Source organism: Zosterops lateralis (genome assembly GCF_965231275.1).
Source record: "Zosterops lateralis genome assembly, chromosome: 4".
Taxonomy (NCBI): domain Eukaryota; kingdom Metazoa; phylum Chordata; class Aves; order Passeriformes; family Zosteropidae; genus Zosterops; species Zosterops lateralis.
In genome coordinates, this window is record NC_139765.1 from 72,647,816 (window position 1) to 72,719,415 (window position 71,600).

Genomic DNA, 71,600 nt, shown 5'->3' on the forward strand with positions numbered 1-71,600 from the left:
TCCCAGGAGTTTTCCTGCCTGAATGGGAAGGGAAAAATCCCTAAAAATGGGGGAAAACAAGGAAAACTCTTCAAAACCTCCACTCTGGGAATAAAAAACCATTTTTTGGGATAATAAACCCCAACAAGTCATCCTTGGAACTGGGAATACAAAAAAATCCCTATTTTTTGGGATAACAAACTCCAGGGAATAAAAACCCATTTTGGGGGGGATAATAAACCCCAAAAAGGCATCCTTGGAACTGGGAATTAAAATTATTATTATTATTATTATTATTATTATTATTATTATTGGGGGGGGATAATAAACTCCAGGGAATAAAATACCCCATCTTTTTTGGGATAATAAACCCCAAAAAGGAATTCTTGGAACTGGGAATAAAATCCCTTTTTTTTTTGGGGAATAACAAACTACAAGAAGAAATAAAACCCCATTTTTTAGGATAACAAACCCCAACAAGACATCCTTGAAAATTGGGAATAAAACCCCATTTTTTGGGATAACAAGTCATCCTTAAAACCTGGAAAAAACCACCAAAAAAAACACTTTTTGGAATGACAAAAATCCCAAACTCCCCCCACCCCTCCCAAAGACCAAAGATTTACTGATCCTAAAAAAAAAAAAAAATAATAAAATTTAAAAATTTAAAAGATAAAATAAAATAAAATAAAAAAAATAAAATAAAATAAAATAAAATAAAATAAAATAAAATAAATAAAATAATAATAAAAAATAAAGTAAAATAATACAAAATAAAATAAAAATAAAATAAAATAAAATAAAATAAAATAAATAAAATAAAATAAAATAAAAATAAAAATAAAATAAATAAAATAATATAAAATAAATAAATAAAAGAATATAAAATAAAAAATAAAATAAAATAATATAAAATAAAAAATAAAAATAAAATAAAATAAAAATAAAATAAAATAAAATAAATAAAATAAAAAATATAAAATAAAATAAAAAATAAAATAAAATAAAATAAAATAAAATAAAATAAAATAAAATAAAATAAAAATAAAATAAAAAAAATCCCGGCACTGACGAACAACTCTTTCCCAGATTTTGAGATCCGACGTCTTTTCCCAGGTATTTTTATTTACTTATTTTTATTTTATTATTCTTTTCCCTCAGTGACGTCTCCTGTGACTCCGAGCTCCGGGTAATGAAATGAAATCATTTCCCTGAGCCAAAGGCTCCTCTGGAATTATCAACCCAACCCCTCCCCATCCCTGGGCTTTTTATAAATACACCCAGAAAAAAAGAGGAAAAAACATTTCCAACACACAGAGAGAAAAAAGGGAAAAAAAATAAATTTATCCCTTTTTTTGGGATTAAAAATAATAAAATAATAATAAAAATCAGGGGAAAAGCAAAGAGAAGTTGGAGGGAAAAAGCTCCTGATGCTTTTTTACCCAAAGTGATTCCAGGAAAAAAAAAATTCCTTTTCCATCACAAGAATTCGGGAGAAGCAGGTGAGTGACTGGATTTGATTTATTTTATTTATTTTCCCTGGTTTGCTGAAAGTTTGGGTGGTTTTAGTGGTTTTCAATCCAAAAAAAGCAGATTCTAAGGGGGATTTAAATGGAAAAAATGAATAAAATAACCCCTGCCCATCCCTGGGCTTTTTATAAATACACCCAGAAAAAAACAGGAAAAAACATTTCCAACACACAGAGAGAAAAAAGGGGAAAAAAATTTAAATTATCCCTTTTTTTTGGGATTAAAAATAATAAAATAATAATAAAAATCAAGGGGAAAAGCAAAGAGAAGTTGGAGGGAAAAAGCTCCTGATGCTTTTTTGGTGATTCCAGGAAAAAAAAAATTCCTTTTCCATCACAAGAATCCGGGAGAAGCAGGTGAGTGACTGGATTTTGTTTATTTTCCCAGATTTGGTGAAAGTTTGGGTGTTTTTAGTGGTTTTTCAATCCAAAAAAAGCAGATTCTAAGGGGGATTTTAATGGAAAAAATGAATAAAATAACCCCTCCCCATCCCTGGGGTTTTTATAAATACACCCAGAAAAAAAAAGAGGAAAAAACATTTCCAACACAGAGAGAGAAAAAAGGGAAAAAAAATTTTAATTATCCCTTTTTTTTTGGGATTAAAAATAATAAAATAATAATAAAAATCAGGGGAAAAGCAAAGAGAAGTTGGAGGGAAAAAGCTCCTGATGCTTTTTTGGTGATTCCAGGGAAAAAAAATTTCCTTTTCCATCACAAGAATCCGGGAGAAGCAGGTGAGTGACTGGATTTGATTTATTTTATTTATTTTCCCTGGTTTGCTGAAAGTTTGGGTGTTTTTAGTGGTTTTCAATCCAAAAAAAGCAGATTCTAAGGGGGATTTTAATGGAAAAAATAAATAAAATAAGGCAGGGAAAGGGGAAAGTGAGCTGAGATATTTTGGATATTAAAGGGATTTAAAATTCCCCTCTTGGAAAAATTATTATTATTATTATTATTATTATTATGGATTTAAAATTCCCCTCCTGGAAAAAAAATTTATTATTATTATTATTATTATTATTATTATTATTTAGAAGGATTTAAAATTCCTCTCCTGGAAAAAATAAATATTATTATTATGAAGGATTTTAAATTCCCCTCCTGAATTATTATTATTATTACTATTATTATTATTATTATTATTACTATTATTATTAAGGACTTAAAATTCCCCTCCTGGAAAAAATATCACTATTATTATTTTTTAAATTTTTTTTTTTTAAGGATTTAAAATTCTCCTCCTGGAAAAAGTAATTATTTATTATTATTATTATTATTATTAAGGATTTTAAAATTCCCCTCCCGGAAAAAAAAATTATTATTATTATTATTATTATTATAAAGAATTTTAAATTCCCCTCCTGGAAAAAGTATTATTATTATTATTATTACTATTACTATTATTATTATGGATTTAAAATTCCCCTCCTGGAAAAATAACTTTATTACTATTATTATTATTATTATTATTATTATTATTATTAAGGATTTAAAATTCCCCTCCTGGAAAAATTATTATTATTATAATACAGGGTTAAAAATTCCCCTCCTGAATTATTATTATTATTACTATTACCATTATTATTATTATTATTATTATTAAGGATTTAAAATTCCCCTCCCGAAAAATAATTTATTATTATTATTATTGTAAAGGGTTTAAAATTCCCCTCCTGAATTATTATTGTTATTATTATTATTATTATTATTATTGAGGATTTAAAATTCCCCTCCTCAATTATCATTATTATTAATAATAATTATTATTATTAATTATTTTTCCAGTAATTTTGGGCGGCAGATCGGGACAGGCAGGGTGGGAATTATTAAGAAAAAAAGGAAATTTTGGAGTTAATTTTGGTGAAAAGCTCCTTTGGGAAGAGCAGCAGCTCCAGGGGATTTCCAGTCTCCAGGTGCCACCCGCAGGTTCATCCCGGATTTATTTGGAATTTCCCGGGAGAGAAAAAATCCTTTGGCGCCGAGAGGAGGCGGCAAATCCCCGGGTTTGGTTTTCTGCTCCTGCCCAGGGAGAATTTTAAATTATTTATTTCTTTTTCCAGGAGATACAAACGCTCCTCTGCCGCCTCGGCAGCGTCCACATAAAATTCCTGGGAAATGGTCCCGGCTATCCCAATTAATTCCTATTTAATTCCCATTTAATTCCCATGTAAAATTTCCCATTTAATTCCCATGTAATTCCCATGTAATTCCCATGTAATTCCCATTTAATTCCCATGTAATTCCCATGTAATTCCCATGTAATTCTCATGTAAAATGTAAAATTCCCATTTAATTCCCATGTAAAATTTCCCATGTAATTCCCTTGTAAAATTCCCATTTAATTCCCCTGTAATTCTCCTCTAATTACCATTTAATTCTCATGTAATTCTCATGTAAAATTCCCATGTAATTCCCATGTAATTCCCATGCAATTCTCATGTAATTCCCATGTAATTCCCATGTAATTCTCATGTAATTCCCATGTAAAATTCCCCTGTAAAATTCCCATGTAATTCTCATGAAATTCTCATGTAAAATTCCCATGTAATTCTCAAGTAAAATTCCCATTTAATTCCTATGTAAAATTCCCATGTAAAGTTCCCATTTAATTCTCATGTAAAATTCCCATATAATTGCCCTGTAATTCCCATTTAATTCCCATGTAATTCCCATATAATTCCCATTTAATTCCCCTGTGAAATTCCCATGTAATTCCCATATAATTCTCATGTAAAATTCCCATTTAATTCCCATTTAATTCCCATGTAAAATTCCCATTTAATTCCCATGTAAATCCCCTGTAATTCTCATGTAAAAATCCCATGTAATTCCCATGTAAAATTCCCATGTAATTCCCATGTAATTCCCATGTAATTCCCATGTAATTCCCATGTAATTCCCATGTAAAATTCCCATGTAATTCCCATTTAATTCCCAATTAAAATTCCCCTGGAAAATTCTCATTAAATTCCCCTGTAAAATTCCCACTTAATTCTCATTTAATTTCCATTTAACTCCCATTTAATTCCCATGTAATTCCCATGTAATTCCCATGTAAAATTCCCATGTAAAATTCCCATGTAAAATTCCCACTAAATTCCCATTTAATTTCCATTTAACTCCCATTTAATTCCCATTTAATTCCCATGTAAAATTCCCATGGAATTCCCATGTAAAATTCCTATGTAAAATTCCCCTGTAAAATTCCCATTTAATTCTCATGTAAAATTCCCCTGTAAAATTCCCATGTAAAATTCCCCTGTAATTCCCATCTAAAAGTCCCATGTAATTCCCATGTAATTCTCATGTAAAATTCCCCTGTAAAATTCCCATTTAATTCCCATGTAAAATTCCCATTAAATTCCCCTGTAAAATTCCCACTTAATTCCCATTTAGTTCTCATTTAATTTCCATTTAACTCCCATTTAATTCCCATGTAATTCCCATGTAAAATTCTCATGTAAAATTCCCATTAAATTCCCATGTAAAATTCCCATTCAATTCCCATTCAATAATTCCCATTTCCTCAGATCCACCCCAGGCGGTTTTGGGGAATTTTTTTTCGCCTTTTCCTGCTTTTTTCAGCAAGAAAAAAAAAAATAAAATCCCAATTCCAGCTTTTTTTTTTTTCCTGCTCCATAAAAACTTCCCAGAGTTTTGGAGCACAACCAAAATAAACCCAAATCCCCAAAAAAATCCACTTTTTTTTTTTTTTTTTCCTTGATTTCTGTTCCTTTTTTGCCAGGATTTTCCATCCTGGGATGGGTGTGGGTTTTTTCCCCCTCATTCTGCTTTTCCCTTGGCTCAGCTGAGATTTCCCAGAGTTTTTTTAAGAGGGAAAATCTGGGAAAAAAAATAAAAATAAAATTTAAAAAATCCCAGGAGAAGGGAAAAAATTCCAGGGAAATGCAGCTCCAAAATTCCAGGAGGGGCAGGAACATCCCAGGGATTTTTCCAGCAGTTCTGGAAGGAGGTTTTGGTGACATTCCAGGATTTGGGAATCACTCAGGGAATGGGAAAAATCCCCAATCCCAAAATTCAGGAAGCTGTGGGAATTCTGCAGGAGCTGCAGGGATTTGCTGAGGGTGGAAGGAGGTGAAAAAAAAGGGAATTTTTGGGATGGGAGGAATTTTCATCCTGGGGAGTCTCAGCTTTGGAAAAATCCCCCCATTCCCAAATCTCCATCCCCTTTTTCCATGAAAAAATTAAATCTTGGGATGTTGAAATGGGCAAAATGTGGGATTTGGGACTGGAGGAAAAGAGATTTTGGAGTCCTAAATAATCCCTAAATGATCCCATGAGGAATTTGAGGGTCTGGGGTGGGATTTTTTCCCTTGATCCTGCAGGAAAAAATTTCCCTGGATCATCTCAGGGCTCTTCCTCCTCCTCATTTCCCATCCAGATCCAGGGAAGGGTTGAGGGGATGGATTTTTTGGGAAGTTCTGTGGGATTTTGGGAAGGAAAAGCAAAGAAATGGGAACAAAGAAGGTTTTTGACACCAAATCTCCCCTTGGGAAAAGGGAAAAGAGTTCAGGGAATGGAGGTCCCAAATCTCTCCCGCTTTTCCATGGAGAGAAAAGAGCAAAGGGATGAAAGTGCCCAAAATTCCCACCCTGAGGAACAGAAAAAGGCAAATTTAAGGGGAAAAGACCTTCCAAAAATTCCCTCTCCAAGGAAAGGCAAAGGGAAGAGTTAAAGGAATAAAGCTGCCCAAAATTCCATCCTCCGAGGGACAGCCAAAAGCAGAATTTAGAGGATGAAACTTCCCAAATTTCTCCTTCCATGGACAATAAAGGGCTGAGTTAACGGGAATAAACCTGACCAGAATTCCCACTCCAAGGGATGGAAAAGAGCAAAGTTAAGGGAATCAATCAGCCCAGAATTCCCACTCTGAGGAGCAGAAAAGGGCAAATTTAAGGGGAAAAGACCTTCCCAAAATTCCCACTCCATGGGACAGCAAAGGGAAGAGTTAAAGGGATAAAACTTCACAAAATTCTCACTTCAAGGGATGGCAAAAGGCAGAATTTAGAGGATGAAAATTCCCAAATTTCTCCTTCCATAGACAATAAAGGGCTGAGTTAATGGGAATAAACCTGACCAGAATTCCCTCTCCAAGGGATGGAAAAGTGAAGAATTGAGGGAATAAATCTGCCCAGAATTCCCACTCTGAGGAACAGCAAAGGGAAAATTTAAGGAGAAAAGACCTTCCCAAAATTCCCTCTCCAAGGAAAGGCAAAGGGAAGAGTTAAAGGGATAAAGCTTCCCAAAATTCCCCCTCCAAGGGATGGCAAAGGGCAGAATTTAGAGGATAAAACTTCCCAAATTTCTCCTTCCATGGACAATAAAGGGCTGAGTTAATGGGAATAAACCTGCCCAGAATTCCCTCTCTGAGAAACAGCAAAGAGCAAATTTAAGGGGAAAAGACCTTCCCAAAATTCCTCCTCCAAGGGATGGCAAAGGGAAGAGTTAAAGGGATAAAACTTCACAAAATTCCCACTTCAAGGGATGGCAAAGGGCAGAATTGAGAGAATGAAAATTCCCAAAATTCCCCCTCCATGGACAATAAAGGGCTGAGTTAATGGGAATAAACCTGCCCAGAATTCCCACTCCAAGGGATGGAAAAGAGCAAAGTTAAGGGAATCAACCAGCCCAGAATTCCCACTCTGAGCAACAGCAAAGGGCAAATTTAAGGATAAAAGATCTTCCAAAAATTCCCTCTCCAAGGGATGGAAAAGGGAAGAATTAAAGGCATAAACCTTCCCAGAATTCCCACTCCAAGGGGTGGAAAAGGGAAAAATTAGGGGGATAAAAATCCCCAAATCTCTCTTTCCCTGGGCAATAAAGGGCAGAGTTAATGGGAATAAACTTTCCCAAAATTCCCACTCCAAGTGATGGCAAAGGGCAGATTTGAGAGGACAAAAATTCCCAAATTTCCCCTCCCAGGACATCCCGCTGCTCCCTAAATCCCCAGGGGAATAAAATCGGCAGCTCCAACCCCAAAATGTGGGATGGAATTCCCAAACTGAGAATTCCCAGCCGGGAATTGTCGTGACAGCCGCTGGCCACAAGGTGGCGCCAAAGGATTGGGAATGCCACCAGGATTCCAAGTTTTTTGGGAATGCCAGCAGGGTTCCAGTATTTTTTTGGGAATTCCAGGTTTTTGGGGGGGATGCTATCAGGATTCCAGTTTTTTTGGGAATTCCGTTCCTTTTGGAATGCCACCAGAATTCCAGGTTTTTTGGGGGAATGCCATCAGGATTCCAGGTTTTTTGGGGGGGAATGCCAGCAGGGTTCCAGCGGTTTTGGGAATTTCATGTTTTTGGGGGAATGCCAGCAGGATTCCAGGGGCTTTTGGGGGAATACCAGCAGAATTCCAGGTTCTTTGGAAATTCCAGCAGGATTCCAGTTTTTTTGGGAATTCCAGTTTTTTGGGGGAATACCAACAGGATTCCAGAGGTTTTTTGGGAATTCTAGCAGAATTCTAGGTTTTTTGGGAATACCAGAAGGATTATAGGGGTTTTCTGGGATTCCAGGGTTTTTTGGGGGAATGCCAGCAGGAATCCAGGGGGTTTTTTTGGGAATACCAACAGGATTCTAGAGAGGGGTTTTTTTGGGGAATTCTAGCAAGATTCCAGTTTTTTTGGGGGGGAATGCCAGCAGGATTCCAAGGGATTTTTTGAGGAACACCAGCAGGATTCCAGGGTTTTTGGGAATTGCAGGTTTCTTTTGGAATGTCACCAGAATTCCAGGTTTTTCAGGGGAATACCATCAAGATTCCAGGGGGGTTTTTTTTGGGAATTCCAGCAAGATTCCAGTGTTTTTTGGGGGGAGTGCCAGCAGGATTCCAGGGTGTTTTTTTGGGAATGCGAGCAGTATTCCAGGTTTTTTGGGAATTCCAGGTTCTTTTGGGAATACCAACAGGATTCCAGAGGGGGTTTTTGGGAATTCCAGCAGGATTCCAAAAGTGTGTTTTGGGGAATACCAGCAGGATTCCAGGGGTTTTTGGGGAATATCAACAGGATTCCATTGGGGTTTTTTTGGGAATGCCAGCAGGATACCAGGTTTCTGGGAATGCCAACAGAATTCCAGGGTTTTTGGAGGGAATGCCAGCAGGATTCCAGGATTTTTTGGAAATTCCAGCAGGGTTCCAGGTTTTTTGGGAATTTGGAAGTTCCGCTAAGGAAAGGCCAATTCCTTCCCTCCATGGAAACTCCACGTAAGCAAAGGCCAGATCCTCTTGTCCATGGAATCCCCATGGAACCCCCATGGAACCCCCATGGAAGGGAAGCTCCTCGGACACCCCACCCTGACCCCAAACCAGGGTCTGGGGCTGCCCCCCAAGGAAACTCAACCCCACCTGCCCCAACCTTTACCCAGGACCTGGGAGGTGACTCCAGGAGCACAACGAGGGGAGTTTGGGATTGGGAAGGGACAAAGAGAGGTCGGATCTTCTCCAGGCACCACAAGAACCTCACGCCCCTCTCTGCCCTCCCCTGGGTGTCCCCAGGTCCCCGCCATGTCCCACCCCAGGCTGCTGCTCCTGCTGCTCCTGCTGGGAGCCACCAGCACCGGGCAGGCCCTGAGCCTCTCCAGCGCCGCCTCCCTCTTCAGCTGCCTCAACGCCGCCCTGGAGGAGGCCCAGAAAATCCACCCCCAGGAGAATTCCGTCCTGGACAAGCGCGGCTCCGAGTCTCCGTCCCTGGAAGAGGCGTCTGAGGAGGAGGATGAGGTGGAGGAAGAGCTGGGCAAAAGGACATTCCCCGGGGAAGGCCACAACAAACAGGTGTCCCAGGCCAAGGGCAAGAGCTCCCCGAGCCGCGCCAAGAGCGACCGGCGCACCAAGGTGACGCTGTCCCTCGACGTCCCCACCAACATCATGAACATCCTCTTCAACATCGCCAAGGCCAAGAACTTGAGGGCCAAGGCGGCGGCCAACGCCCACCTGATGGCCCAGATCGGGAGGAGGAAGTGACGGGGCCACCAGCACTGGGGACTGATGGCCGGGTGTGACGCCAGCCGTGTCCGTTCTTGACCCATCGAGTGACCTCAGTGTTCCTTCTCCTCCCCTTCTCCCCCCACTCTCCTCTGTTTGTTCCTTCCGGACATTTCCGTGTGCAGGGAAGAGGTTCCTGTCCCCTGAGGGGCACAGGGGGTGTGTCACTCACCCGGGAGGGTTCCTGATTAAAGCTGCCATCTCTGGAGTTTCCAAGGTTTTGTTGTCCCATCTCCCACCTTGGTGGTGTGTTGGGGCTTGTGGGGATTCCCAAACCTCCTCCAGTTCAGCCTCGTGGTCCTGTCCCCACCAAAGCCCTCCCAAATCCCACCACGAGCAATCCCAAATCCCACCGTGAGCAATCCCAAATCCCACCACGAGCCCTCCCAAATCCCACCATGAGCAATCCCAAATCCCACCGTGAGCAATCCCAAATCCCACCATGAGCAATCCCAAATCCCACCGTGAGCAATCCCAAATCCCACCATGAGCAATCCCAAATCCCACCACGAGCAATCCCAAATCCCACCGTGAGCAATCCCAAATCCCACCACGAGCAATCCCAAATCCCACCACGAGCCCTCCCAAACCCCACCACGAGCAATCCCAAATCCCACCGTGAGCAATCCCAAATCCCACCATGGCCCTCCCAAATCCCACCACGAGCCACCCCAAATCCCACCGTGAGCAATCCCAAATCCCACCACGAGCAATCCCAAATCCCACCATGAGCTGTCCCAAATCCCACCACGAGCCACCCCAAATCCCACCACGAGCTGTCCCAAATCCCACCACGAGCTGTCCCAAATCCCACCACGAGCTGTCCCAAATCCCACCACGAGCTGTCCCAAATCCCAGCACGAGCCCTCCCAAATCCCACCACGAGCTGTCCCAAATCCCACCACGAGCCCTCCCAAATCCCACCACGAGCCCTCCCAAATCCCACCACGAGCCCTCCCAAATCCCACCACGAGCAATCCCAAATCCCACCACGAGCAATCCCAAACCCCACCACGAGCAATCCCAAATCCCACCACGAGCAATCCCAAATCCCACCACGAGCAATCCCAAATCCCACCACGAGCCACCCCAAATCCCACCACGAGCCCTCCCAAATCCCACCACGAGCAATCCCAAATCCCACCACGAGCCCTCCCAAATCCCACCACGAGCAATCCCAAATCCCACCACGAGCCCTCCCAAACCCCACCACGAGCAATCCCAAACCCCACCGTGAGCAATCCCAAATCCCACCACGAGCCACCCCAAATCCCACCACGAGCCCTCCCAAATCCCACCTGGTGACGTCCCTGCCACAGCCACCAACCCATGGGAAGGGAAACCTCGGGAGGGAATTCCCAGTTCCTTCTCCTGGGATTTCTCTGAGTTTGTCACCAGCACCTTCAGCATCAATGTCCTCACCCACATGGCCCCAGTGTCCCCAGATGGGTCCTGGCCAGGGTGACCCCATGGTCCCAGTGTCCCCTGATGGATCCTGGTCAAGGTGACCCCGTGGCCCCAATGTCCCCTGATGGATCCTGGTCAAGGTGACCCCATGGTCTCATTGTCCCCAGATGGGTCCTGGCCAGGGTGACCCCATGGTCCCATTGTCCCCTGATGGATCTTGGCCAAGGTGACCCCATGGTCTCAGTGTCCCCACATGGGTCCTGGCCAGGGTGACCCCATGGTCCCAGTGTCCCCTGATGGATCCTGGTCAAGGTGACCCCATGGTCTCATTGTCCCCTGATGGATCTTGGCCAAGGTGACCCCATGGTCTCAGTGTCCCCACATGGGTCCTGGCCGGGGTGACCCCATGGCCTCAGTGTCCCCAGGTGGGTCCTGGCCGGGGTGACCCCATGTCCCCAGGTGTATTTGGATCCCAGGAGTCTCAGGTGGCTCCGTGGCTGCTCCAAACCCACCCTGGGTGATCCCACCAGAAATTCCCACCTGTCCCTTCCCACTTTCCCACTGCTCCACCTCGGTTCTCCAGCTGCTCCAGCTCCTCACCCACAGCCCGTCCACACTCATCCCACCTTTCCCCTTGGAATGTTCATCCCTTCCTCTGAATCTCCTTCTCCACCTCCCAAACCCCTCTGCAATTCCACCTCCTCCCTCATCCCTGCACGCAGCAGGTTTGGGAGGTGGAGGGAGAAATTTGGGGAAGAGATTTGGCCCTTCTTCCCCAGGAGATGCTCCCCAAGAGCAGGAAATGAGATTCCCCCAGCCCCACTGCCATGGGGACATTCCAGGTGGGACACCAAGGGACAGCCAGAGGGTTGGAAATGTCCTGGAGGGTCCCCAGAGGGACAAAGACCTCCTGCCCCATCTCCAAAGGTGCACAGGGCAGGTCTTTTCCCATTGAAATTCATTGGAATTTTGGATTATATGGATTTTGATAGCCCAGAAAATTCCCGGTGTTCTCATCCTCATTTTCCATCCAGGGAAACTGAGGCACGGGAAGAACGAGGACACTGATCATCCCTCTGTGGCCTGTCCAGGTGTCCCCAGGTTTTCCAGGCTCAGGGATGTGCAGAGGATCCTTGGAAGGAGGGACAGAGGGGAAATCCCTGCTTGGAGCAGGAGGTTGGGAGAGATTTTCCAGTGGGATCCCAGATTGGGAAGAGCCTTTCCCTGCTTAGGATCCTTCCCCAGCTCGTGGCTGGACAAGGAGAACAAATTGACCCTTCCCTAATTAACCCTTCCCTAATTAACACGTTCCAAAATGGATCCTTCCTCAAATTAACTCTTTCAAAATTAATCCTTCCCAAATGGATCCTTCCCTAATTAACCTGTCCCAAATTAATCCCTCCACAATGGATCCTTTCCAAATGGATCCTTCCTTAATCAATTCTTCCCAAATTAATCCTTCCCAAATGGATCCTTCCCAAATTAACCCCTTCAAAAGTGGATCTTTTCCAAATGGATCCTTCTCAAATGGATCCTTTTCAAATTAATCCTTCCCTAATGGATCCTACCCAAATTAATGCTTCCCAAATTAATCCTTCCCAAATTAACCCTTCCCAAATTGACCAATCCCAAATTAACCCTTCCCAAATTAACCCTTCCCAAATTGACCAATCCCAAATTAACCCTTCCCAAATTGACCAATCCCAAATGGATCCATCCCAAAGGGATCCTTCCCAAATTAATTCCTCCCAGATTAATCCTTTCTTAATCAACTCTTCCCAAATTGATCCTTCCCAAATGGATCCTCCCAAATCAACCTTTTCCCAAATAGATCCTTCCTTAATTATTTTTTTCCTAATTGATCCTTCCCATGCTCTGCCCAGAGGGGTTGAGGCATCACAGATTTCCTGAGGAAATGGGATGGGAATGGGATCCCTGGAATCTCCATCAAAATCCCCATGGGGCCGGGAGCATCCAGAGCTTGGGAGTGCCTGGGAAGGGCAGCAGCCGTGTTTGGGGTGATTTGTGGGATTTTGTAGGGTCCAAGGGAGGGTTCCAGGCAGGATTCAGCCTTTCCTGCCTTTCCCCACAGGGAGGAAACACAAACTCTTGGTCTTGCACCGGAGCTGCTCACCAGGAATATCTGCTGGATCCATCCAGCCCATCCCAAATCCTTCCCACTGCTGGATCCGTCCAGCCCATCCCAAATCCTTCCCAATGCTGGATCCATCCAGCCCATCCCAAATCCTTCCCACTGCTGGATCCATCCAGCCCATCCCAAATCCTTCCCACTGCGGGATCCATCCAGCCCATCCCAAATCCTTCCCACTGCGGGATCCATCCAGCCCATCCCAAACCCTTCCCTCCAAGGTTTTTCCCCACTTTTTTCACTCCCCTCAGAGCAAACCAGAGGTGCTGCAGGAGTTCAGACATTCCCAAGGTCAGCAGGATCCCAAAATCCATCCTGGGACAGAGCAGGATCCTAAAATCCATCCTGGAGTGGAGCAGGATCCCAAATTCCATCCTGGGATAGGGCAGGATCCCAAATTCCATCCTGGGATGGAGCAGGATCCCAAATTCCATCCTGGGATGGAGCAGGATCCCAAAATCCATCCTGGGACAGAGCAGGATCCCAAATTCCATCCTGGGATGGAGCAGGATCCCCAAATCCATCCTAGGACAGGGCAGGATCCCAAATTCCATCCTGGGACGGGGCAGGATCCAGCCCCACCTGGTGAGGGGCAGATTCCAAAAGCACATTCCCAGTATTTTGGGAATACACCCACCTTCACATCCATGGGGTTTGGGTTTGTAGGGAATTCCCTCTGGGAGTGTGATGCTCTTGGGGCTGCAGCTCCACCTGGAATTCCCTGCTGGAATGAATCCCATTCCTGCTCCTGGAGTGTCCTGTCCCAGCTCTGGGATGTTCCTGGGATTCCTGCCTGCTCCAGGCTGGCTGTCCCTCTGGATAATCCCATTTATCCCAGGATTTGAGGCATTCCCACCATCCTGGAGCTCCTCATGGATCCCCTTCAGCACATGGACAGATGGAAACCCCAGAACAGGATGGGATCCTTCCCAAAATCCCACCCCAGTGGCTGCAGGATGGGATCTGCCATTCCCATCATGGATGGGATCTGCTCCACGTCATCCCCAAATGCTTTTCCTTTGAATTCTCCACCCAATCCCTTCCTGACCAATTTTTAAGGATTTTTTTCTTCCCCCTCAGGAACAGCCTCGTTTCCTTCTTCCCTCAGATGATCCCAACTGAGCCCAAGCAAAGTTTGGGACAGACCAGGAATGTCCAAACCATGAGGATTAATCCTTCCCACATCCTAAATCTGGATAAACTTTTAAAATTCCTTTTTTTTTTTTTCCAGCCTCTGGGACACCTCACACCCATCAATTCCTTGATTTTTGTCTGTTCTGCACGGAAAATAAAACCATTGTCCACCTGCAATGGGATTGGTCTCAGTGGTGACTTCAGTCCTGGATTTATCCCCCATTCCAACAGCTTTTCCATCCCTAATCCCACATCCCTGATGGAATTTTTATCCCTGTTTCAGGAAAGGGAAACTGAGGGATGGAAAAGTCCCCTCATTCCCTCTGGAAATGGGATCCAGCCCCAATTGGCTTTTCATTATCCATGGTTTGGGGTCAGGCAGGAAGAGGATCCAAAATTCAGGATTATTTGGGTTCAAGGAGCTGCCCTGGAGCTGGGACGGGTCAGATTTTCATGGATCCAGTGCTGGAAGGACAATCCCAGCCCCACAATCCCAACCCAGGAGCTCCATCCAGCAAATCCTGCCCACCCTGAGGAATTCCAGCATTTGGGAAAGCAGAAATCCCATTCCCAGCCCTGCAGGTTGCAAGGGAAGTTTGGGAAATGAGCTTTAGCTTTTAAATAAATTAATTTAAAGAATGGATTTCCCTACTCAAAAAAAAAAAAAAAAAAAAAAACCCAAAAAATATTAAAATAATTTTCAAGGATTCTTGTGAAGTGCTGATGGACATCAGAGGGAAACCAGTGCTGAGGGAGGATTAAAAAGCCAAAAAACCAACAAATTTCACAAATTTGGAAATGGAAATCCTTCAGAGCACTTCCATTTCCCACCCTGGCCTTCCCAGAACTCCCAGAAACTTTGTGTCCTGCTGTCTCCAGCCACAACAAACAATTCCAGCACAGCATCATTCCCACAGTTCCTGCAAAATCCAGGAGGGTTTTTTTGGGATTTTCTGGATTTTTTTTTGGATTTTCCCACTTCCAGCCCACAAAGGGCAGATTTGGAGGAATCCCAAGGACATTCCATGGGTGTCATTATCCCATATATCCCATATTTCCATGAGCTGGAATTGTCCCTTCCTTTTTTTTTTTTTTTTTTTAATTCCAGAGGTTTTTTCCCTGCTCCTAAAACTGCTGGAAGGAGAGATGGAAAAGCTTCATTTCCTCTCCTGGGAATTCTCCAAGGAAAAGAGAGGCAGCTCCTGGGATTTCCCACCTTGGGGAGCTCCAGTGAGGAATTTGGCCCAGGAAAATTTGGATTGAAATTGAGATTTAAATCCAGCATCCCTCCCCTCAAGTCACTTAAACATTCCTGAGCCAGCCCTTCAATTCCAGCCTGATCCAGGTTTTTCATTTTTTTTTTCCCTCTGATTTTTTCCTTTTTTTTTTTTTTTTTTTTTTTTTTTTTTTTTTTTTTCCCTTGAATTCCTTTCCTTCTTTTTTTCCCTTTTTTCTTTTTTTTTTTTTTTTTTTTCCTGCCCAGCTGCTTTTCTTGGCTCTCTCCCAGCCCAGGGAGTCCCCCAGAGGAGGAGGAATAACCCTGCTGGAATCCAGAAAAAGGCAGAGCTCAAGCTCAACCCCCTTTTTTCCAGCTCCTTTTGCAGCTTCCAGGGATTCTTGCATCACGTCTGGAAGCAGCAGGAGAGAGCAAAGGGATTTTTTTTTTTTTTTTTTCAGCTTTTACAGGAGGCAAACAGAGCCAAAGTGCTGGAATTCCCATCTCAATTCCAGTTAAATTTGCAGCCCTGGCAGCAGGACAAGGGGTTGCTTTAGCAGGAATGAGGAGTTTAAGGATTCCTTTGGGGAATTGCTGGAAAAAGCCTGGGAAAAGTGGATTTAATGGAAAAGTAAAAGGGTGACAAAGCTGACCCTGCAGATTTTACTGGGTGAGTTAAACTCAGGGAAAAAAAGGAAAAAAAAAAACTAAATTTGAGCAATGTGAAAATAAAAATAAACAAAAAAAAATGAGCTCAAAAAATGTGGAGGTTGGGAATGGATAAAAGGAATAAGGGAGACCTTCCCCATGGAATTCCCTGAGGTTCCAGAGGGATTAATCAAATCCTTCACCAGCAGTTGAAAGGTTTTAACCTTTCAATTAAAAAGTTAAATTCCAATTAAAGCACTTCATTAATGGGCTGGTTAAAACAATTTAACAAAAGGTTCTGTGGAATTCCCTATCAAAGCAATTTACTCAATGTTTTAATTGTGAATGGAATTAAGAATGGTGGATAGGCTGGAATTTTGCAGGAGCAGGAAAAATAAAGCTGGAGTCACCCCATGAGGATTCAGCTTCTTGTGGGGAGAATTGGAGGTTCCAGCTCCCCAAAAACTCTGGGATTTCCCCCAAAATCCTTCTCCTCTCCACAGGACCCAGCTCTCCCCTCCCTGTCCCCATTCCTGGCTGGATTTCCTTGTTTTGGGAATATTTTCCCAAAAATCTTCAGCACTTCCCTGCCCCCCAACCACCAGGATTTGCTCAGGGAATATCTGAGCTTCACTAAAGGTGGTGAGGAGGTCAAATCCCACCAAAAAAATGGTCCTTTTATTATTTAAAAGTGATTTCTTGATCCCAGACGTGGAATTCCAGGAGCAGGACTCAGCTCCAGACAGAAATTCCCACAGGATATAGGACAATTCCCCCACAGCGTTAATTAGGGTTGATGACTCTTCCCAAAAGATCAGTTTGCTCTTTTCCTCAGGACATCAGCCAGAAGGAACCTCACCACAAAAAAAATCACCTGGAGGTGAATCCAAGGGAATTCTGAACCAACCAAAAAAAACCCCCATTCTTTATTCATATATATATTAAAAAAAAAAAAAAGCCATTTTGCATAGAAGTTTACAGGTGCATATTTTTCTAATTCCAAAGTGCTTTTACAAGGAGGAGGAAAAAAAAATAAAATAAAAGCTAAGAGTGAGAGAGAGAGAGTTTGCCATTCCAGCCAAAAGCAGGCACAAAGCTTGGAATTTTTCCCTGGATTAGGATTTTCCTGGTTTGGAGGGATGTCAGGCCTAAATCAGGCCAGACTCATCAATAAACAGCAGTGGGGTAAAGCTCAGGATGGTCAGGCTGCAGAGGAGCCCAGATTAGGCAAAAAAATGGGGAAATTTAATATATCAAACACAGCACCGAGGTCCAGGCCATGGAGGTCAAAACCAAGCCCAAAGTCCATCAAAACTCATCCTCATCGCCCTCCTCCTCCTCTCCATCCGCCGAGTCCCTCCCAACCTCCTCGTAATCCTTCTCCAGCGCCGCCAGGTCCTCCCTGGCCTCGGAGAACTCCCCTTCCTCCATCCCCTCCCCGACATACCAGTGCACGAAGGCCCTCTTGGCGTACATCAAATCAAACTTGTGGTCCAGGCGGGCCCAGGCCTCGGCGATGGCCGTGGTGTTGCTGAGCATGCACACGGCGCGCTGCACCTTGGCCAGGTCCCCTCCCGGCACCACCGTGGGCGGTTGGTAGTTGATCCCCACTTTAAATCCAGTGGGGCACCAATCCACGAACTGGATGGAGCGGCGGGTCTTGATGGCGGCGATGGCGGCGTTGACGTCCTTGGGCACGACGTCGCCGCGGTAGAGGAGGCAACACGCCATGTACTTGCCGCGGCGAGGGTCGCACTTCACCATCTGGTTGGAGAACTCAAAGCAGGCGTTGGTGATCTCCGGCACAGAGAGCTGCTCGTGGTAGGCTTTTTCCGCAGAAATAATGGGGGCGTAGGTGGTGAGGGGGAAATGGATGCGAGGATAAGGCACCAGGTTGGTCTGGAACTCGATGAGGTCGACGTTGAGGGCGCCGTTGAAGCGCAGCGAGGCCGTCACCGAGGAGACGATCTGCCCGATCAGCCTGTTGAGGTTGGTGTAGGTGGGGCGCTCGATGTCCAGGTTGCGGTGGCAGATGTCGTAGATGGCCTCGTTGTCCACCATGAAGGAGCAGTCCGAGTGCTCCAGCGTGGTGTGCGTGGTCAGGATGGAGTTGTAGGGCTCCACCACGGCCGTGGACACCTGCGGGGCCGGGTAGACCGAGAATTCCAGCTTGGATTTCTTGCTGTACTCCACGGAGAGACGCTCCATCAGCAGGGAGGTGAAGCCCGAGCCGGTGCCGCCGCCGAAGCTGTGGAAGACCAGGAAGCCTTGGAGTCCACTGCACTGGTCAGCCTGCAGCAGAACATTGGATATTGAGCCCAAGGACCCAAAAACTGTCCCAAATATATTGGATATTTACCCCTGTAAGGACTGGGATAATTATCTCAAGAAAATGGATGTTTATTATCCCTTTAAGGACTGGGATACCTATCCCAAGAATATTGGAGATTTATCGCTTTAAGGACTGGGATAACCATCCCAAAAAGGGAGATTTATCCATTTAAGGACTGGGATAACTATCCCAAGAATACTGGGATAACTATCCCAAGAAAACAGATATTTACCCCTGAAAGGGCCGGGATAACTACCCCAAGAAGATGGGTATTAATCCATTTAAGGATAGAGATAACTATCCCAAGAAAATGGATATTTATCCCTGTAAGGACTGGGATAACCATCCCAAAAAGGGAGACTTATCCCTTTAAGGACTGGGATAACTATCCCAAGAACACTGGATATTTATCCCAAGGACTAGAAAACTATCCCAAGAATATTAGATATTTATCCCTGTAAGGACTGGGATAACCATCCCAAAAAGGGAGATTTATCCATTTAAGGACTGGGATAACTATCCCAAGAACACTGGATATTTATCTCTTTAAGAACTGGGATAATTAGCTCAAGAAAACAGATATTTACCCCTATAAGGACTGGGATAATTATCTCAAGAAGATGGATATTTATCCCTTTAAGGGCTGGGATAACTATCCCAAGAATATTGGATAGTTATCCCAAGAACTAGAAAACAATCCCAAGAAAATGGATATTTACCCCTGTAAGGACTGGGATAACTATCCCAAGGAGATGGATATTAATCCATTTAAGGACTAGGATAACTATCCCAATAATGGATATTTATCTATTTAAGGACTGGGATAACTATCCCAAGAAAATTATTATTTGTCCGTTTAAGGATTGGGATAACTATCCCAAGAATACTGGATAGTTATCCCAAGGACTAGAAAACTATCCCCAGAAAATGGATATTTACCCCTGTAAGGACTGGGATAACTATCCCAATAATGGATATTTACCCCTTTAAGGACTGGGATAACTATCCCAAGAAAAATGGATATTTATCTCTGTAAGGACTGGGATAACTATCCCAATAATGGATATTTACCTCTTTAAGGACTGGGATAACTACCCCAAGTAACACACCACAAAATCCTGCTTAGAGCACTCACCGAACATCTTAAACCCCCTTTTACCAACAATCCTCCACTTTTAGCACAAACACACAAATCCCGGGACCTTCCCGAGCCCCAAACCAAACCCCAACATCAACAACAACCCTCAGACCTCACCTAAAAAAAACCACTTTTAATTCACTTTTACATTCTAACACGTCAAACCCCAAAACCGTGTATTTTTAACCCAAAGCGCGGCGTTTTCCCCTCACCATTTTCCGGATCCTGCTGAGGACGGTGTCGATGATCTCCTTGCCGATGGTGTAGTGGCCACGGGCGTAGTTGTTGGCAGCGTCCTCCTTGCCACTGATGAGCTGCTCGGGGTGGAAGAGCCCGTGGTAGGGCCCGGTCCTGATCTCATCTGCACCAGGGGGAGAAATCAGGACACACAGGAAGGGTCTGGGGCAGAGGAAAATACGTGGGATGTCCAGCAGGATGGTCAGGGAATGGGGAGGAATGAACTCACAGGGGTAAGGTCCCACCAAAACTCCATTTTCGTCCTACACTTACCCTAAAATCCTGGGTTATTCTGGTTCAATAACTTAGCAAAATCCATTGAATGTCCAGGAGGTCTTGGCATGGTTTGGGAAAAGGGAGGAATGAACTCACAGAGGTAAAGGTCCCACCAGAACTCCATTTTTGTCCTACACTTGCCCCAAAATTCTAAATTAATCTGGTTTAATCCGTTGGTAAAATCCGTGGAATGTCCAGCAGGAGTCATGGAGTGAGTAGTTAAGGAAGGGTTGTGGGAATGACCTCATAGGGGTAAGGTCTTACCAGAACTCCATCTTCACCCTACACTTACCCCAAAAATCCTAAATTAATCTGGTTTAATCAGTCGACAAAATCTGTGGAATGTCCAGCAGGAGTCATGGAATGAGTGGTTAAGGAAGGGTGGTGGGAATGGGCTCACAGACGTAAGGATGGGGATGGATCAGGATGGGGAGTCCTACCAGAACTCCATTTTCACCTTACGCTTACCCCAAAATCCTAAATTAATCTGGTTTAATCAGTCAGCAAAATCTGTGGAATGTTCAGCAGGAGGTCACTGGAGTGGTCAGGGAAGGGGAAGAATGAACTCACAGAGGTAAAGGTCCCACCAGAACTCCATTTTCGTCCTACACTTGCCCCAAAATTCTAAATTAATCTGGTTTAATCAGTCAGCAAAATCTGTGAAATGTCCAGCAGGAGTGTTCAGGGAAGGGGGAGAAATAAACTCGTAAAGTCCCACCAAAACTCCATCTGCACCTTACGCCTACCCCAAATATTCTGAATTAATCTGGTTTAATCAGTCAGCAAAATCTGTGGAATGTCCAGCAGGAGGTCACTGGAGTGGTTAGGGGAGGGTTGTGGGAATAATGGGAAAAGGGAGGAATGAACTGACAGGGGTAAGGGCCCACCAAAACCCCATCTTCACCCTACACCTTCCCTGAAATCCTAATTAATCTGGTTTAATGAGTTGGCAAAATCCATGGAATGTCCAGCAGGATGGTCAGGGAAGGGAGAGAAATAAACCCACAGAGGTAAGGTCCCACCAGAACTCCATCTGCACCTTACACTTACCCCAAAATTCTAAATTAATCTGGTTTAATCAGTCAGCAAAATCTGTGGAATGTCCAGCAGGAGTCATGGAATGAGTGGTTAAGGAAGGGTTGTGGGAATGACCTCATAGGGGTAAGGTCTTACCAGAACTCCATCTTCACCCTACACTTACCCCAAAAATCCTAAATTAATCTGGTTTAATCAGTCGACAAAATCTGTGGAATGTCCAGCAGGAGTCATGGAATGAGTGGTTAAGGAAGGGTGGTGGGAATGGGCTCACAGAGGTGAAGTCCTACCAAAACCCCAACTTCATCCTATACCTACCCTGAAATCCTAAATTAATCTGGTTTATTGAGTTAGCAAAATCTGCCAAATGTCCAACAGGAGATCGGGGCATGGTTAGGGAAAAGGGAGGAATGAACTCACAGAGGTAAATGTCCTACCAGAACTCCATCTTCACCCTACACCTACCCCAAAATCCTAAATTAATCTGGTTTAATGACTTAGCAAAATCTGTGGGATGTCCAGCAGGATGGTCAGGGAATGGGGAGAAATAAACCCACAGAGGTAAAGTCCCACCAAAACTCCATCTTCACCCTACACCTACCCCGAAATCCTAAATTAATCTGCTTTAACAACACCACAATTCCAATTTTAGTGGGATTGGGCAGCTTGGAGGAGAAGTCTGGGAGCTCCAGCTCCATCCTCTGCTCTCCAGCAGGGAAGGGACACAGACAAAGCCCCTCCAGCGTTGCCATCTCCACCTGACTCAGCTCCAGAGGGTTTGTAAAATCCACTCCATCCCAACACCGGACACATTCCATCATCTCCTGGCTCACTCATCAAACTCTCCATGGAATAACCTTAATGAGGTGTCTGAAAATGAAGCAGCACCCAAACAAAAGTCTGCAATCCTTTAATTAAGAGCTAACGAGTCACATCCCAGATGGAAAGATAGGAGGGGAAGCCTGGAAGGCAGGAGAGGGTGGTTGGATTTGGAGTTCATTTCCATTTAAAAAAAAAATGAGATAATTATTATTATTATTTTCTAGGAAGACACTTCAAATTGAGGTGCCACACCAAACAAACACCCAGAGATCCCCGGGGGGAGCTGGGAGGGGAAATGGGAATGTTTTGGAATCCATCAAGTTGGAAAAAAAAAATCTCCAAGATGAGATTGGCCAAACCAGGACAGGCAGGGGCCACAAACCCATGGAATATGTGGCACCAGAACCAGATGTGCCACATCTGGCCACGGGATGGAGGAATTCAGGCCAGGACCACCAAGGCTGGAAAATCCAGAGGTCACTTTCAACCTTCTGAAGGTGCCAAAAGGAGGGGAAAGGACAACTCAGTGATTGTCACTTTCCACCTGCTGAAGGTGCTAAAAGAAAGGAACAAACACCAAGGCTGGAAAATCCAGGGATTGTCATTTCCACCTTCTGAAGGCGCCAAAAGGAAGGAACAAACACCGAGGTTGGCAAATCCAGGGGTCAATCCAGGGTGGAGTTTTCTACCTTCTGAAGGTGCCAAAAGGAGGGAACAAGGACAACTCAGGGATTGTCACTTTCCACCTGCTGAAGGTGCCAAAAGGAGGGAACAAACACCAAAGCTGGAAAATCCAGGGATTGTCACTTTCCACCTTCTGAAGGTGACAAAAAGAGGAAAAAGGACAACTCAGTGATTGTCATTTCCACCTTCTGAAGGTGCTAAAAGGAGGGAACAAACACCAAAGCTGGAAAATCCAGGGATTGTCACTTTCCACCTTTTGAAGGTGCCAAAAGGAAGGAAAAAGGACAACTCAGTGATTGTCATTTCCACCTTCTGAAGGCACCAAAAGAAGGGAACAAGGACAACTCAGTGATTGTCGTTTCCACCTTCTGAAGGTGCTAAAAGGAGGGAACAAACACCAGGGTTGGAAAATCCAGGGATTGTTATTTCCACCTTCTGAAAGTGCCAAAAGGAGGGAACAAGGACAACTCAGTGATTGTCATTTCCACCTTCTGAAGGCACCAAAAGAAGGGAACAAACCCTAAGGGTGGAAAATCCAAGGGTCAATATCCAGGGTGGAATTTTCCACCTGCTGAAGGTGCCAAAATGAGGAAAAAGGACAACTCAGTGATTGTCACTTTCCATCTTTTGAAGGTGGTAAAAGGAGGGAACAAACAGCAAGGCTGGAAAATCCAGGGAGGCTGGAAAATCCAAGGATTGTCATTTCCACCTGCTGAAGGTGCCAAAAAGAGGGAACAAACACCAGGGTTGGAAAAATCCAAGGATTGTCATTTCCACCTGCTGAAAGTGCTAAAAGGAAGGAACAAAGACAACCACAAGTTTGTCCCTCCTGGTCCTTTTGGAAGTGCAAATTCCATCTGCTTCCAACAGCTGGGGACATTTAACCAGAATGGAAAAAGGGTTGGGAATCATGAATAAAAGAAGGTTGGGAATCATGAATAAAAGCTGGATCGGAGACAAAAATCCCAGATTTACCAATGACAGTGGGCTCCAGGTCGATGAACACCGCCCGGGGGACGTGTTTGCCCGACGCCGTCTCGCAGAAGAAGGTCTCGAAGGAGGAATCCACCTGCTCCACGTTGGGATCCATGGATTTGAGCTGCCTGGAGGCAGGGATGGTGCCGTCAGCCTGGATGCCGTGCTCCAGGCAGTAGAGCTCCCAGCAGGCGTTGCCCATCTGCACCCCGGCCTGCCCGATGTGGATGGAGATGCACTCCCTCTGCAAAAGGGAAATGGGGGGATTTTATACGTTGTGTGGGTCAGGATTGGGATGTTCCAGCACTCAGAGCTCTTCTCGGAGCTATGATGAGGGAAACAGGGAATTTTATACATCCTGTGCATTGGGATTGGAGAGTTCCAGCCCTCACAGCTCTCCTCAGAGCCAGACTGGGGAAACAAGGAATTTTATACCTCATGTGGATCAGGATGGGGAGTTCCAGCCCTCCCAGTTCTCCTCAGAGCCAGATTGAGGAAACAAGGAATTTTATACCTCATGTGGATCAGGATGGGGAGTTCCAGCCCTCACAGCTCTCCTCAGAGCCACGCTGGGGGAAATAGGGAATTTTGCATGTCCTGTGGATCAGGATTGGGGTGTTACAGCCCTCACAGCTCTCCTTGGAGCCATGATAGGAATGATGGGGGAAACAGGGAATTTTACACCTCCTGTGGATCAGGATGGGGAGCTCCAGCCCCTCACTGCTCTCCTTGGAGCCATGATGGGAATAAGGGAAACAGGGAATTTTACACCCCCTGTGGATCAGGATGGGGAGTTTCAGCTCTCACAGCTCTCCTCAGAGCCAGACTGGAGGAAACAGGGAATTTTACACCTCTTGTGGATCAGGATTGGGATGTTTCAGCCCTCACAGCTCTCCTTGGAGTCATGCTGGGGATGATGAAGGAAACAGGGAATTTTACACCTCCTGTGGGTCAGGATGCGGATGCTTCAGCCCTCACAGCTCTCCTCAGAGCCAGACTGGGGAAAACAGGGAATTTTACACCTCCTGTGGATCAGGATGGGGAGTTCCAGCCCCTCACTGCTCTCCCTGGAGCCATGATGGGAATAAGGGAAACAGGAAATTTTACATGTCCTGTGCATTGGGATTGGGGAGTTCCAGCTCTCACAGCTCTCCTCAGAGCCAGACTGGGGGAAAAAGGGAATTTTGCACCTCCTGTGCATTGGGATTGGGGAGTTCCAGCACTCACAGCTCTCCTCAGAGCCAGATTGAGGAAACAAGGAATTTTATACCTCATGTGGATCAGGATGGGGAGTTCCAGCTCTCACAGCTCTTCTCAGAGCCAGACTGGAGAAAACAGGGAATTTTACACCTCCTGTGCATTGGGATTGAGATTTCCAGCTCTCACAGCTCTCCTCAGAGCCAGACTGGGGGAAAAAGGGAATTTTACACCTCCTGTGGATGAGGATTGGGGAGTCCCAGCCCTCACAGCTCTCCTCAGAGGGATGATGAGGGAAATGAGGAATTTTACACATCCTGTGCATTGGAATTGGGGTGTTACAGCTCTCCCAGCTCTCCTCAGAGCCAGACTGGGGGAAAAAGGGAATTTTACACATCCTGTGCATTGGAATTGAGATCTTCCAGCTCTCACAGCTTTCCTCAGAGCCATGATGGGGGAAACAGAGAATTTTACATGTCCTATGGATCAGGATGAGGAGCTCCAGCCCTCCCAGCTCTCCTCGGGATGGTGAGGGAAACAGGAACCAGGATCTGCTGTGCATTCCTGGGAAAGGCTCTCCCAGCCCAGGGAATGAGGAAGGAAGGAAGGAGCTGCTGGCTCCACATGGGGCAGGAAACACCTGAGCAGCTCCAATCCCCCACACCCCAATGGGACATCAGCAACTCCAGGTTCTTGACCCCGAATAAAAATCTCAGGGAGAAGCCAAGCTTGGAAAAGCTGAGCCAAGGTGGAGTCACAGCAGGGAAGAGGCTGGAGAAAACAGGGATTGCCCCGGGGCAGAGCCAAGGCTGGGCTCAGTCTGGATTTATCCAGGTCATTCCAGCAGGCTGTGACTCCAGGGGAGCTCCCTGGGCACTTCCCTGGGTAATTGGCACCTGCTGCTTCCACCACGCCGAGATCAAAGACATCAAAGGTTCCTGCCCCACATCCCAAGCCCTGAATCCCAAATATTGCCCTGCCTGGCACAGGGGAGCTCTGCTTCCCAAGGGATCACTGGGACAGGGAATGATCCCACCAGGAAAGGACAGGCAGTGCTGCTGATCCCATTATTTGTGGGGTCATCCATGGGCAGCTCAGGTGTGACCTCATTTCCATGGGTGAAGTCTGGCTTAGAGAGGAGTGGTGGGGACACCTTGGGGTGGTGGGAACAGCAGATCCCAAATCTCCAGGGAAGGGCACGACCACCCAAAGTGCCCAGGAGGCTCCAGGAGATTCCAGCTGGGCACCAACCACTCGAGGCAGGGAAATGATCCAATGGAACTTCTCCAGCTCGTGGATGTGCCAAGATTTTCCCGTTTCCCCAAGCAGCTCCAGAGGCCACCAGACAGCCAGGGCAGGGCAGGAATCATTCCTGGGATATGGGGACACCACCCCAGAGCTGCCTGAACAGCCCCAGATCCTGAGGTGGGACAAGGACACAGGGTTCTGGGGGGTGTGGAGGCTCCTGGGATCAGGGATTACCAGGATCCCATTCCTCCTGGGATCAGGGATTACCAGGATCCCATTCCTCCTGGGATCAGGGATTACCAGGATCCCATTCCTCCTGGGATCAGGGATTACCAGGATCCCATTCCTCCTGGGATCAGGGATTACCAGGATCCCATTCCTGCTGGGATCAGGGATTACCAGGGTCCTTTCTAGGATCAAGGATTGTCAAGATCTGGGACTGCTCAGATCCCATTCCTGCCAGGATCAGGGACAGTCACGATCCCATTCCTGCCAGGATCCCACTCCTGCTGGGACCAGAGACTGACAGGATCCCACTCCTGCTGGGATCCCATTCCTGCTGGGATCAGGGATTGCTGGGATCCTGTTGCTGCCGGGATCCCATTCCTGCCAGGATCGGGGACTGTCACGATCCCATTCCTGCTGGGATCCCATTCCTGCTGAGACCAGGGATTGCCATGACCCCATTCCTGTCAGGATCCCATTCCTGTTGGGACCAGGGATTGTCATGATCCCATTCCTGCTGGGATCAGGGATTGCCAGGATCCCATTCCTGCTGAGACCAGAGACTACCCTGACTCCATTCCTGCTGAGCCCAGGGACTATCATGACCCCATTCCTGCCGGGATCCCATTCCTGCTGAGCCCAGGGATTTTCAGGATCCCATTCCTGCTGGGATCCCATTCCTGCTGAGCTCAGGGATTGTAATGACCCCATTCCTGCTGGGATCAAGAAGCTGCTGGGATCCCATTCCTGCCGGGATGAGGGATTGCCTGGATCCTTGCCAGGATCAAGGATTGTTGGGATAAGGAGTTGCTAGGATCCCATTCCTGCTGGGATCTGGAACTGCTCAGATCCCATTCCTGTCAGGATCCCATTCCTGGTGGGATCAGAGATTACCAGGATCCTTTCTAGGATCAAGGATTGTCAGGATCCCATTCCTGCTGGGATCAGGGTTTGCCAGGATCCTTTCTAAGATCAAGGATTGTCAAGATCTGGAACTGCTCATATCCCATTCCTGCCGGGATCGGGGACTATCATGACCCCATTCCTGCCAGGATCTGAGACTGTCACAATCCCATTCCTCCCAGGATCCCATTCCTGCCAGGATCAGAGACTGCCAGGATCTCATTCCTGCTGGGACCAGGGACTACCATGACCCCATTCCTGCCGGGATCCCATTCCTGCTGGGATTGGGGATTGCCAGGATCCCATTCCTGCTGAGACCAGGGACTACCATGACCCCATTCCTGCCAGGATCCCATTCCTGCCGGGATTGGGGACTGCCGTGATCCCATTCCTGCTGAGACCAGGGACTGTCCTGATCCCATTCCTGCCAGGATCCCATTCCTACTGGGATCAGGGATTGCCATACCCCCATTCCTGCTGAGACCAGGGACTGTCACGATCCCATTCCTTCTGGGATCAAGGACTATCATGACCCCATTCCTGCCAGGATCCCATTCCTGCTGGGATCAGGGATTACCAGGATCTCATTCCTGCTGGGATCAGGGATTGCCAGATCCTTTCTAGGATCAAGGATTGTCAAGATCTGGAATTGCTCAGATCCCATTCCTGCTGGCATCCTATTCCTGCTGGGATCAGGGACTATCATGACCCCATTCCTGCCAGGATCTGAGACTGTCACAATCCCATTCCTCCCAGGATCCCATTCCTGCTGGGACCAGGGACTACCATGACCCCATTCCTGTCAGGATCCCACTCTTGTTGAGACCAGGGATTTCCAGGATCCCATTATTGCTGGAATCCTGTTCCTGCTATAATCAGGGACTGCCATGACCCCATTCCTGTTGGGACCAGCGATTGCCAGAATCCCATTCCTGCCAGAATCCCATTCCCCAGTCCCAGCTGCCGTGTGGACAATGCGGTTGCAATAGTTCCCCAGCCCAGCTGCTCCCCTCCCAAAGCCCATTCCCAGCACCTGCTGCACTGCGAGCTCTGGAATTTGGAATTTGCAGAGCTCAGGGGAAGGAGAACAAAGAAAGGCAAAAAAAAAAAAAAAAAAAAAAAAAAAAAAAAAAAAAAATATATATATATATATATATATATATATAAAATTAGATATTTAAAAAATTAAATACAAAAAAAATAGAAATAAAGAAAAAATAAATATTAAAAAATTATATACAAAAGAAATAGAAATAATGAAAAATTAAATACAAAATAAATGGAAATAAAGAAAATAAAAATATTTTAAAAATTAAATATACAAAAATTTAATACAAAAAATAGAAATATACAAAAATTAAATATTTAAAAAATTAAAAACAAAAAATAGAAATACAGAAAAATTCAATGTACAGAAAAATTCAATGTACAGAAAAATTCAATGTACAGAAAAATTCAATGTACAGAAAAATTCAATGTACAGAAAAATTCAATGTAAAAAGTGGGAGCTGCTGTAAGGAAAAACAAAAACTGCAGAGATTTATTGGAGCTTTTCCCCTCCTCCTCTAAAATATTCCAGAGGAATTTTTTGGGAGGTTTATTTAATTTTTTTTTGGGCTCTTCCCACCACCCCCATCCAGCCGAACTCTGCCTGTCCCAAACTCTGCCCATTGTTTTTCCAGCTGATTTTCCCCCTGGGAAGCCCCACGTAAATATTTCAATATTTAACACTTTTACAGCCGGGCCAGACCAGAAAGGCTCAAATTAAAGGGAAAAAAAAAAAGTTCAAAGTCAAATCAATCCCTGGGAGCCACTTTGAAGTTTGTTTTTTTATTTTTCCCATTTGCAAACAGATTTTTTTTTTTTTTTTCAAGGAGTTGCTTTTTTGCATCCACAAAAAAAAAATACCCAAAAAAAAAAGTTCCAGTTGGGATCTTTCCCAAAAAAAAGTTTTAGCCAGAAATAATCTGATTTTTTTATTATTTTTTTTAATTATTTTTAGTTCTCAGCTCAATCCATTTCAGTTTCCCAGCTGGAAATGTTTTGGAGGAGGGGATTCCATAAGAAAACTTTATGGAAAAAAGGGGATTTTTATTTTTTTTTATTTTTTTTTTTTATCCATTTAATATCTAATCCCAAGAGTTTAGAGCAGACAAAGGCAACATGGCAGCTCATTCTTAAGGAGAAAAAAAAAAAAACAAAATACAATTTAAAAGTTGTGCCTGTTGCAGCACAAAAAAAAATTAAAAGAAAAAGGGGAATTAAGATGAAAAAAAAAATCAATTTTAATTCATAATTTAATTAAAAAAATAAAAAAGTGGTCGCACACACACCAAAAAAATGAAATAAAAATAAATTTTAAAAATAAAAAAATCTTAATTTTTAAAAAGTTTTAAAGTGTTCAGGAGCTGCAAACTCAGAAGGAAAAAAATAAAACCCACCAAGAGGCCACAGTGAGAATTCCCCCAGCACTTCCCTCATTTTTCCCTTATAAGGAGCAAACCCTGAATCAATAAAGCCACAAAGTTCAATCCCAAAAAAAGCTGCTGGAAATTCAAATTACAGAATTTATAAAGGGGGAAAAAAAAAAGGATTTTTGAGTTTAGAGGTTTTGAAGAAGGGAGGGGAAAATAGTGAAAAAAAAATAAGAATAAAAGGGGAAATTTGGGAGTTAAATGAGTTTAGTATGGTGAGGCTGGGGAAGGGAAAATAATAAAATAATAAAAATAAAATGGGAAATATTAGGGGAAAATAATTTTAAAAATAAAAATAAATGGGGACATATTGGGAATTAAATGTTCTTATCATAGTGAGACTAAGGGAGATTGGGGGAGGGAAAAATAATTAAAATAAATCAAAATAAAATGGGAAATATTGGGAATTAAAGGCTCTTACCACAGTGAGGAGGAAAAAAAAATATATTTAAAATAAAAATAAAATAGGAAATAATGGGGATTAAATACTTTTACCATGGTTCAGCTGGAGAAGGAAAAAAAATAAAAAATAAATAAAAATAAAATGGGAAATATTAGGAATTAAATGCTCTTACCACAATGAGACTGAGGAAGATTTGGAGGAGAGAAAAAATAATTAAAATAAATAAAAATAAAAAGAGAAATATCAGAAATTTAACGTTCTTACCATGGCTGGGGAAAGAAAAAATAACAAAAAAAAAAAAAAAAAAAAAAAAAAAAATAAAATAGGAAATATTAGGAATTAAATGCTCTTACCACAGTTAGGCTGGGGAAACTTTGAGGGAGGAAAAAAATAATAAAAATAAATAAAAATAAATCAAAATAAAAGGAGAAATATCAGAAATTGAATGTTCTTACCATGGCTGGGGAAAGAAAAAATAACAAAAAATAAAAATAAAATAGGAAATATTAGGAATTAAATGCTCTTACCACAATGAGACTGGGGAAGATTTTAGAGAAGAGAAAAATAATCAAAATAAATAAAAATAAAATGGAAAATATCAAAAATTCAATGTTCTTACCATGGCTGGGGAAAGAAAAAATAATAATAAAAAAAAAAAAAAATAAAATGGGAAATATTAGGAATTAAATGCTCTTACCACAGTTAGGCTGGGGAAACTTTGAGGGAGGAAAAAAATAATTAAAATAAATCAAAATAAAATAGAAAATATCAGAAATTTCACATTCTTACCATGGCTGGGGAAGATGTGAGTGAAGCAGCTGCTGTTCCCTCCGCTGCCTCTCCCCTGCAACTTTATAGCCCAGGAAATCCTGACTCCACCTGAATTTAAAAAAGTTTCTCGGAGTTTAAAGGAGCAGAGCTCCTTTTCTTTCCAGCCTAAAAAAAAAATATAAAATAAAAATAAAATAAAAATCAGGATAAAATTCTGCCTGTCACGGAGGATTTCTGTGGTTGAGGGGAGTGTAATGTGAATTTTTTGGCTTTTTTTAAAAAAGGGATTTTATTAAAAAGGGATAAAAGTTGATTTTTTTTTTTTTTTAAGGGGTTTTATTTGAAGGGGAGTAAAAGTTGATTTTTGGGGGGATTTTATGTGAAGGCGGATAAAAGTTGATTTTTGGGGAGTTTTTTTATTTGAAGGAGGAAAAAAGTTGATTTTTTTTTCTTTTTTTTAAGGGTTTTATTAAAAGGGGGATAAAAGTTGATTTTTTGGGGCGTTTTATTTGAAGGGGGATAAAAGCTGATTTTTTTTTCTTTTTTTTTTAAGGGTTTTATTTGAAGGGGAATAAAAGTTAATTATTTTTAAGGGGTTTTATTTGAAGGGAGAAAAAAGTTGATTTTGGGGGGGATTTTATTTGAAGAGGGGAAAAAAGTTGATTTTTGGGGAGTTTTTTTTATTTGAAGGAGGATAAAAGTTGATTTTTTTTTTTTTAAGGGTTTTATTTGAAGGAGGAAAAAAGTTGATATTTTTTTTTCTTTTTTTAAGGGTTTTATTTGAAGGGGGATAAAAGTTGCTTTTTGGGGGGTTTTATTTGAAGGGGATAAAAGTTGATTTGATTTTTTAAGGGGCTTTATTTGAAGGGGGGTAAAAGTTAAATTTTTTTAAGGATTTTTTTCACCAAATGATGGTTTTTTGGTTATAAATCCAAAATTTTGGGGGTTTTTTTGGGAAAATGAGAAGGAAAAAAAGGAATTTCTGGAGCTGGTGATGACAGAGAGAAACTTCCTGGAGAAAAAGCAAAAATTAGGAATTTCAGTGGGTTTTTTTCACTAAATGATGGTTTTTTGGGCAACAAATCCAAAATTTTTGACGAATTAGAAAGAAAAAAGGGAATTTCTGGTGGTAGAGATAAATTTCCCGGGATTTCATCTCCAGGCTGGATTTAGAACGGGATCAAGCAGAGATTTTTTTTTTTTTTTTTTAAGAAGATTTTTTATAGCCAAAGCTCACAGCTGCTGCCTCCTTCCCACTCCCACATCCCCAAAAAATCCTAAATCCCTCCTTCCCTGTTATTATTGAAATTAATATTTCACATTAAATATTAACACTCAATCCATGTAAAAATGGGATTTGGAATATTCATGTGAAAACAGGATTGGGAATATCCATGAGAAAATGGGATTTGGGAACATCAATGTGAAAATGCAATTGGAAATATCCAAAATATCCAAGCAAAAATTGGATTTGGAATATCCACGTAAAAATGGGATTCGGAATATCCAAGGAAAAACTGGATTGGGAATATCCATGTGAAAATGGGATTGAGATATCCAAGCAAAAATGGGATTGGGAATATCCATGGAAAAATGGGAATGGGAATATCCATGTGAAAATGGGATTGGAAATGTTCACATAAAAATGGGATTGGGAATATCCACATAAAAACATGATTGGGAATATCCATGGAAAAATGGGATTGGGAATATCCACATAACACGATTGGGAATATCCATGTGAAAATGGGATTGGGAATATCCATGGAAAAATGGGATTGGAAATGTCCATGGAAAATGGGATTGAGAATAGTATCCATGGAAAAGTGAGATTGGAAATATTTATGGAAAATGGGATTGGGAATAACGTCCATGTAAAAATGGGATTTGGAATATCCACATAAAAACATGACTGGAAATATCCATGTAAAAATGGGATTGGGAATATCCGTGTAAAAATGGGATTGGGAATATCCAAGCGAAAATGGGCTTTGGAATATCCACGCGAAAATGGGATTTGGAATGTCCATGTAAAAAACAGGATTGGACAATCTCTGGCCCAATCCTGAGCAGTTTAACTCAGCTTTAGGACCTCCAGGGAATGCAGCTGTGCCTGGGAAGGCTGAGGTTGGATTTTAGGAAAATTCCCTCCCCCAGAGGGTGAAGGCTCCCAGGGAATGGGAACATTCCCAAAATTCCTCCAGGAGCATTTGGACAACCCTCCCAGGGGTGCACAGGGTGGGATTTTGGGGGGTCTGGATGAATTTTGTGGGTCCATCCCAGCTCAGGATACTCCGTGATTTTGTGATCCTTCCCTCCTCCGTCCTTCCCTTCGGATTTTTCCCCTCCTTGAGCACAAATTCAGCACCTGGAGGGGAGAAACAGCCTCACTTCACCTCAAAAGAGACAAAAAATGAGGAAAATTTTGGAGGAGGAACAGCTCTTTCCTAAAAAAAAGGGATTCAAGGGAGCAACAGCCTCACCTTATCCAAAACGAGGCAAAAAATGGGGAAAGTTTTGGAGGAGGAACAGCTCCTTCCTTAAAAAAGGGATCCAAGGAAGCAACAGCCTCACTTTGTCCAAAAGAGGCAAAAAAATCAGCAAAATTTTGGAGGAGAAAAAGATCTTTCCTAAAAAAAGAGATCCAAGGAGGCAACAGCCTAACCCTATCCAAAAAATCAGGAAATTCTGGAGAAGAAACAGCTGCCTTGGGCTGCAATGCAAGACGTAACCAAAATATATATTCCAAAATATAGATATAACCTATATATATATATATATATATATATATTCTGTTAAAACCAGCTGTTAAAACCAGATGGGAAAAGGGTTTATTTATCCCTTCCAGGCCCCCTCCTCCCTGCAGGGGAATCTCCTGCCCAGGCCCATCCAGGCTCACTGCAGGGCTGATCCAATTCCATCATCCCATGGGGAGATGCTCCACCCAGGGGGAGGAGCCCAGCATTCCCAGCTGGAGAAAAGCTGAGATTTGGGACAGCAGCACAGCCTGTCTGCACTGGATTCCCAGAGGAAAAGCAGAGCCAGCTCAGCCCCACTGGAGCTTCAGAGGGAAACTTCACCCTCCTGCAGGATCATTGCTCCACCAGAACCACAGCTGGCCCTGCAGGAGGGCTGGGCTGGGCTGGGCTGGGCTGGGCTGGGCTGGGCTGGGCTGGGCTGGGCTGGGCTGGGCTGGGCTGGGCTGGCACCAACACCCTGAACCAACAGGGTCATGTTCTGACTCTGCCAATGTTTTATTTTTTGTCCTACTGCATTTTTATTTTAATTTTCCTGTTATTCCTATATCTTTGCCTGAAACCCTTTTAATTCCAAAATTATAACAATTCAGAGAGAATTCTCCATTCTCCAATCTGTCACTGCAGGAGGATTTGATTGTGCTGCTCCCAACACCCTGAACCAACAGGGGTCAGGTCGTGTTTTGACTCTGTTAATGTTTTATTTTTTGTCCTGCTGCATTTTTATTTTAATTTTCCTGTTATTCCTATTCCCATTTCTTTGCCTGAAAGCCCCTTTTAATTTCAAAATGATAATAATTCAGAGGGAGGGGGTTTACACTCTCCATTCTCCAATCTGTCACTGCAGGAGGATTTATTTGTGCTGTTCCCAACACCCTGAACCAACAGGATTGTGTTCTGACTCTGCCAATATTTTGGTTTTTGTCCTACTGCACTTCTATTTTAATATTCCTACTAAAGACCTGTTATTTCTATCCCCATATCTTTACCTGAGGGCCCCTGTATTGTAATAATTGGCTGAGACTCCATTATCTTCCTGCAGGGAAAAGCCATTTTTTTTATTATCACAACTCATTTTATACAGTTTTGCCTTGAGTTGCAATGCAAAGTCTATTTTAAAAAATAACCACAATTATCTATTCTGTCACCAGCTGTTAAAAACCAGTTGGAGAAATGTTTCTTTATCTCTTCCATCCCTCCAGGAGAATCTTCTGTCCATGGGCCATCGAGACTCACTGCAGGGCTGGTGCAGTTACAGGTGGAGTTCTGACTCTCTCAGGGGGTTATTTTTATTTGTTTGGGGTTTTTTGTCCTACTGCATTTTTATTTTAATATTCCCAGTAAAGAACTGTTATTCCTATCCCCATTTCTTTGCCTGAGAGCCCCTTTAATTTCAAACTTACAACAATTCAGAGGGAGGGGGTTTATATTCTCCATTCCCCAATCTGTCACTGCAGGAGGATTTATTTGTGCTGTTCCCAACACCCTGAACCAACAGGGCTGTGCTCTGACTCTGCCAATATTTTGGTTTTTTGTCCTACTGCCTTTTTATTTTAATTTTCCCAGTAAAGAACTGTTATTCCTATCCCCATTTCTTTGCCTGAAAGCCCCTTTTAATTTCAAACTTATAACAATTCAGAGGGAAGGGGTTTGCATTCTCCATTCTCCAATCTGTCACTGCAGGAGGATTTATTTGTGCTGACACCAACACCCTGAACCAACAGGGGGTCAGGTTGTGTTCTCACTCTAGCAGGGGTTTATTTTTTCTACCACTACCTTTGTATTTTTAATATTCCTACTAAAGACCTGTTATTCATATTCCCATATCTTTGCCTGAGAGCCCCTTTAATTCCAAAATTATAATAATTCAGAGAGAATTCTCCATTCTCCAATCTGTCACTGCAGGAGGATTTATTTGTGCTGCTCCCAACACCCTGAACCAGCAGGGCTGTGCTCTGACTCTGTTAATGTTTTTTTTTTTGTCCTGCTGCATTTTTATTTTAATTTTCCTGTTATTCCTATTCCCATATCTTTGCCTGAGATGCTCCTTTAATTCCAAAAATTATAATAATTCAGAGGAATGGGGTTTATATTTTCCATTTTCAGGGAGGCTCCTGCCTTCCTTAGCAGACACTTGTCTTTCCAAACCAAGACAGCAGCTTCTTCCTGAAAAAAAAATAAAATAATCCAAGAGAAACAATCCTGGAGATTCATCCTGGGATCTTCTTTTTCTTCCTGCCCTCCCAAATGATGATTTCAGCAGAGAAAAGTCTCCCACAAACACCTCCCAAAACCTTTCCAACCTGATGGAAAAGAAATTCCTGAATTCCATTCCAGTTGAGCTCCTCCAGGAGGGGGTTCAGAGCTCGGGGAGGTGCAGCTGAAATGCAAAAACAGGAGGTTTGGAAACTTTTCCAAAGAAATTTGGGGATGGGGGAGGCAGAAAATCAGGATCCAGCCAAGGCAGGTCCCAGCTGGGGGAAAAAAGGAGAGAAGGAATTTGGCTGCTGGAGATGAAATGGATGGAGGTCCATGAGCAGCTTCCAGCCAATATAAATGAAAAAAAAAAAAATATATATATATATATATACATATATATATATATGAGTGAGGGGGTTTATATATATTATATATATTTTTATATTATCTATATAATATAATATATATTACATATTTTATATTATTATTGATATAATATATATTTTATATTATATATTATTTATCGTATGTTTTAATATTTTATATATTATATAATTCATATGTATGTGTTATATATAATCTATAAATTTTATATAGATATATATTATAGATATAAATAAACAGATTATATATAAAATAATATATATTATTTTATATTACATTATTATTAATATATTTTTATATCAGATTTTTTAGATATTTTATGTATTATATATTATATGTTATAATAATTATATATTATATATTTCATTTATGTGTGTTATATATAATATAAATTTTTATAGATAATATATTATAGATACAAATAAATAGATTATATATATAATATTTTATATTTTGTATTTTGTGTTATTATTAATATAATATATTTTATATATTAGATATTTTATATATTTTCTGTATTATATATGTTATAATAATTTATATTTTATATATTTCATATATATGTGTTATATATATAATATATAAATTTTTATAGATTATATATTATAGATATAAAGAAATAGATTATATATATAATATAATATATGTTATATTTTATATTTTGTTATCAATATAATATATTTTATAGATTTTCTGTATTATATATTATATGTTATAATATTTTATATATTATATATTTCACATATATGTGTTACATATATAATATATAAATTTTTAATAGATAATATATTATAGATATAAAGAAATAGATTATATATTATATTATATTTTATATTTATATTATTAATATAATATATTTTATATATTAGATATTTTATATAATTTTTGTATTATATGTTATATGTTATAATATTGTATATATTAAATATTTCATATATGTGTGTTATCTATATAATATAAAAATTTTAATAGATAATATATTATGGATATAAATAAATATATTATATATATTTTAATATATACTATAGATAGATAGATAGATAGATAGAGGTATAGATATAGATATAGATGATATAGATACAGATATAGATTAGAGATATAGATATAGATATAGATACAGATATAGATTAGATATATAGATATAGATACAGATATAGATACAGATATAGATACAGATATAGATACAGATACAGATATAGATATAGATATAGATATAAAAATGAGTGAGACTTTCCTGGAGTGTTTAGGTTTGAACCCAAATGGAAACTTCACAGTCTGCTCATGTTAAATCTGCACTGGAATAAAAAGAGAAAAATTAATTCCCTTTTCTTTGGCTTTAAGCAGAATTAATTCCCTTTTCTTTGGCATCATTTCCACTCTGACTCCGAGTCCTCTGTCACACCTGATTTTTTTTAATTATTTTTTTTTAACTCAAATACAGCCAAGAAAGCAAAATGTGCTTTGTGCAAATGTGGGTTGTTCTTTTATTCTATTTTTTAATGGGTTTCAAAAAGAATTTAATGGGTTTCAAAGAATTTCATCCATTTTCTGCCCAGAATTTGAGCTCAACCCGATGAGTGTAAAAGGCTGTTCCAGCACTGGGGTGTCAGAGCTGTTAAAAGAGATTTTTTTCTTCTTTTTTTTGCCAAATCTGTCTGCTCCAAAGGCAGATTTTTTCACTCCACAGGAGATATTCCAAATTATTTTATCCCCCTGTCATAGGGATGGTTGAAGGTGTCACCCCATGGAGGAAAAAATTTAAATTATTCCATTAATTATTCAATTAAATAAAGGAAAAAATGGATTGTCCAAACATCCTATCCTGATGGAGATTTCAATTTTATTTTTTTTTTTGGTTCCAAAAAAAAAGGCTGGACAACAAAGAACATCGAAATTCCAAAAGTTTTATTTTAAAAATAGATTTTAATTAATGAATAATCGTTATTAAATCAATATTATTAATATTTTTTTTGTGGCAAGGCTAATTGTTTTTATTTTGGGAATGCAACCAGTTCACCCCATTGCTGGGTGTGTTTGGAGATGAACTTTGGCTGAAAGAAAATGTGCAAAAATGGGGGAAAAAATAAGGAAAAATCAGGAAAAAAAAATTTAAAAAAATAAAAATAATAATAAAAAAAAAAAAAAAATTTTAAAAAATATTAAAAAAGCCCGAAAAATATTGATAAAAATCCAAACTTCAGCCAAGTGGGACAGATTTCCAGATGATCCAGCAGGAGCTCCTGATGGATTTTCAAGGCAGGAATTGGGGATTTGGGGATTTTTCTGCTCTGTCTGGCCAAAGCAGCTGCTTTTTTTCTCCAAAAAAAAAAAAAACCTCCCCACAAATATTCCAGGGAGTGGGTTTTGTGCCATGACACGGCTCATGGATTTAAATATTTTTAAAATATTTAAATCCCTTGGGTGTGTTTTGAGAGAGGTGAATTTTGGGGATTTGAGGTGTAATTTATATCTATCTATCTATCTATCTATATATATATATATTTTTTTTTTTTTTTTTTAAGGAAGGAGCTGTTTCTCCCCCAATTTTTTTTTTGTTTGTTTGTTTTTTTGTTTTGTTTTGTTTTGTTTTGTTTTTTTGTGTGTGGTTTTTTTTTTTTTTTTTTTTTTTTTGGGTTTTTTTTTTTGTTTGTTTTGTTTTTTTTGTTTTTTTGCTTTTTTTTTTTTTTTTGGACTGGATAAAGCTGTTGCTCCCTTTTTCAGGAAAGAACCTTTTTCCTAAAATCCAGCCTGACACAGCTCCAGCTGTTCCCTCCTGGATAGATGGAGATGGGAATTGATGGAATTCCAACAAGAGTGTCCTGGGAATGGAACTGGGAAAGGGTTTGGAGAAGCAGGAAAAGCTGGAAAAGGGGCTGAGCCTGGAGAAAATCAGGGGGAATTTGTGGTTTTGCACAAGTCCCTGACAGGAGGGATTTGGGATTTAATCAAAGAGAACAGGGACAGGAGGAGAGGGAACAGAATCAGGCTGGGCCAGGGGAGGTTTAGGTTGGATTTTAGGGAAAATTCCTCCGTGGAAAGGGTTGTCAAGCATTGGAATGAGTGGTGGAGTCCCCATTCCTGGAGGGATTTCAAAGCCCTGTGGAGGTGGCACTTGGGGACATGGGCAGTGGTGGCCTTGGCAGTGCTGGGGATGGTTGGACTCGATGATTTGTGTGATGTGTGATCCTTCCCCGGGTGTCCTGGAAGGATTTGTGCTGTCCCTGCTCTTCTGCCATAATTCCCGTGGGATTGAGTTTGGCTCAGAGCAAACCCTTGTGCCCAGGTGGGCGAGAGTCCAGTGGCCCCTGGGCTGGGGCAGCCCCAGTGTGGGCACGGCCCGAGGGCAGGGACTGTCCCCTGGGGACACCCTGGGATCCTGGGGACAGCTCCCAGCAGGAGAGTCCTGCAGGGGCTGCAGCAGGGCCAGGGAAGGGTCTGGAGCCCCAGGAGGGGCTGAGGGAGCTGGGGAAGGGTCTGGAGCCCCAGGAGGGGCTGAGGGAGCTGGGGAAGGGAATGGAGCCCCAGGAGGGGCTGAGGGAGCTGGGGAAGGGTCTGGAGCCCCAGGAGGGGCTGAGGGAGCTGGGGAAGGGTCTGGAGCCCCAGGAGGGGCTGAGGGAGCTGGGGAAGGGAATGGAGCCCCAGGAGGGGCTGAGGGAGCTGGGGAAGGGTCTGGAGCCCCGGGAGGGGCTGAGGGAGCTGGGGAAGGGTCTGGAGCCCCGGGAGGGGCTGAGGGAGCTGGGGAAGGGTCTGGAGCCCCAGGAGGGGCTGAGGGAGCTGGGAAGGGGCTCAGCCTGGAGAAAAGGAGGCTCAGGGGGGACCTTGTGGCTCTGCACAAGTCCCTGACAGGAGGGGACAGTCAGGGAGGGATTTGAGATCTAATCACAAGGACAGGAGGAGAGGGAACGGCCTCAGCCTGGGCCAGGGGAGGCTCAGGGTGGATTTTAGGAAAATTCCTCCATGGAAAGGGTGATTGAACATTAGAAGGGGCCGCTCAGGGCAGTGCTGGACTCACCACACCTGGATTTATCTCAGGATGTGGCACTCAGCGCTCAGATCTGATTGACAAGGTGGAGCTCAGTCACAGGTTGGACTCGATGCTCTCCGAGGTCTCTCCCAGCCTCAACAACGCTGAGATTCCCTGGAATTTCAATATGAGGAGGGCGATGCCCTTCCCTGTGCCTCAGTTTACCCACAGCCGCTCCTACCAGCGCGCTCCGCCAGGGGGCGCTGCGCCCGCCGCCTCCCTCCCTGCCCGCGCTGCGCTCTGGCCACGCCCCCCGCGGCTTCTGATTGGCCAAGCCAACATCTCCCCTTCAGCCCTCACCGCCTTCAGGCCACGCCCTCACTCCTTCTGATTGGCCAACACCTCCCTCTCAGCCCGCCCTCAACGCCTTCAGACCACGCCCTCACAACTTCTGATTGGTCAACATCTCCCTCTCAGCCCTCACCGCCTTCAGGCCACGCCCCTCGCGGCTTCTGATTGGCCAACACATTTCTCTCAGCCCTCACCGCCTTCAGGCCACGCCTCCCACAGCTTCTGATTGGCCAACACATCCTTCTCTGCCCGCACCTCGCCTCTGGCCACGCCCCCCGCGGCTCCTGATTGGCCGCCGCCGCCACCGCCGCCATTTTCAAACCGCCGCCGCCGCCATTTCTCCCCGGGCTGAGTCGCCGCCGTTCCCGGTGTTCATCCCCATGGAGACCGAGCCCCCGGGCCCTAAACCCCCTGCGCGGAGACGGAGCAGGGCCAGCCCCTCGCCCCCGGCGGGCGGAACCCCCGGCGTGGCCGCTTCCTGCAGCCGGTAGGAGTCGCGATCCGCCCCCGGCCCGTGAGGGGCTGTGGGAGCGCTCAGGGGAGAACCCGCCGCTTTTCTGTAGAAAAAGGGTCCTTTTAGCTTCATTAGTGCTTTGAGAAGGGAACTGCCAGCTCGCTCTGAGGGGATTTTCTAAGGAAATTCCTTCCCATCTCCTGAGGAAATTCCTTTCCGAATATTTCACGTTTTTTCCTCATGAGAGGGGCGCTTCTTTCCTCAGGTTGTAACAGCTTTTTCTGCCTGTCCCTTTATGAGAAGAGAGTTTGTAGCTGCTCCTACCACGAAATTTTCATCTCCTGGGCTTAAAAATCCACCTCAACTCCGCTTTTATTCTGATTTTTAAACCCTCCCTGTGTGAATTATCTGTATTATCGCGCTGAGATCTGAAACTTGGGGAGATTTTCCTAAGAAAGAAACTTTAAAAAATCATTTACCCTGATTTATCCGTTCATTTTAATTGCGTTGGCCCCAAAAACCTGAATTTAAAATTTAAAATTTAAATTTAATTTAGAATTTAAACAGATTTGACAAAGCCAGACCAGCAGAATTTGGGGGTTTTTTTTTGCCCTCAAAGTCAGGAAATTATTTCTCCAAAGGTGCAGGTGATGTGAAAACCTCTTTTATCTGACAAAAGTTGATTGTTTTTTTCCATGAAAATGAAAGTGAGGAAAGTGAATGAAGCACTTTCTCTGTTTTAAAACCTTGAAGAAACTCCCAGAGGTTACAGCAGATATTCTTAATTAGGCGCTAAAATCAATTTAAACATCGATAAATTCGGATTGTGCAAGTTTTGGGTGGCGGGAGGGTTTGAAAAAGAAACTTTTTCTCACAGAAAAAAATGTGGAAAAATGAAACTTTGGAGGTTTTGATGGTTTGGGATGGTCTGGAATTTTTGGGTGAGGCTTTTTTTGGTGTGGGAGAGGCCAAAAATTTGGATAAAAGTAGAAAGGAATGAAGGCAGGTAAGAATTGTGGGTGTGAATTCTTCATCTGGACACTCAAGATGCTGCTCTTAAGAAAGTTTTTATTTGGTTTTTTTTTCTTTTTCTTCATTTCAAAATGCTCTTTCTGCTCCTTCAGGAAAATGGAAAAGTTTCCCTGGGAAATCTCCCACCAAAATTCAAATCTAGGTCAGTTTGGCATTGCCAAAAAACCTCCAAGAAAAGGGAATTTCTTCCCTCTCTCACCTTGAAAACAGGAAATTGTCCATGTTTGTGTGTGGGAAGGGTCTGTTATTGGGTTGATCTCCTTTTTAGATGGTGTAGACAGCACTTAAATCCCTTTTTTTACCTTCTTTAAATCTGTTTTCTACCTTTCCTGAGTCCCTTTTTTACCTTCCTTGTTTGCCTTTTTTTACCTTCCTTGAGTCCCTTTTCTTACCTTTCTTAAATCCTTTTATTACCTTTCCTAAATCCCTTTACTACCTTCCTAAATCCTTTTTTCACCTTCCCTGAGTCCCTTTTCTACCTTTCCTGAGTCTCTTTTTTTTTAACCTTATTAAAATCCCTTTTTTTACCTTCCCCAAGTCCCTTTTTTTACCTTATTAAATCCATTTTCTACCTTCCCTGAGTCCCTTTTTTTACTTCCCTTATATCCCTTTTCAACTTTCCTTAAATCCTTTTTTTACCTTTAAATCCCCTTTCTAGCTTCCTGGAGTCCCTTTTCTACCTTATTTAAATCCCTTTTTTTACCTTTCCTTGAGTCCCTTTTTTTACTTCCCTTATATCCCTTTTCTACTTTCCTTAAATCCTTTTTTTACCTTTCTTAAACCCCTTTTTTTACCTTCCCTGAGTCCCTTCTCTTATCTTTCTTAAATCCCTTTTTTTACCTTCCCTAAATCCTTTTTTACCTTTCTTAAATTCCTTTTTCTACCTTATTTAAATCCCTTTTTTTAACCTTCCCTGAGTGCCTTTTTTTTACCTTCCCTAAATCTTTTTTACCTTCCCTTAAACCCCTTTTTTTTACCTTTCCTTAAATCCCTTTTTTACCTTTCCTTAAATCCCTTTTTTACCTTTCCTTAAATCCCTTTTTTACCTTTCCTTAAATCCCTTTTTTACCTTTCCTTAAATCCCTTTTTTACCTTTCCTTAAATCCCTTTTTTACCTTTCCTTAAATCCCTTTTTTACCTTTCCTTAAATCCCTTTTTTACCTTACCTTAAACCCCCTTTTTTTACCTTAACCCCCTTTTTTTTACCTTTCCTTAAATCCCTTTTTTTACCCTTTCTTTAAATCCCTTTCTCCCTTCCCTGAGTCCTTTTTTACCTTCCTTAAATCCCCTTTTTTACCTTATTAAATCCCTTTTTTACCTTCTCTGAGTCCTTTTTTTTACCTTCCTTAAATCCCATTTCTCCCTTCCCTTAAATCCCTTTTTTTACCTCCCTTAAATCCCTTTTTTACCTTATTAAATCCCTTTTTTACCTTCCCTACCTCCTTTTCATTTCTGCCTCTTTGTTCTCACCTGAGGGAACAGAAGGAGATTTTGGGGAGCATCAAACCACAAAAATTAAAATTAATTTTCAAAATGCTCAAGAAAGGAAAACAAAGCTAAAAAAAAAAAAAAAATGGAAATAGGAATTACTCCCTCCCAGAAATGATTGGGAGAACAGAACTGGGAATAAATGGTCAATTATTTTTAAAAAAATCATTAAATTTAAGCTTTTTTTTATTCCCATATTTTTTATTCAATTTTTCCTGGAAAGCAGCTGCAGTTTAATGGAATATTTATTGGAATATTTAATGGAATATTTAAATTTACATGTCTAAATTCTTTTTAATTTCAATTTTACAGCTTGGTTGGTTCAACCCTTTTGCTGCGAGAGACAAAAATAATTCCAGGAAATGTGGATTTGTGGTGGTCCCATCCCACATCCTTCTGAGGAGGGAAACACCTCATTAAAGGTCTCATTAACTGCAATTAATCCTTAATTATTATTAATTATCTGCCCAAAGCTTCAGCTGGGACTGGACAGGAAGGCAAAGGTTTGATCACAGCAATTTTATTTCCAGTTCCTTTGAAATCTGCCCAGAAATTAAAATTGAGGTGAGGCTCTCTCTGTTATTTTAAATGTGAGAAAAAAAAATAGTCCAAATTTTTTTAAAAAAAAACCTTTTCAGATGTTTGGATGGATGAAAAGGTGAAAAAAAGGAGATTTTTTTTTTCCTCCTTCAGCACTTTGTGCTTGTCAAGGAGTTCTCAAATTAAAAAAAAAAAAAAAAAATTATACTGTGAAAATATCAACCCAATTTTATAAAATAAACCCCATTTTATAAAATAAAATTTTATATTTATATTTTTAAAATTATATTTATATTAAAAAATTTTATATTTATATTAAAAATTTTTATATTTATATAAAAATATTTCTCCAAGTCCTACAAGAACCACCCCGTGCCCCATTTAGGTGGTTTTTTTTTTTCTGCTCCCCTTTATTTTGGTGAAACCAAACCCAGACTAAACAACAAAAGGCATCAGCCAAATAAAAAAATCTCTTTGGAATTGCAAATCCAGGTGGTTTGGAGGTGGAGGAACAACTTTAATTCCAGTTTTCCTGCAGATTTTAGCAGGAAATTCTGTGGATAAAACAGCACCAGGATTCCTGTGGAGCTTGGGAGGTTCTGAGGAAAAAAAAAATAAAAATAAACCTTGTGGAGTGTGGGGAACGGAGGTTTAAATTAAACAATTCAATTGAAATGAAATTAAATTTATTCCAGAAGGTTCCAAGCTGTGCATCCCCCTGATCCAAACTCCTGGGAAGAGGCTCAGGCTCCTCCCTTTCCCCTCTGGTTTTTCTGGAGCACTTTGCTCCTTCCAGAGGATGAATAAAGGACCCCAGAGCCACTTCTGCCTCAGGCAGAGCTTTATAAAAATTCCTTTTTCATTCTTTTCTTCCAGGTGAAATCCTTCTTTTCCCTTCAAGTGAAATACTTCTTTTTTTTTTTTTTAGGTGAAATCCTTCCTTTCCCTCTAAGTGAAATCCTTCCTTTTCCTCCAGGTGAAATCCTTCTTTTCCCTCCAGGTGAAATCCTTCTTTTCCCTCCAGGTGAAATCCTTCTTTTCCCTCCAGGTGAAATCCTTCCTTCCATTATAGATTAAATCCTTCCTTTCCCTCTAGACTAAATCCTTTCTTTTCCTCTGGGTGAAATCCTTCCTTTTTTTAAGGTGAAATCCTTCTTTTCCCTCCAGGTGAAATCCTTCCTTTTTTTTTTTTTAGGTGAAATTCTTTCCCTCTACGTGAAATCTTGCCTTTCTCTCCAGGTTAAATTCTTCTTTTCCCTCTAAGGGAAATCCTTCTTTTCTCTCGAGGTGAAATCCTTCTTTCTCCTCCTGTTGAAATCCTTCTATTCCCTCTGTATGAAATCTTTCCCTTTAGGTGAAATCCTTCCTTTCTCTCTGTTTAGGTGAAATTCCTCCTTTTCCTCCAGGTGAAATCCTTCCTTTCCTTCTAAGGGAAATCCTTCTTTTCCCTCCAGGAGAAATCTTTCCCTCTAGATTAAATCATTCCTTTATCTCCAGGTGAAATCTTTAGGGGGTTTTTTTTGGCTAAATTCCTTCCTTTCCCTCCTGGTGAAATCCTTCCTCCTTTTTTTAGGTGAAATCCTTTCCTTTCCCTCTAGATTAAATCTTTCCTTCCCTTCTAGATTAAATCCTTCCTTTCTCTCCAACTGAAATAATTTCCTTTTTTTAGGTGAAATCTTTCCTTTCCCTTTAGATTAAATCCTTCCTTTCCCTGTAGGTGTCACCACTGCTTTGGGAATCAGAGTTTTTCCTTTCCACAGTGATTGGAATTTCACTCCTGAGTGAAATATTGAATATTTCCAATAAATGATTTTGTTTTCCTGAGTCACACACAGGAAATAATTCCTTAATACTTCAAGGTGATTTTTTTTTTCTCTTTTTCCTGCACTAAATTAATATTTATGAAATCACAGAAAGATTTGGGGTTGGAAAATCCTAAAGGATTTTAAGGACCTTAAAATTCATCCCTTATCATGGGGACACCTCAACAAGCCCAACTTGCTCCAAGTCCTGTCCAACCTGGATTTAAACATCCTTAAATATCCTTAAAACATCTTTAAATATCCTTAAAACATCTTTAAATATCCTTAAAACATCTTTAAATATCCTTAAAACATCTTTAAATATCCTTAAAACATCTTTAAATATCCTTAAAACATTCTTAAACATCCCTAAATATCTTAAATCTCCACCTTGGCTGCTGCCACGTCCCTTTCCTGAACCTTTGCAAACTCCAAGGTCATTTGGAAAGCGAAAATTTAACTAGAAATAAATTAAAATAAAAAAAGCAAAGCAGGTGAAGGTGTCCTGGAGGCTCTGAGCAGGTGGGTGGGCTGGGAGTGTTCCTCACCTGTGGATTCACTTTAAAGTTCCTGAGAAAAAAATAAATAAATAAAATTTGTGTCTGGGTGGTTTTGTGAGAGCCTCAGCAGCATCAGAGAAACCACAAAAGCTGATTGTACAAAGGTGCAATTAAACTGATTTTCCTCCCACACACCCAGAAAAAAAAAAAAAAAAAAAATCTTTCAGACTTTGGAGCTGCTCCTTGTCTGCTTTGGGGAGAAAAAGATCAGTTACAGAGCTTGGCTCGGGTTAAACTGAGCTTTAAAGAGCTTTTTCCACTCAATCTGAGTGATTTCATTCCTAGTAATTAATTTTTTTATTTAATTCCAGTTGTGTTCGTGAGTCCTTTAAACTCCTCCTGGATCTCTGGAATGTCCTGGGGCAGCTTGGAGCACCCTGGGATAGAGGGAGATGTCCCTGCACATGGAATTTTTAAATCCTAATCTATTTTATTCTTGAAAAAATATTAGCCCAGAGCATTAAGAAGGACTGATTGATTAATTAATTAATTGCACTGATGACCTTTGCTGTTTGTTCCATGGGGACTTTGCACAGTGATCCTGCCAGCAGCTTGGGTTGGGTTTTGCTGAATTTATTGGATTTTGCTGAATTTATTGGGTATTCCTGAATTCCTTGGATATTGTTGAATTTATTGGGTATTGCTGAATTTATTGGATTTTGCTGAATTTATTGGGTATTCCTGAAGTCCTTGGATATTGTTGAATTTATTTGGTATTGCTGAAGTCCTTGAATTTTGCTGAATTTATTGATTTTGCTGAATTTATTGGGTATTGCTGAAGTCCTTGGATTTTGCTGAAATTATTGAGTATTCCTGAAGTCCTTGGATATCATTGATTTCCTTGGATATTGTTGAATTTATTTGGTATTCCTGAAGTCCTTGGATATTGCTGAATTTATTGATTTTGCTGAATTTATTGGATTTTGCTGAATTCCTTGGATTTTGCTGAAATTATTGAGTATTCCTGAAGTCCTTGGTTATCATTGATTTCCTTGGATATTGTTAAATTCCTTGGATGTTGCTGAATTCCTGAAAAAACCTTTATGGTCCTTAAAATCCTTTGACGTTTTTCAACCCCAAATCTTTCTGTGATTTCATAAAGATAAATTATCTTTTTTTTTTTTTTTTTCAGGCTCTTTTAACCTTGAATCTCCTCCTTTTTCCAGGAGTTTGGAGATTCCTGGATTCTCTTCTCCTGAGTTTTGGGAAGTGTTTGGGATCTGAGCTAAACCTGCACTCACAGAACCCACAAATAAAACCAAAAATTAAAATTTTCTCAGCCCTCTGTGTGTGTTTGGAAACTTCCTGATTTTCCTGTCACCTTCCTCTCCTTCCTGATGGGGAAGGGAGAGAAAAATCAGCTCTGCAATGATTTGATCAATTTTTCCACCTTGAGATTCCCTTTTTTTCTCCTAATCCAGACACGGATCAGGTTTGACTCAAATTCTCCTTGTGGGGATGAAAATCTTGGATTTTTTGCTGCTTATTTGCCCATGGAGCTTTGGGAGGCAGGAGCAGAGAAGGGACAAAGCAAAGAAATAAAAGAGGAATAAAAGAGTTTCCTCTCCTTGATGGGAAAGCGAGAGAGGAAAATCAGCTCTGCAATGATTTGATGAATTTTTCCACCTTGAGATCCCTTTTTTTCTCTCCTAATCCAGACACAGATCAGGTTTGACTCAAATTCTCCTTTGTGGGGATGAAAATCTTGGAAAAAAATAATTTAAAAATAATTTTAAAAGGGCCTACAACAAGGAGGAAAAAAAAAAAAAAAAGCTTGAAGAAACTCAGACAAAATAAGAGTGAAAGATTAAGAATTATTTTGATTTTTTGGTGATTATCCCCTCAGTGTTGCACTGTCACTCATCCACATCAGGGGGCAGCTCTGAGCTTGTTCTCCAACCCAAATAAATCCCTTTTTTTCCTCCTGTGTCGGTGGATAATTTTTCCAACAGGCAGATCCATTTTCCTACTCACTGTCCAGGAATGTTCTCCTGAACGTGAGGAGCCACTGCTGGAGCTGAGGGACGTTTAATGATGGTTTTCCTGTCTAGCAGACTTTCTCCTCTCTTTAAAATAATAATAATAAAAAAGAAAATTCTGCTTTTTTTTCCTTTTTTTTTTTTTTTCCCTGCACGGAGAGATTTATTTTATGTGTGGGGGTGGTTGGTTTGTTTGTTGTAAGAACTGGGAATTACTGTCAGGCTTTAATAAACCCCCTTGATTGCTCTCTGATAAAACTCCACAAACAAACTTCAGGTGTATTTATGTTTCTGCCATGGAAAGAGATGAGAGAGGCTCTGAAATCTCTTTTTTTTTTTTTTTTTTTTTTCCTCTCTCCTCCTGTTTTCTGCTTTGGCCCCTGAGCTGCTTTTCCCTGCCAGGCTCCAGAAAATCCTCCCTGGAGGCAGCAGTTCCTCGTCTGCTGCACAAACTGCATTTTCCTGCCTCTTAATCCTTCACTCTTGTTTTGTCTGAGTTTCTCCAACCTCCTTTTATTTTTTTTTTCTCCTTGTTGTAGGCCTTTTTAAATTTTTTTTTCCTTCTCTGCTCCTGCCTCCCAAAGCTCCATGGGAAAATAAGAAAAAAAAAAAAAAGAAAAAGAAAAAAAAAAAAAGGTAAAAAAATCCAAGATTTTCATCCCCACAAGGAGAATGTGAGTCAAACCTGATCCGTGTCTGGATTAGGAGAGAAAAAAAGGGATCTCAAGGTGGAAAAATTGATCAAATCATTGCAGAGCTGGTTTTTCTCTCTTGCTTTCCCATCAGGAAAGGAGAGGAAACTTTTATTCCTCTTTTATTTCTTTGCTTTGTCCCTTCTCTGCTCCTGCCTCCCAAACCTCCTTGGGAAAATAAGCAAAAAAAATCCAAGATTTTCATCCCCACAAGGAGAATTTGAGTCAAACCTGATCCGTGTCTGGATTAGGAGAGAAAAAAGGGAATCTCAAGGTGGAAAAATTGATCAAATCATTGCAGAGCTGGTTTTTCTCTCCCTTTCCCATCAGGAAGGAGAGGAGGGTGACAGGAAAATCAGGAAGTTTCCAAACACACCCAGAGGGCTGAGAAAAATTGATTTTTTGGTTTTATTTGTGAGTTCTGTGAGTGCAGGTTTAGCTCAGATCCCAAACACTTCCCAAAGCTCAGGAGAAGAGAATCCAGCAATCTCCAAACTCCTGGAAAAAGGAGGAGATTCAAGGTTAAAAGAGCCTGAAAAAAAGGGGAATTTATGAAATCACAGAAAGATTTGGGGTTGAAAAATCCCAAATTATTTTAAAGACCTTAAATCTCATCTTTTACCATGGGGACACCTACACAAAGCTCAGCTTGCTCCAAGCCCTGTCCAACCTGGTTTTAAACATCCTTAAACATCATTAAATATCCTTAAACATCCTGAAATTTCCTTAAATATCCTGAAATATCCCCAGTACCACATCCCTGAGCTCACAGATCCCAACACTTCCCAAAGCTCAGGGCTGAATTCTGCAGGAGAAGGGAATCCAGCAATCTCCAAACTGCTGGAAATGGGAGGAGATTCAAGGTTAAAACAGCCTGAAAAAGGGGGAATTTATGAAATCACAGAAAGATTTGGGGTTGAAAAATCCCAAATTATTTTAAAGACCTTAAATCTCATCTCTTACCATGGGGACACCTCCACAAAGTCCAGCTTGTTCCAAGCCCTGTCCAACCTGGTTTTAAATATCCTTAAATATCATTAAATACCCTGAAACATCCTGAAATTTCCTTAAATATCCTGAAATATCCCCAGTGCCACATCCCTGAGCTCACAGATCCCAACACTTCCCAAAGCTCAGGGCTGAATTCTGCAGAAGAGACTCCTCAATCTCTCCCTGAATCACAGAGGTGGTTCAAGGTTAAAACAGCCTGAAGAAAAGGAATTTATCTTATCTGAGTGTTTGAAATGAATGAAATCAAAGAGAATAAACCCTGCAGGAGCTCTGCTACCTGTGTTACCTCTGTTGTGTTTGTTTTTTGGGGTTTTTTTTTTTGCATTTAGTGAAGGCAGAACGAAAAGGGCCGTGCCTCAGAAAGTAAAAGCGTTAAACAAACTCTTTTGTCAGAGCAAAGTGCACCTTCAGCTCCTGGGAATGTTTAAATATTTAAAATATGAAGTCACTCGGTGCTGTTTTACCACCCAGCCAGGCCTGGTTCTCTTCCATTTTTCTCCTTAAATTGTGCAGACATCACAAGCCCCAGCTCCACCCTGCAGCCATTTCCTGCCTCTCTGCTCTTTTTCTTTTCTCATTATTCTTTTTTTTTTTTGCTCTTTTCAGGCTCCATTCTCTCCTCTCCAGAATTTCCCAGATTGTTCTCCTACACAAATCTACCCCCTGAGCCCCATTTATTTTATTTTTATTTTATTTTTATTTTATTTTTATTTTTATTTTTATTTTTTCTCCTGTGGGATAAAATGTTAATCCCCCTGAGCAATGCAGGGCAGTTTTTTTATTTATTTCTAGCCCTGGAGGTGAATTTCCACAAGAACAAAGATCCCTCTGCTCCAGGTGCTGCTCCCAACAATAATTTGGGTATTTGTGAAGCTCCTTTTTTCCTTCACCACTTTTGGAATTTTCAGCTTTATCTGATAAATTTCTCAACTCCCTTTTCTAATCTTTGTCCAGCCTCATCCTGATCCCACCAGGATCAATTTTGGCAGCTCAAAGTTGTTTATTTGGGGTTTTTCCCACCACTGAAATTGGCAAAGAGGGAAAAAAAAAAAAGGGATTTGACCTCTCCCACCTCAATCCCACTAAATTTTATGGCAAAAGTGGAAAAAAAATGTTCCCTATTTTAAATCTGAGCTAAAAAAAGGGAAATTTGTGTCTGTCAGCACTCAAAGTGTGTGTTTTCCTCTGGGTTCTCTTGTGATAAAACTCCTGATATTTATTGGATGGAGCTGTGTTCCCACAAGAACTCCAAATAAATTTAAATTTCAAGGCAGCGTGGTCCTCCTTGGCTCCCAGGGCTTTCTGGGCACTTGGAATTCCTCTGGCCAGACCCTTCTCCCCAGGGAATATTCCAAAATTGGGATTGCAGGGAAAGGGGCTCATGGTGGGGAGGTTTAAATCTCATTTATTCCAGCTGGAAATGGTTAAAAATTGAATTATTCTCATGGAGCCCTCGGGAGGATGGTTTTGTGGGAATGAGGAAAAAATCAGGTAAAGTTAATTTGGAAGGGTCAGTGGTTCAGTAAAGCATCCAGAGATTTTATTTTGATTTTCCTTATACCTCTTGGTTGTTTTTCTAGACCAGAGAACTCCCAGATTCCTCCACTTCCCTTCATGGCATTTTTGTAACATCTTTGCATTGACAAATCTGATTTTATTTTGATTTTCTTTATACCTTTTGGTGGTTTTTCTAGACCACAGAACTCCCAGATTCCTCCACCTCTCTTCGTGGCACTTTCTAACATATTTTCATTGACAAATCTGCTTTTATTTTGATTTTATCTTGATTTTCTTTATACCTTTTGGTTGTTTTTCTAGACCGCAGAACTCCAGATTCACTCCAGATTCACTCCAGATTCCTCAACCTCCCTTCGTGGCATTTTTGTAACGTCTTTGCATTGACAAATCTCCTTTAATTTTGATTTTATTTTGATTTTCTTCGTGGTTTTTCTAGACCACAGAATTCCCTCCAGATTCCTCCACCTCCCTTCATGGCATTTTCTACCATCTTTGCATTGACAAATCTCCTTTAATTTTGATTTTATTTTGATTTTCTTTATACCCCTTGGTTGTTTTTCTAGACCACAGAACTCCAAATTCACTCCAGACTCCTCCACCTCCCTTCATGGCATTTTCTAACATATTTTCATTGACAAATCTGATTTTATTTTGATTTTCTTTATAGCTTTTGGTGGTTTTTCTAGACCACAGAACTCCCAGATTCCTCCACCTCCCTTCATGGCATTTTCTACCATCTTTGCATTGACAATTCTCCTTTAATTTTGACTTTATTTTGATTTTCTTTATACCTTTTGGTCGTTTTTCCAGACCACGGAACTCCTTCCAGATTCACTTCAGATTCGTCAACCTCCATGGAATTTTCTAACATCTTTGCCTTGACAAATCTCCTTTAATTTTGATTTTATTTTGATTTTCTTTGCACCACTGATGGTTTTTCTAGACCACAGAACTCCCAGATTCCTCCACCTCCCTTCATGGCACTTTCTAACATATCTTCATTGACAAATCTGCTTTTATTTTGATTTTATTTTGATTTTCTTTGCACCACTGCTGGTTTTTCTAGACAAACCCTCCCTCCCGACCTTGGCACTAAAAATGACCAAAGAACTATTTCTAGCAGCCTTTAGTCAGCCTTTATTCTCAGCCTTTCCAAGTACCTGCTATTGGGATGACACCGGGGCAAAAAACGCCTTTATGGACGTTACGTCTAGAAATTTCAGGAGCCGCTAGAGATTTCATTTCACCTAAAAATCCGATTACGAGAGGCGCCTGGGGGCGGCCCCAAATGCCTGGCTGGGGGTGTCACTGTCCCTGCAGGGGGGACAGCAGCTGCTCCAGCCCGGCCCGGGGTGACAAGTGACATCAGCCTGGAAAGGGGAGCCGAGCTCGGAATGTGCCCGCTGCCCCCGGGTTATTCTGGGCTGGGCTGGAAATGGGGGCGATTAACCCCCAGGAGCTGCTCCTGCACTCACGGCTGATTGACAGGGGCCTGCTGTGCCCGGATTGTGCTGCGGGGGATTTGGGGAGTCTGAGATCTTTGTCTTCTGTGCTGCTGCAGCGCCTGAATTTGTGTTTTGGGAGATTTTGGGATCCTGGGTTCTGCATCTCCTGTGCTCCTGCAGCGTCTCAGTTTGTGTTTTGGGAGCCTGGGTTCTGCATCTCCTGTGCTCCTGCAGCGTCTCAATTTGTGTTTTGGGAGATTTGGGAGCCTGGGCTTTGCAAATCCTGGGTCGGGCCTGTTCCTGCAGGACCCAAATTTGTGCTTTGATCCTGGGTTCTGCATCTCCTGTGCTCCTGCAGCGTCTCAGTTTGTGTTTTGGAAGTTTTTGGGATCCTGGGCTCTGCAAATCCTGAGTCAGGCCTGTTCCTGCAGCACCTAAAGTTGTGATTTGGGATCCTGGGTTCTGCACCTCCTGTGCCCCTGCAGTGCCCACATTTGTGTTTTGGGAGATTTGGGAGCCTGGGTTCTGCATCTCCTGTGCTCCTGCAGTGCCCACATTTGTGTTTTGGGAGATTTTGGGATCCTGGGTTCTGCACCTTCTGTGCTCCTGCAGCATCTCAGTTTGTGTTTTGGGAGATTTTGGGATCCTGGGCTTTGCAAATCCTGGGTCAGGCCTGTTCCTGCAGGACCCAAATTTGTGTTTTGGGAGATTTGGGGATCCTGGGCTCTGCATCTCCTGTGCTCCTGCAGCACCTGAATTTGTGTTTTGGGAGATTTGGGATCCTGGGCTCTGCATCTCCTTTGCCAGGGCTGTTCCTGCAGCACCTAAAGTTGTGCTTTGGGGGATTTTGGGATCCTGGGTTCTGCATCTCGTGCTCCTGCAGCGTCTCAGTTTGTGTTTTGGGAGATGTTGGATCCTGGGCTCTGCATCTCCTGTACTAGGGCTGCTCCTGCAGCACCCAAATTGTGCTTTGAGAGTTTTTGGGATCCAGCGTTGGGAGCTTTTGGGATCCTGGGCTCTGCATCTCCTGAGCCAGGGCTGCTCCTGCAGCACCCAAATTTGTGCTCCAGGAGATTTTGGGATCCTGGGCTCTGCATCTCCTGTGCTCCTGCAGCACCTGAATTTGTGCTTCAGGAGATTTTAGGATCCTGGATCCTGGGTTCTGCATCTCCTGTGCTCCTGCAGCGTCTCAGTTTGTGTTTTGGGAGATTTGGGATCCTGGGTTCTCCATCTCCTGTGCTCCTGCAGTGCCCACATTTGTGTTTTGGGAGATTTTGGGATCCTGGGCTTTGCAAATCCTGGGTCAGGCCTGTTCCTGAAGGACCCAAATTTGTGCTTTGGGAGATTTTGGGATCCTGGGTTCTGCATCTCCTGTGCTCCTGCAGCGTCTCAGTTTGTGTTTTGAGGGATTTTGGGAGTCTGGGCTCTCCATCTCTTGTGCCAGGGGTGCTCCTGCAGCACCCAAATTTGTGCTTTGGGAGCTTTTGGGATTCTGGGCTCTGCATCTCCTGTGCCGGGACTGTTCCTGGAGCATCCGAATTTGTGCTTTGGGAGCTTTTGGGAGATCCAGATTTGGGAACTTTTGGGATCCTGGGCTCTGTGTCTCCTTAGCCAGGGCTGTTTCTGCAGGACCCAAATTTGGGAACTTTTGAGGTATCCAAATTTGGGAACTTTTGGGATCCTGGGCTCTGCATCTCCTGTGCTCCTGCAGCACCTCAGTTTGTGCTTTGGGAGATTTTGTGGGTTCTAAATTTGGGAACTTTTGGGATCCTGGGCTTTGCATCTCCTGTGCCACGGCTGCTCCTGCAGCAGGGACAGACCTTGCGTGGATGCTGAGGGGCAAAATATTTTGGCAGCAGCTGCATCACTTCTTCCTCAGCCCTCCCCTCCTCCTCCTCCTCCTCCTCCAGCCCTGGAAAGGAGAGCACAAAGAGCTCCTGCAGCTCCTGGGAATGTGCTGACTCACCGAGCTGATGACGCTCCTTCTCCTTCCGTCAGCAGCTTTCATTTTTCTCTCATTCAAGGAGAAAGTTTTCCTCTCTCCAGTGATGGATTATTGCCACAATCCTCTCTGAGCTGCTTGGGGAATGGAGTTCTCTCTCTGCGTGGGAAGGAGAGTTTATTCTTGCCATATTCTAAAAAAAACCCCCTGGGTGGAGGTGGATGTTTGGTTCTGGGGGATCACTGGTGTCATGGTGCTTGTGATGGTACAAAATAAAGGGGAAATTGAGGTTAAATCCCAGGAAGGAATTCTTTCCTGTGAGGATGGTGAGACCCTGGAACTGAGGTTGGGGCTGCCCCTGGATCCCTGGGAGTGTCCAAGGAAAGTGGGAGAAGGGAAGGATCCAGGGAGAACATTCCAGGGCCTCAAGGGGCTCCAGGAGAGCTGCAGAGGGACTGGGGACAGGGACAGGACACAGGGAATGGCTTCCCACTGCCACAGGGCAGGGCTGGATGGGAGATTGGGAACTGGGAATTCCTGCCTGGGCTGGAATTGCCAGAGAATCCCTGGAATGTCCAAGGAAGGATTGGAGCTCCCTGGGATCATGGAATTGTCCCTGGAATGAGCTCTGAGGTCCCTTCCCACCCAAACTGCTCCTGGGATTCTGGGATTTGGGACACTCAGAATCCATCCCGAGGGGTTTGGGTGGGAAATGGGGAGAGAAAAGAGAGGGAAAGGGAAGGGAGACCCTTCATGGATTCCTGAGATTCCAAGTGAAGCCCCTCAGTGCATTGATTTCTTGGAGAGGAGATGGATCCAATGTCAGGCTGGGAGAGCTGGGAATTGCCAGCCTGGAGAAGGGAAGGATCCAGGGAGAGCTTCCAGAACATTCCAGGGCCTCAAGGGGCTCCAGGAGAGGCTGGAATTTGGGGAAAGAAATGGAGGGACAGGACACAGGGAATGGGGAAAGGGGGATTTGGGTGGGATCTTGGGAATTGGGAATTCCTGCCTGGGCTGGAATTGCCAGAGCAGCTGTGGCTGCCCCTGGATCCCTGGAATGTCCAAGGCCAGGTTGGACACTTGGAGCAGCCTGGGACAGTGGGAGGTGTCCCTGCCATGGCAGGGGTGACACTGGGTGACCTTTAAGGTCCTTCAGCCTGGCCATGGATCCATAGACTGCTCCAGGCCTCCAGAATTCCTGGTTTTTCTCAGGAGTCCAAAATCCTGGGCTATTTCTGGAGCACAGTGGCAGCTCCAGGTGAGCTGGGAGGCTGCAGAGTTCTCCCAGCTCCACGATTTCCCATGGAACCTCCTCTGCTGCTGCCAGTGCCAATGTTTGTGGAGCTGGGACAAAAATTAATTCCTTGGATTAAAAAAATCCCACAAAGGACCTTGGTTACTGCTGAGCTGCTCTATATTAATTTTGGAATAATCTAGACAGCTGGAAAAGGATTGGGATGGAGAAAAGAGGAAAAAGTTCTTCTTTTCCCCATCCTTTTTCCATTATTGGGATGGGAAAAGAGGAGCCTTTAATGTCCTTTTTCCATTATTAGGATAGAGAAAAGACCTTTGAATGGGTTTTTTTCCCCTATTGGGATGGGGAAAAGAGGAATCTTGAATGTCTTTTTTTCCATTATTGGGGTGGGGAAAAGATGAGCCTTGAGGGACAAAAGAGGAGCCTTGAGTGTCTTTTTCCCCTATTGGGATGGGGAAAAGAGAACCTTTAATGTCCTTTTCCCCATTATTGGGATGGGAAAAGAGGAGCCTTGAGTGTCCTTTTCCCACTATTAGGATGGAGAAAAGAGGAACCTTTAATGTCCTTTTTCCCCTATTGGGATGGAGAAAAGAGGAACCTTTAATGTCCTTTTCCCACTATTAGGATGGAGAAAAGAGGAACCTTTAATGTCCTTTTTCCCCTATTGGGATGGAGAAAAGAGGAACCTTTAATGTCCTTTTTCCCCTATTGGGATGGGGAAAAGAGGAATCTTTAATGTCCTTTTTCCCCTATTGGGATGGGGAAAAGAGGAATCTTTAATGTCCTTTTTCCCCTATTGGGATGGGGAAAAGAGGAACCTTTAATGTCCTTTTTCCCCTATTGGGATGGAGAAAAGAGGAATCTTTAATGTCCTTTTTCCCCTATTGGGATGGGGAAAGAGGAGCTTTGAGTGTCCCCATTAAAATCTATTTTTCCCCTCTGGAAAGCTCTCCCTGTCAACCCTACCAGGGAGTTTTGGATTTTCCTGGAGCAGAGCAGGGAGGGGAGGGAAATGTTTGGGTCAGAAGGGAAGTGTGTGGTGGGGAGATATCCCTGAATCCTCAGCTGGAGCTGCAGGGGAGGTCAGCAGGGTGATTATTCTGGAATATCAGGGTTTATTTAATCTCCTCAGGTTTCATCTCCAGCTCAGGGATATTCCAATAGCTGCCAGGAGCAAACCCTGCTGCCTGGATAAAGGGCTCTTCCCAGCCCAGTGTGTGCTGAATCCCGTAAAAGTGACCCCAAATCCCATGTTCTCTCTGTAATTCCAACCTGCCCAGAGCGTCCTTTGAGGGGCAGAGCTCGTGCCAAGAGAAAAGAACAGAATAATGACAATTCCAGAAAAGTACAGGGAGTTCTGAGCTCTTCAATCCGCCTGCTGCAAGTCCTCAATTGGAATTACCCTGCAAATTATTTTACTTTTTAAAGCCCATTTCCAGAGAGCCACCCAGCATTCCTATTTAATCCTGTTTGTTCCCTGTTTAATCCTATTTGTTCCCAATTTAATTAGGGCTGGAAGGATCCCACTCGAACTCCAGCCAACACCATTTTCCTCTTCGATCAAATCAAAATATCCAGTTCTCCTGTCTTGCTTTCAGCTGTTTCAAACCTCTGTCAGTCGAGATTTTTCTTCTTCAAGCAAAGCTTTTCCCCTGGAGCTTTTTGCAAGATAAGGAACAATGATAAGCCCAGCCTAAGTGCCCTGAGTCAGGTTTTATTTGCACTCCTCCTCCTCCTCCAGCAGCCAAAGCCTCTGGATATTGTTGAAATATCAACTATTAACAAGTTAAAAAATCCTTTTTTTTTTTTTTTTTTTTTTTTTCCCTGCAGAAAAGCTTTAAATTAAAATTGAAAATTTCTTTTTGTTCTTATCATTCCAAGCAGGATTCACTGATTGTTTGAGGAGAAAAAAAAAAAAAAAAAAAAAACTAATTTTAATCTATTCCTGTTCTGTTCACTGTCTTAAAGTTGGTTTATATTTAAGAACATCATGCTCTGAAAACACTCCCCCCCAAAAAAAAAAAAAAAAAAAAGGAGGTTGGAAGTCAGAGAGGGAAGGAAACACAAAATTTCTGCCCAGCCTGAAGAATTTATTTTGGAACTCCTAAAAACTTCAGAGTCCTGCCAGATCAAAGCTTTTCTGCAGTTTCCTGGAGAAATCATCAAAAAAAAAAGGGGGCAGGCTGTGGAATAATGCTGAGTGAGCAAGGCTGATTTACAGGAAAAAGGGAGAAAAATTACATTAATGGGAATTTTCGCTGTGCTGTGCCTCACCCTCTGACTGATGGAAGCTTTTTGCACGCCCTTGGTGGTTTGTTTTTTTTTTTTTGCATTCTTGCTGACCCCAAAACCTCATTTCTGGGGTTTTTTTTCCCTCTCCTTTTTTTTTTTTTTTAAAAAAAACCAACCCAGTTTGAATCTGGGGCAGAAAAGATTACAAACAACATAAGACTCGATTAAAAAAAATTTGCTTTTTCCTGACAAATGGCTTTAAGATTGGAGGGTGTTTTTGCAGAGCTGCTGAACTCCTCTCTGAGGTAAATCATCAACCTCAGAGTGCAAATTCTCAGGACAAATTTGGCCAAGAGCTGAGTCCTTCCATCAGCTCCTGGCAGGAGGATCCCGGTGTTTATCCAGGGAAGGTGGGGAACAATGAGCGTTTCCTACTCTGCTCTTATCAATTCCTTATCTATTAATTACCCAAACTTCCTCTGCTGTGATTATTGGGGCCACATCTCCCTCCTCTGCTATGTTGTCAAACGGGTTTTGCCTTCAGGGTTTTTTTTTTTTTCCCTCCTCTCAGCTGCTTTTCTGACTTGAAAATCCAAATTCTCTCCATTTTAAGGTTAAAAACATCCCCTATTTTATCCCTTATTTCATTTCTCATCATCGTGGCAATCTCTGTTTGAACAGAAAGATTTTTTTTTTTTTTTCTCTTGGCACTTGTCACCATTTGTTGGGAAAAAAGCCCAGAACATTTCATTTTCTTGAAGCAAACAGAAGGTACCAAAACAGAAATGTTTGTTCTCTTCTCTCTGAGCTCACCCTGAGCTTGGAGGGATTTGTTTTTTGCCTCAATGTTTAACATCTCCAAATTTTTATTTTTGTGCCTCCCTGTAATGGTAACCCCGAGGTCATTAATCACTCTGGGGTATTAATCAGCCCTAATTAACTTTTTCTGCTCCTGCTGAAGGTAAAGGGAAGAGTCTCTGGCTGCCTCAAAGGTGGAAATTGTGCTGCTCACAAAATCCTCAAGGATTTTTTTTTTCTAGGGAAGTGACCCGACACAACCTGAGCCTGTTTTGGGTGACAGTGACACAGCAGGGATGTCCCTCCTGGAGCAGCTCAGAGCTGGACACTTGATTTTGTTCTCTTCACATCCTAAAATATTCCAGCCAGGCCACTCTGAGCTCGGATCGATCCATCACTGAGTGTTTGGAGCTTTGCTCTGCTCCTGCTTCTCCTCACGTTGATTTGTGGAGGGAAAACATCCAGGATCCTTCCAGGTCATCCTCATCCATGACCTTTAAATCATCCATGACCTTTAACTCAGCTGGACCTTTAATTCACCTGGATCTTTAACTCATCCATGACCTTTAAATCATCCATGAATTAACTCACCTGGAGTGGCCTCAGCTCCTTGCCAGGGATGCCCCAGGGCAATCCTGAGTCAGCCCCAAATCCAGGAATCCATGTGGGATCAGGCAGAGGTGACTCAGCTCAGGGAGAGAAAACCAGCCCAGGCCTGGTGCCACTGCTCAGGGCTGGAGTGGGACATCATGGTCACCATCATCATCATCATCATCATCATCATCATCATCATCATCGTTTCTGCTTCACTCTCTTCTCACTTGACTCCTCTACTTATGAACTATTGGAAAGGAAATCCTGGCATGGTTTCCACAGCCCATCCAGTTCCCACCTCACTGTCCCAAACCTGCCCTTGGACATTCCAGGGATTCTCTGGCAATTCCAGCCCAGGCAGGAATTCCCAATTCCCAATCTCCCATCCAGCCCTGCCCTGTGGCAGTGGGAAGCCATTCCCTGTGTCCTGTCCCTGTGTCCTTGTCCCCAGTCCCTCTGCAGCTCTCCTGGAGCCCCTTTGGGCCCTGGAATGTTCTGGAAGCTCTCCCTGGAATTTTCTTCTCTCCAGGTGAACATTTCAGCTCTCCCAGCCTGACTCCAGCTCTTGGACAATCCCATGGGGTGGGGAAGCTCTGGGGAAAGGATTCTCCTGATGGCTTTGAATCCCCAACCCCTCCAGGCAAAGATCTTGGCTAAATCCCCTTTTTCTCCTCCTGTTTTTCCCAATTAAATAATTCAGGAAGGCCAAGTGTTTTTCCTGCAGGGACCCCCCAGCCCTTCCCGGGGGACATCCCTGTGGCAGCTCCGGGGGAGGGCAGGACCATCCCAGCCCTGCATTCCCAGCCCTTTTCCAGCCAGCCCCAAAGGGGACAGAGGGGCAGGGGGAGCCCCAAAGGGGACAGAGGGGCAGGGGGAGCCCCAAAGGGGACACAGGGCCAGCCCAGGCACAGCCCCAGAGGGGACACAGGGGGAGCCCAGGCACAGCCCCAAAGGGGGGACAGGGCCAGCCCAGGCACAGCTCCAAAGGGGGGACAGAGGGGCATGGGGAGTCCCAAAGGGGACACAGCCCAGCCCAGGCACAGCCCCAGCCCCAAAGGGAAGGAGGGAGGGATGTGCCCGGGTCTGTCCTGGGCACAGCAGCCCCCGGAGCCCCCCTGGAGCCTCCTCCTCTCCAGGGAACATTCCCCATCCCAGCCTTCCCTCCTCCTCTCCAGGGAACATTCCCCATCCCAGCCTTCCCTCTGCCTCTCCAGGGAACATTCCCCATCCCAGCCTTCCCTCTGCCCCTCCAGGGAACATTCCCCATCCCAGCCTTCCCTCTGCCTCTCCAGGGAACATTCCCCATCCCAGCCTTCCCTCTGCCCCTCCAGGGAACATTCCCCATCCCAGCCTTCCCTCTGCCTCTCCAGGGAACATTCCCCATCCCAGCCTTCCCTCCTCCTCTCCAGGGAACATTCCCCATCCCAGCCTTCCCTCTGCCCCTCCAGGGAACATTCCCCATCCCAGCCTTCCCTCCTCCTCTCCAGGGAACATTCCCCATCCCAGCCTTCCCTCTGCCTCTCCAGGGAACATTCCCCATCCCAGCCTTCCCTCTGCCCCTCCTGGGGCTGACAGTGAGGAGGAGGAGGAGGAGCAGGAAATCCCACTCTGGGCTTTGAGGACTGAAGGGAACTTTTCCATGCCAATATCCCAATATTCCTCATTTTTCCTGGGAATTATTAACTGCATTTCCCCCTCGGCTGAGGGACCAAGGGACAAAGTTCAGCTGCTGCACTTGGAGGGGCAGGGATTTCTCCCCTGGAGGGGCAGGGATTTCTCTCCTGCAGGGGCAGGGATTTCTCTCCTGCAGGGGCAGGGATTTCTCTCCTGCAGGGGCAGGGATTTCTGTCCTGGAGGGGCAGGGATTTCTCCCCTGGAGGGGCAGGGATTTCTCTCCTGCAGGGGCAGGGATTTCTCTCCCGGAGGGGCAGGGATTTCTCTCCCGGAGGGGCAGGGATTTCTCTCCTGGAAAACCAAACTTCCCTGGGAGGATTTTTGAGCCTCAATCCCATCAGACACCTCCTCCCTCCAGCTGAAAGTGCTGAAATTCCCAAATTAATTCTTCTCATGGTCATTTCTTCTTTTTTTTTTTTTTTTGGTGGCTGTATCATCCTGGTATTGATGATTGGGAATTTCTCTGAGTGGTTTTTCAGCCTCCTGTGGCTTCCAGACCTTGATCTGGGGTTGGAAATGAAGATTCCTGGGATATTCTTCATCCCAAAATACAAAATTCTTGCCTCCATGGAAGCTCCATCCATTCTGCTTTTGGATTTATCAGATTCCTTCTCCAGAATTTGGGAATGAAGGGAGCAGAGGTTTTGGATTTATCAGATTCCTTCCCCAGAATTTGGGAATGAAGGGAGTCAAATCCCTGAAATTCAGAGGATTTTCAGCCCTCTTTTATTCCCAGATTTTTAAGAATCCTGTGGGATCTCAGGATTTTTGCCAGACACCAAAAGGGGGAAATCTCCCCCCAAAAAAGTGTGAAAAAAAAAAAAATTGTGGCCCATTTGGGACTAAAAACCCACCAAGAGACACAAATCCCTCCATCCTCTGACCAGAAAAAACTGGGGGAAAAAAAATAAAAATCTGACTGGAAAAAAATTCCTTCAATCCAGCAGAGGGTGAAAGTTGGGAGTGGAATTTGTTTGCTCAGGTGGGGCTGGGGCAATAAAGGGCTGAGCTTTGCTCCAAACTGGGATTAACAAAAGGCCCTTTGTGTGTTTGTGCCTCGGTTTCCCTGCAGCAGGAATTGCTCCAGGAAATATTCCAGCCTGGAATTTCATGGGAAGCTCCAAAGCTGCCTGGTCAAAATGAGAAAATGAGGCTGGAAATTAGGATTATTTTGTATTTTGCAAAATTTAGGATCAAAAAAGTGCTTTTTTTTCTTTCAATTCCCAACAGGAAATTTTGCACAGAGCCCCCCTTTTTTTTTCTTTTAGAAAATCAAGAGGTGTTGAAATCCAAAATTCCAAATTTTGGTGGGGAAATGTTGGCAAATCCTTTGGCTTCCTCCTTCCCAAATAAAAATAATAAATAAATTTTAGGATTCCTTGTCTTGGCTGTGCTGGGAAAACTGATGGGATTTATCAATTGTGCAGCAGCCTTGGAATTAAATAATAATAGTAATAATAATAATAATAATAATAATAATAATAATAATTTAGTGATAAAATTAATAATAATAATTGATAATAATAGTTTTATTTTCTGCTCCCAGGTACCCCCTGAGACGAGGCAGCTCCTTCACATTCCTGACTCCAGGTTCACACTGGGATTTCACCCTGGTGAGTGGAACAGCTGGAAAAGCAGCAGCACAGAGGTGAAAATCTTGGAAAAGAATGGGAAAAAAGAAAATTTTCCACACAATTTAGGGTCTGGGATAAAAGAAATTTTCCCCTTTAATAACTTAGAAAAAGGGAAATTTTTAAACACAATTTCAGGGCCATGAGAAAGGGCATTTCCCACTTTAATAACTTTGGAAAAATGATATTTTTTTTTTTCACACAATTTAGGCGCTGGGAGAAGAGGAATTTTCTACTTTAATAACTTGGGGAAAAGGAATTTTTCCACACAATTTGGGGACTGAGAGAATGAGAATTTTCCTCTTTAAAACTCTGGGAAAAAGGGATTTTTCCACAGGATTTGGGGGCCAAGAGAAGGGGAATTTCCCACTTTAATAAATTTGGGGGAAAAGGATTTTTTTCCACAAGTTTTGGGGGCTGGGAAAAGGGAATTTTTCCCCTTTATAAGGTGGGGAAAAGGAATTATTTCCACACGATTTGTGGACTGTGAAAAGGGAAATTTTCTACTTTAATAACTTTGGGAAAAGGAATTTTTTCCACAGGATTTAGGGACTGAGAGAAGGGGAATTTTCCACTTTAATAACTTGGGAAATAGGAAATTTTTCCACACAATTTTGGGGCCCATGAAAAGGGGCATTTCCCACTTTGATAACTTTGGAAAAAGGATTTTTTTTTCACATAATTCAGGGCCATGAGAAGTGGAATTTCCTACTTTAATAATTTTGGGAAAAGGATTTTTTTCCACAGGATTTAGGGACTGTGAGAAGGGGAATTTTCCCCTTTAATAACTTGGGAAAAAGGAAATTTTCAACACAATTTGGGGACTGAGAGAATGAGAATTTTCCTCTTTAAAACTCTGGGAAAAAGGGATTTTTCCACAGGATTTGGGGGCCAAGAGAAGGGGAATTTCCCACTTTAATAAATTTGGGAAAAAGAACTTTTTCCACAGATTTTAGGGACTGGGAGAAGGAAAATTTCCCCATTAATAAGTTGGAGAAAAGGAATTTTTTTCCTCACAATTTGTGGACTGTGAAAAGGGAGATTTTCTACTTTAATAACTTGGGAAAAAGGAATTTCTCCACACAATTAAGGAATGGAATAAAGGGAATTTTCTACTTTAATAACTTTGGGAAAAGGAATTTTTCCACACGAGTTGTGGACTGGGAGAAGGGGAATTTTCCCCTTTAATAATTTGGGGAAAAGGAATTTTTTCCACACAATTTGTGGACTGGGAGAAGGGGAATTTTTGACTTCATTAATTTTGGGAAAAAGGAATTTTTTCCACCAATTTAAGGACTGGGAAAAGTAGAACAAGTGGGATCACAGATGCTGAAAAACCCAAAAACGACAGAAATAAAAATCATTTTTCAGTTTCTTTTCCCTCCTGTGCCTCCAAATCTTCAGATTTGAACCATTTTCCTTGGAATTTTTTCCTCTCCTGGCACAGTGGAGTGCAAATGTCTGAGATTTTTATCCAGATTAAAACTGGGCAGAGGAAAAGGGGACTCAGTGGAATCCTGAGTCTCGCCGCTCTCAAAACAACATTTTGGCCTCAATTTTGTGTCTGGGTTTGAGTTTGGAGCTTTATGGGAACAAAAAATTCAATCCTCCACCTCATAAGGAACCAATAAATCCCAAAAAAATAAAAGGCTGAGGTGGGATCTTTATTGAAAATAAAGAGATTTTTTTTTAATGTCCTAAAGAAATCCTGAAATCTTCATTTTTTGGGGGAAAAAAATCACCTGGAAAAGTGTGGCCAGAGCAAGGTTGGAGAAAGAAACCAGCTGGAATATTTCATTGATCTCAAAGGAAAAATAAAAAGGTGGATTTGCATTTTCTTAAGGATTTCAGGGAATAAGGATGGAGTCAGAAATTTGGGAATTAAAGGGAATTTTAATTCCCTGGGGTGGGATTTTTTTTTCTTTCCTTCTCTGCTTCAGCAAATCTGTCCCAGAAGAGATTCAAGTAAGAGTTAGGATTTTGCAAACTTAGAAAAAAATTCAGAAAATCTGAAATTATTGAGGAATTTTATTCTTGAATCCACTTCGAGCTGAGAGGGGGAAAAACCAGGACCCAAATTGCAAAAAAAAACCCCAAAATATCAGGAATTTGTGAGTGAATTTCTGTTTAACTTTTTTAAGTTTTAACAGAAGAGATTCACTTGAAGAGTTGGGATCTTGTCTTTGCAAACTCAGAAAAAAACCCCAAAAATTAAATAATTGAGGAATTTTATCCTTGAATCCACTTTGAGCTGAGAGGGGGAAAAACCAGCACCAAAATTGCAAAAAAAAACCCCAAAATATCAGGAATTATTGAATGAATTTCTGTTTAACTTTTATGAAGTTTAACAGAAGAGATTCAGAGTTGGGATCTTGTCTTTGCAAACTCAGAAAAAACTCCCAAAAAATTAAATAATTGAGGAATTTTATCCTTGAATTCACTTTGAGCTGAAAGGGGAAAAACCAGCACCAAAATTGCAAAAAAAACCCCAAAATATCAGGAATTAGTGAGTGAATTTCTGTTTAATTCTTTTAAGTTTAACAGAAGAGATTCATTCATGTGAGGGTCGGGATCTTGTGTTGGCAAACTCAGAAAAAAAACCCAAAAAATGAAATAATTGAGGAATTTTATCCTTGAATCCACTTTGAGCTGAGAGGGGAAAAAAGCAGCACCAAAATTGCAAAAAAACCCCCCAAAATATCAGGAATTATTGAATGAATTTCTGTTAAATTATTTTAAGTTTAACAGAAGAGATTCATTCATGTGAGGGTCGGGATCTTGTCTTGGCAAACTCAGAAAAAAAATCACAGAAAAACTGAAATAATTGAGGAATTTTATCCTTGAATCCACTTTGAGCTGAGAGGGGATAAAAACCAGCACCAAAATTGCAAAAAAACCCCAAAATATCAGGAATTATTGAGTGAATTTCCGTTTAACTTTTATTAAGTTTAACAGAAGAGATTCAGAGTTGGGATCTTGTCTTTGCAAACTCAGAAAAAACTCCCAAAAATTAAATAATTGAGGAATTTTATCCTTGAATTCACTTTGAGCTGAAAGGGGAAAAAACAGCACCAAAATGGCAAAAAAAAAAACCCCAAAATATCAGAAATTATTGAGTGAATTTCTGTTTAATTCTTTTAAGTTTTAACAGAAGAGATTCATTCATGTGAGAGGTGGGATTTTGTCTTTGCAAACTCAGAAAAAAACAAAAAAACTGAAATAATTGAGGAATTTTATCCTTGAATCCACTTCAAGGTGGAGAAAAAAAACCAGGACCCAAATGGCAAAAAAACCCCAAAATATCAGGAATTATTGAATGAATTTCTGTTTAATTCTTTTAAGTTTTAACAGAAGAGATTCACTTGAAGAGTTGGGATCTTGTCTTTGCAAACTCAGAAAAAAACCCCAAAAATTAAATAATTGAGGAATTTTATCCTTGAATCCACTTTGAGCTGAAAGGGGAAAAAAACCAGCACCAAAATTGCAAAAAAAAACCCCAAAATATCAGGAATTATTGAGTTAAACATCACCATGAGCTGGGTATATTTAATATGAAATAATAGTGTAATGTGGACAGGCAAAAAAAAAAAATTAAAATGGCTATAATTGTTAAAAATATTATTAAAATACTAAAAAATTGTGGATTTATGGCCCAAAAACACCATTAAAAAGGAGCATTGAACACAAAAAGGGAGTTTTTGGCCCTCCAAGGCACCTCAGCACCATCAGAATCTCAAAGGAACCTGGAAATTGAGTTGATCAGCGTTTAAAAACAATTTAAATTAATATTTTCTATTCAAATAAATTCAACAATTCAGCTTGAACAGAGGTCTGGTGTCATTGAAAGGGTCTTTAGATATTTTAATGCATTTTTAAATGATAAGAAAACAGGAATTGCACCTTTTCTCCTGCCAGGAGGACAAAGTGCTGCAGTGAGAGGGAAAAAAAAAAGTGAAATTTGAACTTTGGAGTGAAGGGAGGTTGTTCCTCACCTCGTTCAATGTCTAGACTTGAATTGATAGTGATATAAAAATCCTCAAGGATTTCTTTTTTTTTTTTTTTTTTTTCCTTTATGAAGTGGAAGTTGAGTCATTGGGAAAGGGTCAAAATCAGGATAAAAATCAGGATAAAAATCCACTCCTTGTTCCACGAGTGACTTGTGGCTTTTCCAATTGGTTTCTTATCATCTGGATTATATTTAAAAAAAGCTCAGATATTCCAGGAATAGTGGGAAACATCAGGAATCTCAGTGCAGATGCCTTTGATCATTATTCCAATGGTTCTGTCCTTGGGAAGGGAAAAGAGCTGAGAAATCCCAAGCCAAAAAAAACCTCTTTTTTTTTTTTTTTTTTTTTTTTTTTTTTCCCACAAAAATCCTTGGGGTTTTTTTTTTTAGACATTCCCAATTCCCAGCAGGAATTCTGCAGGCACAGCTCAGTGAAGGAATGGGTGATCCCAGGCAAGGATTTCCTAAAGAAATAAAAATTAATTTTTTTTTTTTTTAAAAAAATCCAGAATTTCTGGAATGCCCAAGGCCAGGTTGGGACAGTGGAGGTGACAGGTTTGGAACAGGATGATTTTTAAAATCCATTTCAATCCAAACTATTCTATGACTTTTATGATTTTTAAATAAATCCCAAATCATTTCCCAATGGTGCTGCCACTCTCTACTTGGAGATTTAATTCCCAACCACGATTATGGGAAAGAAGCTTCAAAACAAAGAATTTCGTTTCCATGTGACAAAATCTCATTAAATAACCAAAAAATCTGCGTTAAACTTATAATTTTTGAGTCCTTACACTAGCCTTTGATCATTATTCCAATGGTTCTGTCCTTGGGAAGGGAAAAGAGCTGAGAATTCCCAAAAACCAAAAACCTCTTTTTTTTTCCCCACAAAAATCCTTGGGGTTTTTTTCAGCCATTCCCAATTCCCAGCAGGAATTCTGCAGGCACAGCTCAGTGAAGGAATGGGTGATCCCAGGCAGGGACTTCCTAAAGAAATAAAAATTAATTTTTTTTTTTTTTTTTTTTTAAAAATCCAGAATTTCTGGAATGCCCAAGGCCAGGTTGGGACAGTGGAGGTGACAGGTTTGGAACAGGATGATTTTTAAAATCCCTTTCAATCCAAACCATTCCATGATTTTTATGACTTTTAAATAAATCCCAAATCATTTCCCAATGGTGCTGCCACTCTCTACTTGGAGATTTAATTCCCAACCACAGTTATGGGAAAGAAGCTTCAAAACAAAGAATTTCATTTCCACATGACAAAATCTCATTAAATAACCAAAAAATCTGCGTTAAACTTATAATTTTTGAGTCCTTACACTAGCCTTTGATCATTATTCCAATGGTTCTGTCCTTGGGAAGGGAAAAGAGCTGAGAATTCCCAAAAACCAAAAACCTCATTTTTTTTTCCCCACAAAAATCCTTGGGGTTTTTTTTTTAGACATTCCCAATTCCCAGCAGGAATTCTGCAGGCACAGCTCAGTGAAGGAATGGGTGATCCCAGGCAGGGACTTCCTAAAGAAATAAAAATTAAATTTTTTTTTTTTAAAAAAATCCAGAATTTCTGGAATGCCCAAGGCCAGGTTGGGACAGTGGAGGTGACAGGTTTGGAACAGGATGATTTTTAAAATCCCTTTCAATCCAAACCATTCCATGATTTTTATGACTTTTAAATAAATCCCAAATCATTTCCCAATGGTGCTGCCACTCTCTACTTGGAGATTTAATTCCCAACCACAATTATGGGAAAGAAGCTTCAAAACAAAGAATTTCATTTCCACGTGACAAAATCTCATTAAATAACAAAAAAATTTACATTCAACTTTAATTTTTTCAGTCCTTACACCTAGCTGGGGATATAAAAAATGGAAACATCTTCAGATTACAGTGTTTAAAATTATATTTTTGACCCCAAAGCCACAATTTTGTTTTATTTCTCACAGAAAAGGAAGCGCCGAGAGAAAGACGACGACGTCGTCAGCCTCAACAGCCTCGACTTTAAGGTACTGAAAATGAATTTACAACACTTAAAACACCTGAAAATGAATTTAAAGCATTTCCAATCCCCTCCTTTGCCAGTTTTTCTTGGGGATTGTGGAGTTTTTTTCTGTGTTTTGGATTTAGGGTCGTGCCCAGCTGAGTTTGCTCCTCTCCCAATCCCAAATTCCAAACCCACCCTGGGCTGGGCCTGGTGTGAAATTAAATAATAATTCCTTAAATATAATCACTTAAATATAATTCTAATTAAATAATAAAAAATTAAATAATAAGTAAATAAATAATAAGGGATTTAATAATAAATAATGAGTTTTATCCACAACATTTCACTTTTTTTTGCCCTCCCACTGCAGCACTTTGTCCTCCTGGCAGGAGAAAAGGTGCAATTCCTGTTCTCTTACCATTTAAAAATGCATTAAAATATCTAAAGACCCTTTCAATGACACCAGACCTCTGTTCAAGCTGAATTGTTGAATTTATTTGAATAGAAAATATTAATTTAAATTGTTTTTAAACGCTGATCAACTCAATTTCCAAATTCCTTTGAGATTCTGATGGTGCTGAGGTGCCTTGGAGGGCCAAAAACTCCCTTTTTGTGTTCAACGCTCCTTTTTAATGGTATTTTTAGACCATAAAAACACAATTTTTAATATTTTTAATAACATTTCCCAAGGGTCAGGAGGGCAAAGGGTACAAAGCCTCTTCAAATGTTGGTTTTGTTTGATTTCAGTGCCCAGAACGAGCTGGGTGGGAAATTTGCCTTAAAACTGGGGAATAAAGGGATTGACAGAGCTGAGCTGGAGATTTTCCTGATTTTCTGGGGAAAAAGTGTCCTGAAATGAAACTTTTCCTGATTTTCTGGGGAAAAAGTGTCCTGAGGTGAAACTTTTCCTGATTTTCTGGGGAAAAAGTGTCTTAAGGTGAAACTTTTCCTGATTTTCTGATGGAAAAAGTGTCTTAAGGTGAAACTTTTCCTGATTTTCTGATGGAAAAAGTGTCTTAAGGTGAAACTTTTCCTGATTTTCTGGGGAAAAAGTGTCTTAAGGTGAAACTTTTCCTGATTTTCTGATGGAAAAAGTGTCTTAAGGTGAAACTTTTCCTGATTTTCTGGGGGAAAAGTGCCCTGAGGTGAAACTTTTCCTGATTTTCTGATGGAAAAAGTGTCTTAAGGTGAAACTTTTCCTGATTTTCTGATGGAAAAAGTGTCTTGAAATGAAACTTTTCCTGATTTTCTGGGGAAAAAGTGCCCTGAGGTGAAACTTTTCCTGATTTTCTGGGGAAAAAGTGTCTTAAGGTGAAACTTTTCCTGATTTTCTGGGGGAAAAGTGTCCTGAGGTGAAACTTTTCCTGATTTTCTGAGGGAAAAAGTGTCTTAAGGTGAAACTTTTCCTGATTTTCTGGGGGAAAAGTGTCCTGAGGTGAAACTTTTCCTGATTTTCTGATGGAAAAAGTGTCTTGAAATGAAACTTTTCCTGATTTTCTGGGGAAAAAGTGTCTTGAGGTGAAACTTTTCCTGATTTTCTGAGGGAAAAGTGTCCTGAGGTGAAACTTTTCCTGATTTTCTGGGGGAAAAAGTGTCCTGAGGTGAAACTTTTCCTGATTTTCTGGGGGAAAAAGTGTCCTGAGGTGAAACTTTTCCTGATTTTCTGATGGAAAAAGTGTCTTGAAATGAAACTTTTCCTGATTTTCTGGGGAAAAAGTGTCTTGAGGTGAAACTTTTCCTGATTTTCTGAGGGAAAAGTGTCCTGAGGTGAAACTTTTCCTGATTTTCTGGGGGAAAAAGTGTCCTGAGGTGAAACTTTTCCTGATTTTCTGATGGAAAAAGTGTCCTGAGGTGAAACTTTTCCTGATTTTCTGGGGAAAAAGTGTCCTGAGGTGAAACTTTTCCTGATTTTCTGGGGAAAAGTGTCTTGAAATGAAACTTTTCCTGATTTTCTGGGGAAAAAGTGTCTTAAGGTGAAACTTTTCCTGATTTTCTGGGGAAAAAGTGTCTTAAGGTGAAACTTTTCCTGATTTTCTGATGGAAAAAGTGTCTTGAAATGAAACTTTTCCTGATTTTCTGGGGAAAAAGTGTCTTAAGGTGAAACTTTTCCTGATTTTCTGGGGAAAAAGTGTCCTGAGGTGAAACTTTTCCTGATTTTCTGAGGGAAAAGTGTCCTGAGGTGAAACTTTTCCTGATTTTCTGGGGGAAAAAGTGTCCTGAGGTGAAACTTTTCCTGATTTTCTGATGGAAAAAGTGTCCTGAGGTGAAACTTTTCCTGATTTTCTGGGGAAAAAGTGTCTTAAGGTGAAACTTTTCCTGATTTTCTGGGGAAAAAGTGTCCTGAGGTGAAACTTTTCCTGATTTTCTGGGGAAAAAGTGTCCTGAGGTGAAACTTTTCCTGATTTTCTGGGGAAAAAGTGTCCTGAGGTGAAACTTTTCCTGATTTTCTGGGGAAAAAGTGTCCTGAGGTGAAACTTTTCCTGATTTTCTGGGGAAAAAGTGTCCTGAGGTGAAACTTTTCCTGATTTTCTGG

At 42.1% G+C, this 71,600-nt stretch overlaps 2 protein-coding genes across 3 annotated transcripts; one reads left to right on the forward strand and one right to left on the reverse strand.

Annotated features, from left to right (window-relative positions):
* Positions 1-269: 269 nt before the first annotated feature.
* UCN3 (urocortin 3) lies at positions 270-9,853 on the forward strand. 2 transcript variants are annotated; one of them, XM_083860453.1, is made up of 2 exons: positions 270-1,481; positions 9,017-9,853. In XM_083860453.1, the coding sequence occupies exon 2, from the start codon at positions 9,026-9,028 to the stop codon at positions 9,479-9,481; it is 456 nt and encodes a 151-aa protein (XP_083716579.1). In that variant the 5' UTR covers positions 270-1,481; positions 9,017-9,025; the 3' UTR covers positions 9,482-9,853. The 2 variants fall into 2 exon arrangements, with proteins under 2 accessions (XP_083716579.1, XP_083716578.1); XM_083860452.1 differs by having other exon boundaries at positions 1,476-1,865.
* A 6,741-nt stretch (positions 9,854-16,594) lies between these two features.
* On the reverse strand, positions 16,595-23,757 carry TUBAL3 (tubulin alpha like 3; the record flags this gene model as incomplete). Its single annotated transcript, XM_083858739.1, has 3 exons — positions 16,595-18,348; positions 19,739-19,887; positions 23,556-23,757. The coding sequence occupies 3 exons, from the start codon at positions 23,755-23,757 to the stop codon at positions 17,365-17,367; spliced, it is 1,335 nt and encodes a 444-aa protein (XP_083714865.1). The 3' UTR covers positions 16,595-17,364.
* Positions 23,758-71,600: the final 47,843 nt, after the last annotated feature.

Coding starts and splice junctions, on each gene's coding strand:
- UCN3 (XM_083860453.1), top strand. CDS start 9,026: ATGTCCCACCCCAGGCTGCTGCTCCTGCTGCTCCTGCTGGGAGCCACC.